The sequence below is a fragment of the Mustela lutreola genome, chromosome 9, assembly GCF_030435805.1.
Source record: "Mustela lutreola isolate mMusLut2 chromosome 9, mMusLut2.pri, whole genome shotgun sequence".
NCBI classification, from domain to species: Eukaryota; Metazoa; Chordata; class Mammalia; order Carnivora; family Mustelidae; genus Mustela; species Mustela lutreola.
In genome coordinates, this window is record NC_081298.1 from 20379970 (window position 1) to 20450954 (window position 70985).

At 48.6% G+C, this 70985-nt stretch overlaps 2 protein-coding genes across 2 annotated transcripts; both read right to left on the bottom strand.

Annotated features, from left to right (window-relative positions):
- Window positions 1-12914: 12914 nt before the first annotated feature.
- ACTR5 (actin related protein 5) lies at window positions 12915-39919 on the bottom strand. Its single transcript, XM_059133212.1, has 9 exons — window positions 39483-39919; window positions 38088-38317; window positions 35427-35596; window positions 29557-29774; window positions 28660-28842; window positions 20631-20747; window positions 19677-19816; window positions 17926-18058; window positions 12915-13495 (listed from the first exon to the last, which is right to left on the bottom strand). The coding sequence occupies exons 1-9, from the start codon at window positions 39879-39881 to the stop codon at window positions 13238-13240; spliced, it is 1848 nt and encodes a 615-aa protein (XP_058989195.1). The 5' UTR covers window positions 39882-39919; the 3' UTR covers window positions 12915-13237.
- Window positions 39920-48039: 8120 nt separating this feature from the next.
- On the bottom strand, window positions 48040-52876 carry SLC32A1 (solute carrier family 32 member 1). The gene is made up of 2 exons (XM_059133221.1): window positions 52205-52876; window positions 48040-49973 (listed from the first exon to the last, which is right to left on the bottom strand). The coding sequence occupies exons 1-2, from the start codon at window positions 52595-52597 to the stop codon at window positions 48786-48788; spliced, it is 1581 nt and encodes a 526-aa protein (XP_058989204.1). The 5' UTR covers window positions 52598-52876; the 3' UTR covers window positions 48040-48785.
- Between the last annotated feature and the right edge of the window lie 18109 nt (window positions 52877-70985).

A 70985-nucleotide genomic window follows, 5' to 3' on the forward strand; every position in this document is an offset into this window, starting at 1 on the left:
TTTTCAGGACAGAACACTATTCTTTAATTAGTGATGCTGCTTCTTTGGGGTCCAGTTGTTTATTCTATTATATTAATAGGGTTTTCCTGTTTTCTTTCTTCTTTAGTCCCTAAGCCAAGGGACTTAGTAACTGACTAAGTGTGGAAAATGGGTGGGTAACTATAGAAAGAGTATAAGTTGGCATCATTTTGGACTGTTGAAGTCTACTGTGTGATGTGAGACCTGAATAAAGGAAAAGTGCGCTTCTCCATGTGGGGATAGAAGATTCAATAAAGGAAAGATCCCATCTTTCATCGTTTAATCCATAACTTTAATGGGATGCAAACAAATATTCCGACAGGATTACTCTGGAACTTCCCTAACTGATTCCAAGGATCATGCAGGAATATAGAAATAAGCCCTTAAAAAAGAGAGAGACCGAATCCTGGGGAGACAGACTCTGCTGCATTTTAAAGTGTGCAACAAAGTGAGAGTAATAGTTCATTATGAATTCAGGAATAGACAGAGAGATGAATAGAGCAGATGAGTGAGTCTGGAACTAGGCCAAAAAAATACGGTCATTTAATAAATAATAAAGGTGGCATTTAAATCAGTGGAGAAGAGATGGATTACTTAATAAATACTGCTGGTACAATGGGCTAGTTGTCTGAAAAGTAATTCAGCTGGAACTCTACCATAAACCTACACCAACATAAATCCCAACTAGATAAACAATCACGGCACACACGGCAGTAAAATACTATGGAGCAACGGGCATGAATACAGATCCACACGTAACAGGGACAGAGCTTAGAGACCATGTTTAGGGATGTAGAATTCTGCAATAAAACTCTAAAGAGCACTGGAAGGAATACTCTAGAAGTCGGTACAGTAGCTTCTTACCAGGGGAAAGAAGCAGATTTCGATCAGGGAAGATTATGCTGGGGGTTCCCGGGGAGGGGGCTCAGAGTAGCAACGTTCAGTTTCTCAACCACCATGATGACGCAGGTGCTCATTTTATAAAATATTACATTGTGCACTTCTATTTTATGCCATCATTTATATAATTTTTTTAAGATTTTATTTATTTATTTGACAGACAGATCACAAGTAGGCAGAGAGGCAGGCAGAGAGAGAGAAGGAAGCAGGCTCCTGCCGAGCAGAGAGCCCCATGCGGGGCTTGATTCCAGAATCCTGGGATTGTGACCTGAGCTAAAGGCGGAGGCTTTAACCCACTGAGCCACCCAGGTGCATATTATTATTATTATTATTATTATTATTTATTATTATATTACATAAAAAGGTTTTAAAGAGGCACCTGGGTGGCTCAGTGGGTTAAGCATCCAGCTCTTGGTTTCAGCTCAGGTCATGATCTCACGGTCATGGGATCGAACCCTGAATACAGCCCCATGTCAGGCTCTGCACTCAGTGAAGTCTGCTTCAGATTCTCTCTCCCTCTCCCTCCCACCCACTCTCTTTCTCAAATAACTAAATCTTTTTTGTTTAAAGGTTTAAAAGAATTAAGTATGTGGAAAGAAAAACGTAAGATTTCTTTTTCATTATCTCAGAGTAAGGCTTTGCTAAGTAGGAGAGAAAACCCAAAAGCAATTTTTAAAAATTGCTTGATTTGAGACCCTAAGGAATTCTGCACAGAAAAACAACCAACAAAGTCCAATGACAAACACCCATGACAGGAAACCAGTTGCAATTGTTACCACATTTCTCGGTAGGAAAGAGCAAGGGACTGGAGGGTGGTTTTCAGAATCTTGTGAATGCACCTTCTGTTAAACATAAGAACAAAGGAAAAAAAGAGAGTGTGGACACCCTCTTTGTATTGGTGCACTGTCACCGCCAAGATATACTGTTGTACAGTGTATCATCTACTCTACTTGTAGGAAAAGCGTCTATCTATGGCTTGGATATGCAGATCACAGTCTCGTGGCGTTGTTGATCACGTCTGCGGCACATACGCACATATGCTTTTCAAAGATGGGAGAGAAGCCGCCCCATATGCAGTGATGCTGTGTCATATCCGATAACTACTGCAGCACGACAAACACAGTCAGGCCAAAGGGGAGCACGAGTACTATACTTCTTTAAATGGGAAACTTCAAACACATGCAAAAGTAGAGACAGAGCGATAACGAGCTGCGGTGTGCCTCTCCCCCCAACAGATGGCCACTTTCCCTCTGTACCCACCCGCCACGCCCCTCCACCCCACTTGATTACTCTGGAGCAAATCCCAGACACATTATGTCACCTGCAGATATTTCCGTAGGTCTCCCAGTAAGCCTCCCCACCCCTCCCTCAGCACAGCAAGCACATTGGAAAATAAAAACATCACGAGAATTCTTTCATGTCATCGACTATCCAGTGTGCACGTTTCTCACAATTTTTTCCAGAAGTTTAACAGTTTTGTTTCAACAGTTGATTCATTACAGTCAGGATCCCAACAAGGTCCAAACTTTGTATTTGTGTTCGGTTTCACGTGCCTTTTAATTTACAGGCCTTCCTCCTTCCTTTTATCCCCTTTGCGGTTGATTTGTTGGGGGCGGGGGGGAAGGTTAATTTATAGGTTTCCCCACTGGGCCTCTTTTTTTCCCCTTCTTTGCAATTTATTTGTTGGAAGAAAAAAAGAAGAAGAAGAAGAAGAAGGAGAAGAAGATGATGATGCTACTTTGTTCTGGAGAGTTCTCTGCATTCTGAATTTTGCTGATTGCCTCCCCATGGGGTTAGCATGTTTGTGACCGATTTTGTTCACCTGTCCCACTCAGGCCTTCCTTTCAGCCTTCTCCATGCTGGTCTTTGCCCCGGAAGGCTGACTTTCACAGACGACATCCACCAGGCTCGCTCCTCCTCTGGCTCCAGGGTTTGGCCAATAGGGAGCCCTGGTGGGAATGGGAGGGAAGGAGAAGAGTGAGGTCGGAGGGTTCATTTCCTTGGGCCCCTCCCTGCAAGGCCACTTTAAGTTGGCTGTGAGTCTTGACTGAAGGTAACTGTTCCTCTCAAGACCTAGCTCCCCCACTTTCTAGGCTCTAGCAATTTTTCTTTCTACTGGTGAAGGCTTCTCTGCCCTGCATCCCACTAATTCCTTCTATGCTGCCTTCCCCTGGATAAATAACCTCTCTTGGAATTTTCCTAATCGGAGTTCACCATCTGCTTCCTGCTGGGACCCTAATTTATACAACGTTCCTCTGCTCCCAGTATTTCCAGGAAACTGGCAGTTAAATCTGGAGGCCTGATCAGATTCAAAGTTTTTTGTAAGAGTATTTCACAAATGGTGTTCAATATGTTACACTGCATCGCATCAGAAGACACATAATATCCGTCCATTATAAAAACACCTTCAGAATTTCACCTGATGGTTTCTAGCAAGGGTTGATGATCATGGCCCATTGCGGCTATCAGGAGTTAGACAGTGGTGGTATTCTATCATTCTTTCTTTCTTTTTTTTTTTTTTTTAAAGATTTTATTTATTTGACAGGCAGAGATTACAAGTAGGCAGAGAGGCAGGCAGAGAGAGAGAGGAGGAAGCAGGCTCCCCGCTGAGCAGAGAGCCCAATGCGGGGCTCGATCCCAGGACTCTGGGACCATGACCTGAGCCGAAGGCAGAGGCTTTAACCCACTGAGCCACCCGGGCGCCCCTCATTCTTTCTTCATATATTAGCTGGAAATCCTCTAGAAAGAAAAATTTCTTTATCATCTACTTGTTTACTGTAGGATACAGTTGGTACAGAAAAGGCCGGATGGATGCAGGCTTCTTCCACTTTATATCATTTGCAGAATTATGGGCTGGTTCCTCCAAAGGTAACCAATGAAGATTTTGTGGATTTTAATATCTGATGTGTTTGAACCCTTCATTTTTATTCTGTCTGATGCTCTAATGATCTCACTTCTCAGCCAGTGGGATCCACTTCAAGTCGGCTCCAGAGTTCTTTCAGTATGATCCTAGAAGTCTTTGGGAGTCTTTGCTGATTTCCTTGCTTTCTGATGCAACAAGATAATTCAGGTTCATTTTGTCTATTTCCTGCCCCAGAACTAACACAGCCATTTCTCCAAGGAGCCCTGGTTCCTTTGAATGAGAATCTGTTCCTTTTAATGAGCCCTGGTTCCTTTAAATGAGAAGGGGCATCCTTGATACTGGGCTGTTCCTTATTATTTTTTTTTTAAGATTTTACTTATTTATTTGACAGACAGAGGTCACAAGTACGCAGAGCAGCAGGCAGAGAGAGGGGGGAGGAAGCAAACTCCCTGCGGAGCAGAGAGCCGGACGTGGGACTCGATCCCAGGACCTTGGGACCATGACCCGAGCCGAAGGCAGAGGTTTTAACCCACTGAGCCACCCAGGCGCCCCATATGTATATTTTTTACTTAGAGAGAGAGCATATGCACAGTGGAGGAGGGGATCTTAAGAAGAGAGAGGGAATCTTAAGTAGGCTCCACACCCCAGCACAGAGCCTGATGCAGGGCTCGATCTCACGACCTTGAGATCATGACCTGAGCCAAAATCAAGACTTGGACATGTAACCAACTGAGCCACTCAGGTGCCCTCTGATTTTGTATTTTTAGATCTTGTCTCTTATGCTGGAAATCCTGGTTTCTAACAACAGTAACATAACTGCTTACATATATATATATACATATATATTTATATCTTCAGAATAGCCATACCAATGCCATTACTGACAACATAATGGCTGAAAACAGTAGGATTTCTTTACAGTCCTTTTTTGTTCTTAGGCTATATCCCACGAAAGATGTACATTCAACTACTGGTTTCTTTCCTCACTACTATGAAAAAAGTCACTTGAAATAAAATCACCTAATTACAGTCAACTCATTCAAGACGTAAAATAAGACCTCCCTGTGCAAGTAAGCTACCAAACTGATAATTAGGTTCACTTGTTTCACTGTGCCTTTGATTTTTAAGGGCTGTGCTCTTATTTTGAATAAAATCTTGTTTTATAATTGCATATAACATATATACAATTCCAAAGCCCAATATACAATATTTGTACATTGTGTTGTATACTGTTCATTTAAAGTCACAGTCATAGGAGAAAGAAGAAGAGGGAAATTGCAAAGCTCCTCTGGCCAATACAGACAACAGAAAAAGAGTTAGTTGAACCTTCATTTTTAAAACAGAAATGTCAAAGGAAATATTATTACTTAGGCAATACACAATTAAGCAAAGCTATGGATTAGTATTTTTTATTTTAGAGATGCCATCTTTTTTAAAGATTTTTTTTTTTTACAGCATATGATTACATCTCTCTGAAACCCAGAGGATAAAGAGTCCTTTGTTTCAAGTAACATTTGCAGCCAAAATCAGAGCAGGAGGAGTCCCACATTTTCTCCGAACAGGCTCTTGGAAAGGGCTTTCTGCTATTCTCCGGAGAGTGTCTGCTTTTCCAAACTTTCAGGGCAAGAGGGAACACCTCCTTCTTTTCTGAGGTTCTTTTCACTAGAAATTGTCAGTAAGGAGGCTCTCCATGCTCAAGGCCAAGCCCTGGAATCCCATCAGACAGCAGAAGAGTGAGAACAGCAGGCCTGGGAATGCCATGTGCAAAGGAAAAGAGGATTGAGAACTTTTCCCATTCTGTTCCCAGAGCTTACAAGTGGCCAAGGCCAGAGTACTTCACCTTCCCCAGCTGACCGCCCTGCTTGTATCTTCATCACTCAAGCACGCTCCTTTGGAAGCACTTTTGATTTTGGTCCTTCTCCAAAATCAGCCCTGAATTCAGAAAAGAAATTGTGGAGTGTTTTGCATTCATGTCTTCTTTGGTGCACCCCCAAAGTGGGGGGCCATGACTTTGAGGCACCAAAGGGTCTGTTCACTCATCCTGTTTCCAGAACTCATGCTTGGCACACACAGAAGGGATGCCAGGATTCACTGGGTGTAGTTGCAGGTCCCCAAATTTCCCAGTGTACCTCAATAATCCTGTAAGAGCTCCCCTACTGTCAGACCCAGAATGTGGGAAAATCTGTCAAGGAGAAGAGAGCAGATCTTCCTCCTCCTTGGGGGCCTTTGCATATATTCTGGTCAATTTTATTCAGATTCTTATTTGTGTATTTTAGCAATCAGGTATATTTCTTCACAATGGCTAAAGGCAGACAAAGGTAAACAGAATCACTATCAACAAAAGGATTTCCTTAGTTCATACTCTTGGAATGTCCTCTACTATGAATAGTGACCAGGGCATGGATATTGCTGGCCCAGTTATAAAGCCTTCTAGATTTAACAATACTTATATGAAACCCAGTCCAAAGTATTGCTGGTGTCCCAAGCTGGAGAATGATTAGCAGGTCAACTCCTCCTCCCACAGCTAAAGTTAAAAAATTTCAAGAAGTTCCTCTAGACTAAGGAATGCCCATCAATTTGACTCCCAGGCAATCCCCAGATAGGTTGCCCAGGCTGGGAAAGGGCAGGCAGGATCCAATACTGCCCACTCCCAGCCAGGTGGTCATCAAAATGTGACGCAGGCTGGAAAGAGCCAAGCAGGTGAATTCATCTTCCAGACAATTCTTGTTGTTCAGGTTGAAGAATGGCTGCAGGGAGAATCCCACTGCATTTCCTTTGGAAGGTGTCCAAAAGGCTGTTTAGCTAGGCACCAGCCAGAGGGAAGCCCCTCCCCCATCCTGTTAGCATTCCTGAGAAGAATGTGCAAGCACTAATGCCAAGAAAATGTCCTCCCTCCCCCACCTTCTTGAACGGAAAGAGTCAACGTGTAGGTAAAAGATGATCTTTTTAGATTTCTCCAAAGACTACTGAGTAGTCCATGGGGAGTCTGCGTGTCCCTCTCTCTCTGTCTCTCTCCCCAGCTCATGTTCTCTCTCTCAAATAAATAAAATCTTAAAAAACAATAAAAATTTTATTTATTTATTAGAGAGAGAGAGCACACAAGTGGGAGGAGGCGAAGGAGAAGCAGACCCCCTGCTGATCAGAGAACCCAACGTGGGGCTTATCCCAGGACCTGATCATGACCTGAGCAGAAGGCAGCCGCCCAACACACTGAGCCACCCAGGCGCCCCTAGTGGGTTCTGTTTGTAAATAATTGACTTGTGTTTACTTTACTGATATTTTTAAGTAAGAGTGGGCTAGCTATAGTTTTGTGTGCCTATGCACAATTGATCAGATTTTGATAGCAGTTATGCATAAGAATAGAAGATTTCTTTTGTTTTCTGTGCTCTGAAAAAGTTTAAGGGACATTGGAAACATCCGGTCTTTATTTATTTATTTATTTTTTAAGATAGTCATTTATTTATTTATTTATTTGACACAGAGAGAGATCAGAAGTAGGCAGAGAGGCAGGCAGAGAGAGAGGAGGAAGCAGGCTCCCTACTGAGCAGAGAGCCCGATGCGGGGCTTGATCCCAGGACCCTGGGATCATGACCTGAGGTGAAGGCAGAGGCTTTAACCCACTGAGCCACCCAGGCGCCCCAAGATCTTCATTTATTTATTTGATGGAGAGAGACAAGAGAGGGAATACAAGTGGGGGAGTGGGAGAGGAAGAAGCAGGCTTCCCGTTGAGCAGGGAGACGGATGCAGGGCTCAGTCCCATGACCTTGGGATCACGACCTGAGCCCACGGCAGACACTTAATGGCTGAGCCACGCAGGTGTCCATGAAGTATGGTCTTTAAAGGCTAATAGAATTCTGTGCACTTCAAGGGACCTGGAGTTTTTTTGAGGGGCAGCTCTGTGACAATGGTCTTTAGTTTCTGTATGGAAATGGGTCTGTTTAGACTATATGTATCCCTATTGGGGTCAGTTCTGGTAAATTCCATTTTCCTAAAAAAATGATGATTTTTACCTATATTTTCAAATGTATTTGCAAAGAGTTGTACAGGGTAGCTGTTATTTTTCTCATTTTAATAATTATTTCCTTATTATTTAGTGTATTCTTTCTCTATCCTACTTTCCAGTAGTTTTAAATTGTTGTTGGTCTTTTTCTAGCAGTTTTTCTAGTATTTCTTTCTTAAATTTTTTTTCAAATAAGCTCATTTTATCATTTTGGGGTTTTTATTATTCAGTATCTTTGGTCAACTTTCTGGTAATAAATTACAAAGAGTGTTGTTAGAAAGTCTGATGACATCTAATTTTCTTGATAGGGCAAGCCATTGTGTCTTTTTGCCTTGAGGCCCAGAGGATTTATTTGCCTAGGATTTTCTTAGAGTTGACTCTTCCGAGTCCTTACCAAAGGCACACACAGTTTGTCTTTATGGTACTTGTATTCTAGCACTTTCTCTTTAGGAGAAAATATTATCCAATTACCATTTTAAATATGAATTTTTGCTCCATTGTTTTCTTCTTTATTTACAATATAAAATTCAGTATGTCCATTTTCTTCAACTACATTCAGCTTGATTAGATTTCCTTTGCCTCTTTTCCTTATCTGTAACTTTTATTTTCTTTCATTTGGTTTTCCCTTTTTTTCTTTCCAGTGGAATATCTCTCCCCTTTGTGCATCTTGGATTTAGGTTTCTGAGATCATTTTTCTTTTACATTCAGTTTCTTTCCTGGGTCCTGTCAGTGCCCATTTCACATCCGCTTGGTCCTTTGTACTCAAAGCTTCTCATTTGTTTTGTGGTGTCGTGACAACTGCATTTGCTTGTCTAATTATTTTAATTCCTGTTGGAATGCTGCATTACAATTTTCTTCTGGCTCTTTCTCCCCTGTGTTTTCTCTGCTCACAAGTTTGATTTTGAATTTTCTGGTTTTGGTCTTTTCTCGCAGTATCCCCATTTGGGCTCTGGTTTTATTAATGTTCAGATTTGGGCACGTTAGATTGACCTGAGCAACTGTTGGCAGGAAGGTGAGGAGCAGGGCAGGAAGAGGGTTTCGGTGGGTCTCCAAGTCTCTCTGGGGCTCCCCCTCCTGGTGCTGCAGTGAGGCCAATTCTCCAGTATTTGGCACCCTTGCGCATCAAGCTTCCTCTTCCTCTGTTGCTATAATGAGTCTCCAGGTTCCAGGACCTTCCACACTTCCCCTATACCACCTCAGGCTGCCTGGAGGCCTCCCTCATTGCCGGAAGGGGAGCCTTTACCGGACTGTCAGCTCTGGTCCTGTGCACTTTCCAAACCCCTCCTCCCTGCTCCTTCATTGCCACAGCCACCTTATCCGGGGATAAGCCTTTGTTATCTGGGTCCTGCTAAGGCTAGGACTCCTTGATCTTGTGGGCAAGTTATCTGCTTCCTAATGGCTTAAAAGCTTCTCACCCATACCCAGATTCCTTCCCAGATTTAACCTGGGCATCGGTGTCTGTAACAAATGACCGCAAACATGGTACCTAATGCAAGAGAAATGTATTCTCTCCAAGTTCTGGATACCAAATCAAGGTGTCATTGGGCCATCCTCCCTATGACAGCTCTAGGGGAGAATCCTTCCTGGCCCTCTTCCAGCTTCTGTTGGCTCTTGGTGTCCCCTGGCTTGTGCCTGCCTTACTCCAGTCCCTGCCTCTGTCTTCACATGGCCTTCTTCTCTGGGTCATTTCTTTCATAAGGACACCAGTCATTGGACGGAGGGCCCAACCCTAAATCCAGGTTGATCTCCTGTCCAGATCCTTAATTCCATCTGCAAAGAACCTATTTCCAAATAAGGTCACATTCACAGACACCGGGTTACAACATGGACCTGTCATCTGGGGGGACACAATTCAACCCACAACTGCATCACCTTGAATTTCCCTATAGACAGAGTCATCTTGCCCTCATGGGGACTTTGGTCAGTGAGAACGCGTGCTTTGGGAAATGCCTCCTGAGCCCCTGGGAGCTCCCTGGGCCTAGGAAAGGAAGAGGAGCCCTGATGGGCGAGGGGCGGAGGCAAGAGTGCTTGGGTGTTGGTGGCTGCTCGCAGACACAAGCGGCACTGGGAGAATAAAGGAGAGGATGTCATGGAAAGAAGAAACAGAAAGGGAAAGCAGGGAGGTCAGTCTACCTGGATTTCCCAGGGCTCAGCAGTCCCTGTCCACTCCCAGGGCTCATCTCAGTCTGAAAGCTCTGGTTTGCCTCCAGGCCTACTTGTGGGTACCACTCTGGCCTTGATTTTTTTTTTTTTTTTTTATTATTCATTTCTGATGTCTATGATTTCCTAGGGTAGCTATGATTTTCTCTTTCAGGCTCAGCATTACAACTTTCTGTCTAGTTATACTTTTAACTTTTTGCCTAACTCTGTAGCAGGTTGGGGGCATGGGTTCTTCTGAATCAGAGGTCTGCCGTGTTGGCAGAAATCCTTAGGTGATTTCATTTATTATCTCATTTACTCCTCTTACAGGATGAAAGAAATGTTCATTCTCATTTCCTAAATGAAGGAGTAACTGTCGCGCTATTCTCATTTCATACTGTTTTTCATTTTTCCTACCAAATCCCTGTTTAATACAAAGTTAATGACATTATTTGTAACCTGAAATTTTCAATTGGAAAAATGCTCGTTGCTGTTAACAGATGAGGCCTAAGAACTCTGCAGCTTAACACACTGAGAGCCTACTTCCTCACAGGGGATAGAATTTATAGGGCCTCTACTCCAGGAAGTCGTTTAGGGCCCTGGTTCCTTCTACTTCATGGCTCTGCACACCTCATGAGACTTAGGTGGCTCCCCATTTAGCCAGTAGTCAGGGAAGGAGGAAAGAGAGGTTTCTAGAAGCCAGCCCTGGAAATAACAGGTGTCCTTCTGCCCAAATTCCACCAGCCAGAACTCAAATGGCCACAAGAACGATCGCAAGGGAGGCTGGGGAATGTGCAGCCGTGGGCCCAGGAGGATGGGAGAGACTATACTTCATACACAGCCAGGATCTCCGCTTACACCTCTGAATCCTCTGGCATCCTAGCATTTTCTAATTTCCTTGGAATGATTTAATGGCAAAGTTCTCTAATGAAAGATGTCACTTTATTCACTTAGTCCCTTAGGTAGGCATAAAATTATCTTTGCTTATTCTATTTGTATGAATCTGGTCTCTCCGTTTCTTGGTTTAGCCTCATCTGCACATCTCTGAACACTTACTGCACTCTTGTTTCACTTTCTTATCTTTTTCCCTTCTTCGATGGTTCCTTTGGAAAAACTGCTTGTTTCCAGAGATGCCACCAGGAGGCAGAGGCAGCACAAGCAGACAGCCGAGTACTCCTACCATCTTAGCCAAAGAGGGGAGCCCCCCGATCACTCTTTGTGGCTGCCCAACCTTGAGAGCTGCTGTAACACAAATCCAGAGCTGGGTGGTCCTAGAGACCCAGGACAACCCCTTGCCCAGGCTGTTGCCTCCCACCACAAGAGCACAAGAGCCCTAAGCTGGGCTATAGGAGTCTGTTTCTTCACATTCAGCTGTAGTCATGCCTTCTCCAGGAACAACCGCAGCGGGGTTGGAGGGGAACATCAGATGCCTCAGTACGGCTGGGAGCAAGTCCTCAGTGTGGACTCTTGACCTGTTCCTCTCAACAAAGTGGACAGGCTACTTTCCAATGTTCTCTGGTCACAGATCTCGTTGTCCTTTAGAAATCCGGTGAGCCCTCAGCACCCTCCAGGTCCAGCATTCCGCTGTGGAATACTCCACACTGAAGGGAACACTTCAGGCTCTTGGAAACACTTTACTTCAGAGACCGTCCTGGGGGAGAGACAAAGCCCAAGGCATGTGGCAAGTGCTCTGCAGGTGGTCTGTGCAAGGCTGAGGGAACACACAGGTAGCACAGGCCTGCCCGGGGTGCTGGGGAGGAAGGAGCAGCGACCGTGCAGAGACCCGTAACCCCTAAGGCAGCTGTGGAAGGCCAAGGCATGCTTAACGTGAGGGATGAGAGATGAAACTGGAGAGCCCAAGGCTCAGCCTCTCGGCCCGCCCTTCACCACAGCCTAACACCTCCTGTGTTCTGGTCTACAGGAACCCTGAGTAGACCCAGCTACATAACTGTCGGGGCTTCCCTGCCCACACTGGGCCCACCCCAGGCACCCCTTCCCCCCCAGCAGGGTTTGGCCTCTGCGGTCGTGCTGACCTCACCACTGTTGCTCAGGCTGCTGAAACTGCTGACTGTGGGAGAGAGACCCCCAGGCCTACTAGCAGTTAGTGTGTTTCCTCTTCCTGGTGACGGGACAGGAAAACCTCCCTCACCTTCCCGGCAACTAGCCTTTCCTCACAGCTCATGCCTATCGCCGTCTCCTCAGTCCTCGGACTCTGGAGACCCTGGGTTGGCCCGAGTCTTCTTCCATCTCCACCACCACCACTGGGTCTTTAGTTCCTAACCCCCAAGGGCTGCAGATCTAGGAGATCGCCCCTGGAAAGCTGCATGAGCCAGCAGCTTCTGAGGCGGCCTCACAAGAGGCATGGAGACATGGAGGCTAGAGGCTCCATGGCATGTAAGTGGATAGATTCTGTGACAGGTCACTAGCGCCTCAGGGGCCTCTGGGCTCAATGAGCAGAGATGTTCCAGAGTTACAGTTCACCCCGAACAATCTCTACAAGAGAGAGGAGTCATTTGTCCATTTAAGATGAAGCTGCACGGGTACAGGGAATGGAAGGTTATGGCAAAACCGAGGCAGCTACAGGATTCACTTTTTCCAGACTCTTTCTTCTGAGAGGTCGAAGAAGTTAAGTAGCTAACAATCTTGTGGGTATGGAAAAAATCTGCAGGAAGGCCTCACAGGGTACAAGAGTTTTCAGCACAGAAAGTATGAACAAACATTAGGCTAAGGCCTCATTTCTGCCCATTCAGAAATGGACACGAAGCATGTACCTGATGGAGAAACTTTGTGCAGTTTGGTTACCCTCTTTGGGCCCTTTTTACTTATTTTAAGAGGAAATAATAGAAGGAAACATTTCCAGCTCCTGAGATCTCATGGGTGATTGCTTTGTTACACCAACATTACCTTTTCCTTATTCACATGTGAAAGGTCTCCACCTGCTGGACGTTCACACAATTTCTGAATAAAGTCAGATAAAGAGCTACATGGACAATATAAATTTTGAAGGATTTTTTAAATGAAGAAATAAACTTTTTACATCCTGTACAGCCCTGTCCTCCATTCCGTCTTCATTTACTGCTGCGGGAAGCTGAGGCCACAGCTCATCCTTGGTTCAGCAAAGACCAGAAAGTCTCTTCACGGCAGGAGCCCCCAGGTGAATGCAGTTCAGGAGGGTAACTTCCAGGGTCCCTTACTATTCTCCCCAGGAGAAATCCATCTCGCGGCCCAGCGCTGCCAGCAGGCTCAGGGAAGACCCAGCTAGTACAGCCACCATCCTCCACACTGGCCACTATGGCCCCAGATCCTGGGGGTGCCAGCTATGCCTGCTCGCCAGCACTGCCCCCACTGGCCGCGGAGCCTTTGCCGGGGGCCTGTGTGTCTGAGAAGCGTGAGGCCTGCTTGGGCAGGCGGATGGGGACATAGATGTTGGACGCACAGTGTTCCTTGAGGTACTCTCCCCCCTTCTCTTCATACTCTTTCCTGGTGATCCAGACTTCGTCATCGTCCAGGTGGTCCAAGGCCCAGTCCCGAGCGCCATACCAGGCGTCTAACACGGGGTTGGAAGCAAGCCGAACCTGAAACATAAAGAGCACTCAGCAGAGGGCTGTCTCCCCACCCAGGGCTCCAGAAGTGAGTGCTCAGCTGGCCCCGCCGCAGCCCCCTGCATGGTATCCCCAGAAATACACCCACGGGAGGGCCCTGGTGAGTAACTGCACCCTCCAAGTCCCTCTGAGCTGGGATGCCGCAGACTCCACAGGGCAACACGCAGAATGCCGAGCACGCCGGACTCAACTTCACAGCACCAATGGCTGCCAGTCACTTTCCGAACACCAGACCTGCCACTACGGGGCCAACGCTGTGGACCACAAGCGGCCAGCTGGAGAGAGGAAGTGGAGCGGGCGCTCCTCCTAGAGGAAAGGCCTTCCCGCCCCGAAGCCCACTCTGTGAGCAGAGAGAAGCAGGGGCTGACATGAGGTGGGTCTGGCCATGGTGACCAATGAGCCTCAGGAGCAGGGAGCAGAGAGGAGGGCCTGGGGCATTGTCCAGGATGCTGCCAGGGCTGTTTCCTTTGCTTATTGTCAGAGCAAGGCCATGGTCAGCAGCCCCGTGGGAGCCCCTCACCTCAGCTGACCTGACCGGAGCGGGGAACATCCTCTGTAGCTCAAACCACGCTTCCTGTTTCCCAGAGTCGCCACCTGCCTTCCCAGGCCCCTCCCCCTTCCCTTCCCCAACCTCAGGAGCTCCAGGGGTTTCAGAACTTTCTGAAGAAATGGGCAGGTGATGTAAAGTAGAGTCAGCAAGCAGAGAGAGAGGCAGATGAAGCAGAGACACCTGCACGGACCTCGGGAGACCGACTGATGGGGCTGACGTGGAAGGGACTTGTAAGAAGGGAACTGTCAATAAATTGGGACAAGAGCCCTTAAGCTCTGGCTCTGGAGCCAGGGAGAATGAGGGTAAGGCAGTGGGATACTCAGACTAAGTATTCAGTGAACAGGAGCTAGCATCATTCACACTGAAAAAGCAGTAAGATACACGGACTACAATGGGACACCACACACACAGGGAAGGAGGCTGGACATGAACCTCCTCGCACAGAGAAATAGTAATTAAAAAAAAAAAAGAAGAAAGAAAAGAAAAAGAAAAGCACAGGTCACAAAACAAGCTATCAAAATCTTTTTTTTTTTTTCTTGCTAAAATCAAACACAAGAGAAGAAAATGAACCAAATGTATATATTTAACTCACAGTGGCTGAACCACAGTGTTCTGATTTTTTTTCTATCCTCATTTTGGCTTGGTTAAATTGTCTGAGATTTCAGTAATGTTTTTAAATGTTTTGCTGGGATTTTTTGGACTTATATTGAGTTTATTCTTCATTTCACTTTTAAAACACTACTATAATTGAATATTAAAACGCTCTGCTGTTTAAATAAACCAACAGAAACTTAAGGAAAGTATGTACATGTACACATCTCAGGGTCTTAAATCGTTCACGTCTGAACTGCTGAATACATAACCTAAATGCTGAGTATCAGGTTAATTCTGGCCAGACATGCACTTATCACATCTGCAGCTGAAAAGGAGAGGCAACGGCCGAAGGGACGGAGGCTGAGGCTGTACCATGAGGCCAAACCAGCTAAAAGACAGCTGGGAAGAGGAATCTGGCAGCATTCCTACAGCTAATGGTCACAAAATAATTCACAGGATAGGCTTTTGTGATGGTCAAGAAACAGATCTTAAACATCCAATGATACGATGTGTCATCACAAGTCAAGCCCGCCAGCGTGCACCCGCGCACCCCTTCTGTACAGTCACCCACCCCTCCACTCTGCCCAGTCTCGCCCTCCTCCTGCCTCTCCCAACCACCACCTCTTTCTCAGTCTCCTTCATGGGCACACCCCGCCTCCCAAGGCCCTTAAATGCTGATGTTATGTAAGGCATAATCATGGACATCACCTATCCTTTTGGAGGTGCCCACTAACACCACCATTACGCTAGAGGATTCGAGTCCCCCCATCTGCCTTTCTCTGGAGCGCTCAGCGGCAGCCTATAAGTCACTGCTTTCCGGACATCCCACTGGAAACCCAACTCAACCTGCCCCCCGAAGTGGAACTCATTCGGCACCCTCGGCTCTTCCTCTCCCAATTCCTAGTCCAGGGAATGTTGTATTTGTCCCACCAACTGCCCAACCTAGGACCTGGGAATTGTTTTGGGTCCCACACTTTTCTCCCCAATCCAGCCTATTACTCAGTTCTCACAACTTCACTCTCTTAAGCTTTGGCACACGAACTCCCTCCTGCCCTCTCCCAATGTCTTCGGCTTACTTTCTGCATAGTCACCCAGTGACACGGAGCCAAGACCTAGGGCACGACAATTCACACGACAGTCCATCCTTCGCTAATGGAGGTGGGTCTAGTAAGGAATACAGGTAAGGAGAGGGAAGGCTTCTGGCAGATGTGACATCTAAGCCAGCCAAGGGAAACATGTGTATCAAGCTGGAAAGGGTATTCCAGACAAAAAGAACTAGCAGGTGCAAATGCCCTGAGGTGAGAAAACATGGCATATTGGGGAACAAAGTATAGGGTGGAAGGGGAAGTGATGAGAGGTAATGCTGGAGTAATTCAAGGTCAGATCACAGGAGATACTGCACACTGGTAGAGTGAGGACTCAATCCTAAAGCCTGGGAGCTTCCTAACTGGCCTCCTGCTTCTGGTATTTCTCCTGATACGCCATTTTCCATGACAGTCAAACAGCTTCCTAATATTCAAACTGAATGAAATGATTCCCATGATTAGACTCCTTCACGGTCCCGGGGGGCCTAAAAGAACAGCTGTGCAAGAAAGAGTTAACCCACAGGACTGATGGCTTTTAAGACTGTCCTTGGCTGGCACCTGCCAACCTGGACTTCCGGCAAGCCTCTACCAACGACTGGCAAAAGCAGCTCACTGCTCCTGACGTCTGCATAAATCATGCAGCTTATGCTGAACACCTGCTTCCTTCCGGGAGTCTGGAATTTGGGTCTGTGCCGGGCAGGGGGTGCCTACATGATCGGCTCCCAATAGAAACCCTCAACACTGAGTCTCTAATGAGCTTCCCTGGTTGGTGACATTTCACATGTACTGTCACAGCCCACTGCTGGGAGAATTAAATTTGTCCTGTGTGACTCTGCTGGGTGAGGACTCTGGGTGCTTGTACCTGCTTTCCCCTGGACGTCACACCATGCAATTTTAATCTGTACTCAATTTGCTTTGCTTCCTTTCAAACTGTAGCCATGAGTAAGATTACAAGTGAGTACAATATGTGATTATATTGTATATACATGAGTCCTGTGAAATCATGGAACCCGGGGTGGTCCCAGGGACCCTCCCCCCCATACAACAGCTAATGTATAAGTGTTCATTCTATGCAGGCCCTATGCTGAGCACTTGACCTGCACCAGCACAGTGAGCCAGCACAGTACTGAATACCCCTCTGTACCACTGACAAAACAAAGGCTTGGCAAAATCCTATAATGGTGGTGGTGAAGTAAGGACCAGAGCCCAGAGACCATGCCGTGGGTGTGAAATACATCATGCAGCACAGGGGACCAAGGTCAGCCTCTCAGCAGGATGTGTGGGGCCTGCTTATCTCTCCACCACAACCCCCTCCACTCCTCTGTAGCAACTCTATGCTCCAGCCACACTCAACAGCAGCTCACTCCCTCAGCAGGCTTCTGGCCCCTGGGCCTTTGCTCAAGCTAATCCCTCTCTACAATGCTTCCTCCATCCTACCCCATCCCACCCCACAGTGTCTAGATGGCACACACCTCCTTGTTCTAGGAAGACTCAGTTCCATGGAGACCTTCCTAAACTCCGAGATGGACAGGTGCCCCTGCTTGGATGCCCATCACATTCTGGGCTATCATGACCCATTTAATTGGCTGCTGCCCCTTAGGTAGCAAGTTCCTTACAGCTAGAGGCTGGGTCTAGGACATCTCGGCATCTGCGAGGGGGGCTGAGACCACATTTCTTAGAGATCGGGGATTCAGCAGGCACACTATGAGGTACCCATACCATACAGAAGAAAAAAATGTTTTGAAAGACAATGACATGGGAAAACACTCATGGCGGGTTAAGAAATGTAGGTTACAAGGCAGGTTACACTCACATACAGAGAATCTGTGCAAGAGAAGCTTCGCCCTTAGAATGAGGGGTGGGTGAAGAGAATGACAGTATACTCTCAGCGTGTACTCCTTGTAGTCCCTGAATTTTACTAGATTTGTGTCTTTTATCAGTTTAAAAAAAAAAAAAAACCAGAAATACATAAAACATGACTCCCATTCTGCTTTAAAAATTCAACATGTATCAAAGACCAGAAGAAAAGCCCCAGAAATGTTTACAGTGGCTATTTCTGGATGTTGGAACAGAAAGTAATTGCCCTCCTCTATGCTGTATTTATGACTTCTATAGTCAGAAAACAAATACTTAATGCTCTTTACACAACAGCTGGTTACGTGAACAAGCAGTACCTTAAAAGCAGACTGGAAGGGCCTCATCTCCAACAGCTCCTTCTCGATTCTACCTTTCATCCCAGGGTACATCATGTTTCCACCAGTGAGGAAAACGTTCTGAACAAGCAGGTCCTGAATGTCCTTTGAGTACCTAGGACAGAGAAGATTCCTTTTGGCATAGTCCTACAAACATAGGATCAGAGGAGAATGCCGATGTAGACACCTAAGGTTTTTTGGGCACCTGGGTGGCTCAGTTGGTTAAGCGACTGCCTTCAGCTCAGGTCATGATCCTGGAGTCCTGCACCAGGCTCCCAGCTCCACGGGGAGTCTGCTTCTCCTTCTGACCTTCTCCTCACTCATGCTCTGTCTCTCTCTCAAATAAATAAATAAAATATTAAATAAAAAGAAACCAACCAACCAACCTAAGGTTTTGGCACAGAACAGAAAACATCTGCACAGAGTGTCTTTAAAAAAACATTTCCAGGGGTACCTGGGTGGCTTAATCAGCCAAGCATCCAACTCTTGATTCCAACTCAGGTCATGACCTCAGGGTCATGAGACCGAGCCCCATGTTGGGCTCCATACTAGGCATGGAGCCTGCCTGAGATTGTTTCTTCCTCTCTCTTCCTCTAAAATAAATAAACTAATCTTTAAAAAAAAAAAAAAAACACCTTCAATTTTTCACTTATAACTTCATAGGATTCATTGCCTTAGCAGGATTAGAAGTCTTGTATCTCTTAGCACACTTTGAAAAAAAAAAAAAAAAAAAAAAAACTGACTTTATGGAGGACTGATTTCCAAACATTTTGATGAGGTCCAGCACCACAATCGAGAAACAGAACATTTCCATCACCCCAAAAAGTCCTGTCTCCCTTTTGCCGGCCCACTTTTCCAGCTGTGTGCTTTTCTTTTCCTTTTTTTTCTTAAATAACAGCTTTATTTTATACATTTTTGAGTACTTTCCCATTAAAACAAAGCTTAAAGCCACTCAAACACTGGCCACAATAGCTTTTCTTCCTTGCTAGGTGCCAGTTTTCATCCTGTTTCAACCGAGAGCAGCCAGAGCACTACAAATCATGCTCCCCACTTGTCCAGCTTGAATTGCAAAAACTCCCACCGCAGGAAAATGCCTGTATAAATGGGATGGGGGAGGAGCAGTTTATGGAAGTGCAAACTCTTAAATAAAATGTCTGCAAGGAGAAAAGAAACTTTTATAAGCTCTGCACACTTTTAGGATATTTAAATATCACCAGACTTCAATAATGTCAAGGTTTATACGAAAGCCACCATGCATATCTTGTTGTGCTGCTTAAACATCAAAGCATTTCTTAAAGAACATCAAATCAACTGAGCATTTACATTTTTAGAAAAAAATTACAGGGCGCCTGGGTGGCTCAGTCAGTTAAACGTCTGCCTTTGGCTCAGGTCATGATCCTGGAGTCCTCGGACCAAGTCCCACATCGGGCTCCTTGCTCACTAGGGAGTCTGCTTCTCCCTCTACCCTCCCCCGCCCCCAGCCTATGTGCACATGTGTGTGCTCTCTCTCTCTCAAATAAATAAAATCTTTTAAAAAAGAAAACAAAATTACAGAGCCTCCGTGATGTGCCAGGGTTGGGGAGAGCTAAAGAATACCATCTGAGCGCAGCAAGTCAATGAAAAGGAGGGTGTGGGGCAGATTTTCAAATAACCGACCATCTCATCTACCATTCATTGCAAAATCTGAGGAAACGGTTCTGGAAAATCCAAAGGGAAAGAAGGCTCAGCCTCACCTGTCCAGGATGTACTGAAGGGTCTCCGCTATCCCAGCCTGCTCCTCCCCTATGAGGGACGGCTGGAAGATAATTTCTGGAGCTCGAATTCTTTCTGTCCCGACAAACAGCTGATGGTAGGCTGCCAAGTTAAACACGGGCTTTAAAAACCCAAGGTTTAGAAGATATTTTTAGGCCACAGTGACAAACATTCCAGTTGCCAGTTCCCTCAAACTGTATTTCTTGTGCCAACAGAGATTCTGTCCTTCATTCCTTCTAAAATAACCTCTCCCCAACTCTCCTGATAGGAGAATCCCATTTCCTGCCTTTCTCCCACCTCTGTATTACAGATACCTTCAACTTTGCATCAGGAAATGGTCCCCGTGTTGCAGGGTAAGACAGCTGGGGAAGAGCAGCAGCGGGAAGGCCCAGCGCGGCCAGACCAAGCCTCCCGCCAGCACCGAGCTCAGCAGCCTGGGCCCCGCACAGCTGGGAAAGCACTCTCCCAAGTGAGCCCCAGACTCAGCACAGTCTGTCTGGCTGCCATTTGCCCCGCACAGCTGGGAAAGCACTCTCCCAAGTGAGCCCCAGACTCAGCACAGTCTGTCTGGCTGCCATTTGCCCAAAGGAGGATTAAGCACAATTACCATGTTTAAATTTAAATGAAACCAGTAAAGCTAGGTTTCAGGTCTAAAGTCCTCAATTACTTGCCTAAATATGTCTACCAAGGCGGACTGTTCCCCACAGGTTCACAATTTTAGTGCTGGAACCCCACTCCATCAATAGAAAAAGCCCTGACTTCAGATGTTTTAGTATTAGTACCCTAGCCCCCCACCTTTCTAGAAAATACAGCTGGAATTTTTTTTTTTTTTTTTTTTGCAAAAGTATTCCTGAAGAAGCAGACTAGGCCAGAGACTGGTCATCTATGCCAACAGTTTCAAAGCAGAAGCTTGGTGTGGGCTCCAGCGGTCTGACCTGGACAGTGGTCACTGGCTTCTCCACTTCTGGGGTTTCCTCTGAAAACAAGGGTTCAAAATCATTGATGCTTTCCACATCTTCCAGAGACGGTTCAAGTTGCTCCAGGTCAGGGGTCTAAGAACAGAAGAAGCAGAACAAAACAGCACCTGTAACTTCAGGAGGCCTTCACTCTAACAGCTCACAGTCATGAATAAGAACTGGTGCTTCAATCCATGTCCTAGAAGTTTATATAAGAACTATAAAAACTTTTCTGAACTATTAAAAAGAAGAAAAAGACATGTGAACACAAGGATTAAAAGCCTAAAAAGCCCGACAAGGGCTTTTTGCTCCGGTCCCCCTCGGCACGTAAACCTCAACTCCCACCTTCTCCCTGGAGCCCTCTGGTGGGCCCAGGGCGGGGGTGGGGTGGGGGGCAACAGCCACCTGCTGCCTGTGTTAGGTGTAAGACCACACATGCCAACTCTGGGGGAGACAGAGCAAGAGCTGGTATCCTACAGAGTGGCCCAGCCACCAGCAAAATCAAATAAATCTCTTAACGTTTAATCGATTCAAGTGCCAACACTGATGGGCTTTAATAAGTAGTCCCTTATCAGCCAGTCCACTGTGGGGGAAACATGACTAAGAGCTGCTGAGGTGGCAGAGGGCTTTGGGACTGTGGTGCTTTCCTCTTCAGCCACAGCCAACCTGGGTGGAGCCTACACATGCTGACATCACTTCCAGTAGAGGGCTTAGGGTATACTGTAATTTTGATCTGGATGAAAGAATTTGGGCAGGGGGTGGTGTGGTTCTAGGTGATACCTCTAGCCATCTATCGTTCTGCCATGTGAAAGGCAGAGTTCTACCTTCTGGACTCAAGGGGGAGAAGTTACAGGAAGAAATTCTATGCAAGAACGCTCTAGCAGTGACAGCTGTCGCAGAAAGGACTGTCTTAGGAGACAGTGTCTTGGGAGGACCCAAGCTGACTCAGGACTATCCACCTGGCATGCCCGAGGGGAGGTCCCTGCGTAGAGTATGTATCCTCTGAGTCTGGCCTTATCCTTGGAGTCTGTGACATATATAAATTACCCATATAATTCAGAGCACTTAAATACAATTCTCTAGAACATAATATATTGCCAATGTAAATTAGCACTCAACCTCCCTTTTTTAAAAGTTTTTTTTGTTTTTATTTTTAGAGAAAGAGAGTGCACATGAGTGGGGAGGGGCAGAGGGAGAGGAAGACAGAAAGAATCCCGGGCAAGCTCCACATTCATTGTGGAGCCCGACAGGGTTCAATCTCAGGATCCTGAGATCAACCGACTGAGCTACCCAGATGGCCTTCAAACTCATTCTTAAACTCGGCAATGCCCTTCAACACTCCTCCAGCACACACACACCACAACAGTCATACGCATATATGGCTTATAGAATGGGGGAAATTGGGGGTGCCTGGGTGGCTCAGTAGTTAAGCATCTGCCTTTGGCTCAGGTCATGATCCCGGGGTCCTGGGACTGGGCCCCACATCAGCCTCCCTGCTCAGTGGGGAAGCCGGCTTCTCCCTCTCCCACTCCCCCTGCTTGTGTTCCCTCTCTCGCTCTCTCTCCCTGTCATATAAATAAATATAAAAATCTTAAAAAAAAAAAAAAGAATGGGGGACAATGTATCCTAAATTCTGTTCAATAAAGAGGATTCTACTGTATTTAAGGAGAGAGTAAACCCTGGAAATGACGAGGAACACTCCTTCATCTGAGACTAGAGAGCAGGAAGAGAGGGGCTGTTTGGGGCACAGGTAATTTAAGGACAAAAGGAGGTGGGTTGGGAGGCAAGAATCCATGGACCCTGCTCTCAAAGAAAAGAGGCGAGAGCCATCTGAATACCGAATCTAATTCAGGAGCAGGCAACACGCTACTTCACGATCCTCCCTGCACAGATGACTTCTGTACTTCATGAGGAGGAAATGGGCTCATCAGGGGATTGAGACTTGCCCAAGATCATGTCACACTAGTAAGTGGTAGAAACTCAGAACAAGACAGATGGCCTAGCTCTGAAGTCTTTGCACTGTCTCAAGCCGAATTCTATACATCACTGAGTCTGAGTGCAGCAAGACAACTGGGCTCTGCGGGGATGGAAGAGCTATCCGAGGTCAGGGTGAACAAGAAGAGAACAGAAGATGTGCAAGAGGCAACAAGGCCAACTGAGAGAAATGACAGGCTTCTCTGCCCTGGCAGGGGCCGCAGAGCACTTGGGAAGGAGTGCCTCCCAGGAGGTCTGTGGTCTCTAATCTGGAAGATTCTCATCTCCCAGAAAGAAGCCCCACCCTTCGAAGAGCCTGTGCCTGTTCTGGCTTGGCACTGAACTCCAGGGTTCCAAGAGAGGATCAGAAACAGATTATGAAAACTCGGTCTCATTTGGTGGCTTGTCCTCTAGGACAACAAGCAACCAGGAGCGGTGCGGTGTTACAGAAAGAGGCGAGGCTTTAGGGTCACATCAGTCCAGTGCTGAATGGCAACCAGAGGGTCACAGTGGCACAGTGTGAGCCCACTTCCTCCTCTGTGAGTAGGGCACACCCCTAGGGCAGTGGTGGGGTGAGAAACGAACTCTTCTTCTAACCAGGCATTCATCTTGGCCCCTTAAGTAATTTTTATAATATCAGGCTGGTGGCATAAGAATGTCACCTGTGTATTTAAAATAACTATAGGCAAAACTTGTGGGTCCTTCCCCCAAATAGTAACGAGTAAAGGCAAGCCTTGGGCTCTACGGGGTTCTCCCTACCTTCTGCTCTACTCCCCGAACCCTCATCTTCCTCATCCTCATGCCGACCTCCAGTGCTCTGACCTCTCTGACCTCCCTTGTGCACATAACCTTCCTCTACCCACCCAGAAGCCCAATCACAACTGCCACCCTCCACCTCTACTCTACCCACTCTGCGGCTCCAACAGCCACTCTCAAATCCTAAAGGGCACCACCCAATGCTCTTTCTACTTCTGCTCTGGGGTAGACTGTATTTTTCAAAAACAGTCACAATGATATCTTCCATTCAACGTGCTCTTTCTCAAGGGGACTTTGGCACTCCCCCTGAAAGAGGTAGGGTTTAGTTCCTCCCTTGAATCTTAGCAGAGACCTGTGAAACTCCAGCCGATAGAGTATCCGTACATGCAGTGCCATGAGACTTCCAACATGAGGTCATACAAGGCCACACAGCTCCCTTCACCTTGACCTCTTGAAACATTGGCTCTCTGGCTCCTCTCCGTTGGGAGCCCTCTCCTGGAAACCAGTTGCCATGCTGAGAAGCCCATGGCACATGGACAGGCCACGTGTGGGTGCTCAGGTCCACCATCTCACTAGGCCTGGCCTTTGAGTCATCCCAGCCCAGGAGCCAGCAAAGTGAAAAGCCCTCCAGGGCTCCCAGTCCTCAAATGTCCAAGTCTTGCCAGCTGAGGCCCCGGGCAGCACAGAGCAGAGATCCCTGCCACGCTCTGTCTGAATTCCTGACCCGTCAAATTCATGAGCACCAATAGAAAGACCATTGTTTTATGCTAAGTTTGGGGTTCTTTTCCACATGGCAATGGGTAAGTGAACTAGGCTTCTCATGGGCATGAGCAAGAGTGGAGAAAGTCCCAGCTGCCGCTGGCGGGCCTGTGGTCCTCTTCTGCTCCCCTGTGAATGCCCTAGAGCAGGTGACCGCAACCCCTCCCAGCACTTCTCAGCCCCCTTCTGGTCACCACTGACAGTTCTCAGCAGCTCGTCTCAGGTGCTTCTATCTCTCCTGCATCCCACCTCTTTACCTATCCTCCTGTCCTTCCACGTTCCTGTGCCATCGCCCATCCGAGGCTAAGCCTGCCACCCCTGCTCTTAGAACACTCCATCAACCCTGCTGCTTTCTCATCTCTCCTCTCCCTCGGCCCCTGGGCCCCTAAGCACCGGCCTCCCCAATCATCTTTCTTTTCTCACTCCCCATGTGATTCTAGCTCCTTCCATAGCTGGGTCCTGGTAAATTCCACCTGAAGTCCCACAGAGACTTTGAAGATAAGGTGCTCAAACCAAAGGCACTCCTCCAGCCTCGGCCTTTCAGGAGCACCTCCGTGGGACCTCAGCGGGACCACAGTGAACCTGTAATTGGGTCACTTGGGTCTGATCCTCAGCACTACCTCTAGCTGTGCAACCCAGGGCAAATTTTTTCACTCTCCTAAACCTCAGTTTCCTTATCTGCCCAATGGAAACATCGTACTTACAGAACTGTGAAAACTCATCGAGGTGACGCTTGCAGAAATGCTCAGCTCAGGGTCTGGCACATGTCACACGTTCTATTAACAGCCACTGCCACTCCTGTCACCACTGCCCTTAAGTGGCACCCAAATCCTTGGCTGCCCCCTCTGAAGCGTCTCCTCCACCCCATCCCCCTGGCTCCTCTCCCACCCCCTCCATCAGCTCTCCCCCAGATTGCTGCCACACATCTCTACCCCGCCTTGCCACGTCCAGCCTCACCCCTCCCTAAACCCATCATCCTAACTGCCACCAGCTCTTTTCCTAATTTCACGTCTCCTTGGACTCTTTCCTTGCCAGAGAGCCTTTGAAGGTGCTGTCTGTAGGCCAATAGCCAGGCGGACTGACAAAGACCTCCGTAGGCTGGCCCTGCCTCCCTGCCCTGTCCCACCCCCCGTACCGCACACCCAACATACGGCAATCCCTGCACACGTGCTGCTTTGCATCTAAACATCTCCATCCATAATGTCCGTCCCTGCTTGCTTGCTATCTACTGAAATCATATCACCCTTCAGGGCCCAACTCACATATCCCAATCCTTTCTCAAAACTTCACCTAAATTCCCACACACATCTACCATCCCACCAGACAAGCTTCATTAGCAGCTATGTAGAATTCGATAGCCTTATTTTGTTAAGTACCAAGGAGCGCAGGAAATGTACCTTAATGGCATGCTAGTCCCTAGCATACCACGCCTACCACTGAGTGCTGAGCCCTGGGACACACCCTCCAATTTCCCTGGAACACAGGACTGTAAAATGCTTGAGTTTCAACAGGCTTCTTCAGCTACAGCAAAACCAGCATCACGCACCTTCACCTAGCTGTACTCAGAAGCATGCCCCCTTAAACATAACTTCTAAACGCCACTAAAAATGACAAAAAGAGGGGCGCCTGGGTGGCTCAGTGGGTTAAAGCCTCTGCCTTCGGCTCAGGTCATGATCTCAGGGTTCTGGGATCGAGCCCTGCGTTGGGCTCTCTGCTCAGCAGGGAGCCTGCTTACTCCTCTCTCTCTGCCTGCCTCTCCGCCTACTTGTGATCTCTATCTGTCAAATGAATAAAATCTTAAAAAAAAAAAAAAAAAGACAGAAAGATATTTTACTTATCCTAATTCGTAGGATTCAGAGAAATGAAGCTAAGACCTTCAAAGCCGACAATGGGCTATAGCGATCCTATAGAGAAGAGAGTCCTCTACCAGCTGGCTTCTCTCCCTCTACGGTTTGCCAGAGTCTCCACATGCACTGTGTGGCGTTCAGGAAAACAAACGGGCATTCTTTTGGAACTGAACAGAATGTTAGTTTGCCAAAGCACATCAGAGAAGATGCAGCATGGTTCCCTGGAACAATCTTGACTGAGTGGCCTAAGAACAAGCAGAGGCCAGGGCGCCTGTGGGGCTCAGGCGGTTAAGCATCTGCCTCCGGCTCAGGTCATGATCCCAGGGTCTTGGGATCGAGCTCCATATTGGGCTCCCTGCCTAGTGGGGAGTCTGCTTCTCCTACTTCTCCCTCTACCACTCCCTTGCTCGTTCTGCCAAATAAATAAATAAAATCTTAAAACAACAACAACAACAACAACAAAAAAGAACAAGCAGAGGCCAGCTCTGATCTTGGCTAATCAGGCAAGAGAACTTTCTACGTTAGGCTCATTGTGTTCTCCAACAAGCGATAGTGCTCTAAAACTGTGCCCCCACCCCACCCCCGCCGGCCACTGCTATGCTTACAGTGACAGAAGGCCAACATCCTCTAGTCCATTCCTTAGGAATGCTGACAAAGCCTATTCCTTTACAATATCCTCACCACAATACTTACAGAATAGCAAGGACTGGAACGGCCTAGTCTGTGGGGGGAAAAATGGATTTTTGAAAACACTGTAAGATAAAAATTTTGCCGGATTAATCCAATTTAGCCATTACCACTTGGACGGCATTTCAATATGAACTTTGATCCACATAAATCAATTCTCTCCATTCTAAATGAACTACACTGCTGGAAAACACTATAAATACTTTTGGAAAGGCAGAACTAGCCGGCTAGTGTTGTGGTCACATTTATCCCACGAAAATTACTGTAACCCTGATCAATAACAATCACCCTCAGTCAATGCTGACTGACCCTCAACGCTTTGGGGACAGATCAACTCATCCAATTCACTGTATATAGAAAAAATACTGAAAGTCCAACATTTCCAAACCTCCCCAAGCCCAGAGAGAATACATTCCTAGAGCACAGAATGAAGCAGGGATTTAATAATTACCTGCTATATGTATGAAGGAGTAGCTAAATCACAGCCTGTAACAAATGCAGAAAAGCGAACAAAGGGAAAACTAGCTCCTCAGCTGCTCGGAAATCACATTTTACAGTCCTTTGGGCTTTTCTTTTTAAATCTGAAATCCCTCGCCTGCCTGTGGCTTAGCGGCACATATCTGGCATAAAGATGCTAATGTCCGCCCAGTGTGTTAAGCACAACGAGAACTGAACACAGATGAATAGACAATAAAGGAAACATGGGTCTGGATCCCAGAAAACAGCTGAGAGCCGAAGCACAAGCGGGAAACTGGGAGAGGCGAGCGAGGCCAGGCACACGAGCTCTGTGAGGCTGACCTGGGGTGGCACACAAGAGTAAGAAAGCAGTCAAGGTCCCTCGCCCCCACGTCAGCCGTCCAGGAAGCCTGACTCGGGTCTGCTCTGACATGTATGCCCTGCCGGCTGCTGGCCTCCGGGAGTCTCAGCAGTGGGAGAGCTGGAGATGGACGATGACAGTGCCAAGGGTGTGAGTGAGGCTCCAGCTGCGAGCCCGGGGCAAGAACACACCTCCTGCTGAGCCTAGGGCTCTTCTGAAGTCAGCGGCAAGCAGCCGCGCCACGCCCAGCACCAAACTGGGTTTTTCCATGGGACTGCCTCTTTCTAAAAGTACAGGTTTTAGAATTTAAAGAAAGTCAATTGAAAAACAACAAGCCACCTAGCCAAACTGGTTAATCCCAGCCCAGAAGTGTCACAAGACAATGAACAAGTCCTTCATCTCAGAACTCCAGAGCGGACAGATTCAGGAACCACGCACACGCTTGTTAACACTTTCTTTCAGTTCTAAAGCCAGGCGACCCAACTCGTGAGTATGGGTATGCAGGGCCCAGTGTGAAGGAGTGCATCGTCTGGGGCCCTAACACGGCCCTGCCACCTGCCTTTACTCCACATCCGCACTTATTAACAGGCCACTGGCAGGGAAGTGAGAAGGAAAGACAGAGAACACCAAACAGCTTATCCAACAGTTACTTTTAGTCCTAAAAGGCTGATCTTAAATCAACGCACAGATATTATATTAAGCTCGTCTCCTAGTTGCTGTAAAAAAATCCATCAACTATCACAAAGCATGATCCTTGTCCTTAGGGGACATCAAGATGGAAAAGAAGTAAGCGAAACATCAACCACAATATATTTAAGAAAATATCAGGAAAAAGTAGAAGGGAGTGTGTGACTGACCCCAAATAACCATCGAAGTCTCGAGAATGTTCAGATTCAAGATGGCAGCACATCGCAGGTGTGGGACTGTTCTTTCTACTTTACATGCACAGTTCCCCATCCCAAGGGGGGCCAGAGGTCTACAGGATAAAAGCCCTCGGGTCAGGATGAAGTCGGTGCCATCTCCTCCCTGTCCACGTGCGCATGGACGGCACTCACTGCGCTGCCTTCCCAAGTGTGGTCACGTCTCTGATGTCAGCCTTCTCCAGGCACCCCTCCCACCCTCAGGCTAAATGACCCTGTGGGACCCTCCTCCCAAAGCCCCTTGGCACCTCTGGCTTGCTGTCCACCACATCCACCTCGAGGGTGACTTCTGACTGGAGGATCTTCTGCTTCGCCTGCTCCACCGCCGAGCTAAGCTTCTGGATGTAGGACTGCAGCTCTTCTGGGGAGTCCATGTTCAGTTCCACCAGAGCTTTGTGAAACTGATCCATCTGGCCGTCCTCTAGAAGTTCCTGAAACCCGAGCAGTCGCAATTCATCTTCAAAGACGACAGGGCAATCATCAACGGTAAGGAAAGAGAAGTGGCTTGGAAGCCACACGGAAACACTACAGCAGGAGGCGGCTCCCAGAACTCCCCTAGCCTTCCCCTCCACAAAATCTCACCTCCCACCCCAAATTCACATGCTGCCCTCCTCCCCAGCTGTCTCTAGGCTGCACTATAGCAGCCTCAGCACCACCTGAGTAGGCAAAACTAATCTACGGTGACAGGTGTCAGTCATTACCTTTTGAGGGGAAACATGGGAAAGTTACTGGCTAAGAGGGGACACATGGGAGGTTTCTGGTATGCTGGGAGTGCTCTGGATGGCAGACACACGGGGTGTTCCATGTTGTGAAAATCCACTGAGCTACACACTTGAGATCGGTGTACTTTATAGCATGTGTGCTACACTTCAATTAAAAAGTTATAAAACAAAGGAGATGATAAGGCCAAAGTAAATCAGTGAAGCCAAAGGCCACAACTCTCTCAGAGACACCTGCTGCTCAGTGCACGGTCTGGGTCCCCTGTGCGGAGGAGCTCCACACTGAGCACCCTCAGCTCCTTCTGGACCCCAAGGGGGAATCAGAGAGTCACCGCATTTCCTGGTGGAGGAAGAAGATCTAGGAAGACACCTTTCTGGGACTGCCTCATGCAAGGACTGGAGCCCCCTGCCGGGACACGCACGTACCTGCACGTAAAGCAGTCTGTCCAGCCGCTCCTGGTCCAGCTGCAGCTTCTCCTCCCGCCGGCGGGCGTTGAGCTCCTGCAAACGCCGCAGCTGCTGCTGCCGCCTTTCCTGCTTCTCCTCCGAGCTCAGAGTGCTGCCGAGGAGCTTGTTGGAAAACGGGAGCTGCATCTTGTGGACGTTGTTTTCATAATAATCAGGGCACCGCCATTTCTGCAGTTCTTCAAAGAAATAATTTTGGAAGTTACGGAATGGAAACACTATTAGCACAGAAATTAGAAAGTCAATACCAGGGTTCCAGACGCAGGTAAGGTGGAGAAAGCCCGAGCCACCCAATCTCTGACTGTACCCCGTCGACAAAATGCAGCTGTGCCACCTGGACATAATGCCCACAGATCTGTTCTCAAAGAACTGGGACGTAAAGTTCGCCCAACAGCCACGATAGCAGAAGGAAACTCAGAACATCAGGAAAGATATTAGCAATAGAAAAGATGAAAATCGCGTTCAATGTGATCGACTAACCTCCTCTTCAGTTCCTTAAAATATGTTTGACAATTCAAAGTGAAAAACCATTAAAATGGCTGTTGGGTTTCCAACATTTGTACATGTGATACATAAGACAACCCAGCATAAAGGAGAAAGGAGCCTCTGGGGTGCTAACACTGACACATGCCACTCGAAGTAATAAAGAAGAGATTCTAAAAACAGTGAGAGGGGCCCCTGGGTGGCTCAGTGGGTTAAGCTTCTGTCTTCAGCTCAGGTCATGATCTCAGGGTCCTGGGATCAAGCCCCACATTGGGCTCTCTGCTCAGCAAGGAGCCTGCTTCCCCCCTCTCTCTGCCTAGCTCTCTGCCTACTTGTGATCTCGTTCTCCATTAGATAAATAAATAATCTTTTAACATAAATAAATAAATAAAAATAAAGTCAGTACGAAAAGTCTACTGATTATAATCTCAGGGCAGCAGTGCCTGGGTGGCTCAGTGGGTTAAGTCTCTGCCTTCAGCTCAGGTCATGATCCCAGGGTCCTGGGATGGAGCCCCTCATCAGGCTCTCTGCTCAGCAGGGAGCCTGCTTCTTCCTCTCTCTCTTCCTGCCTCTCTGCCTACTTCTGTGTACTTGTGATTTCCTCTGTCAAATAAAATAATAATAATAATAATGATAAACATCTCAGGGCAACCACTAAAAAATTACACAGAGAGATACAGTAAAAACACAATAGGTAAATTAAAATACCAATACCAAAACAAAATTTTTAAATATTCAAATAACCCCAAAAGAACTAAATCCAACATATGAATAATTAATTTTAAATGGCCTTACCAGACTAGTTAAAAGATAAAATCTGATACGATGGGTTAAAAAAAAAAAAAAAAAAAAAACCCCAACTATTAAGAAACTCATTCTGAATATAATGATATAAGTAGATTAAAAAGATGGAAAGACCATTCCATGCAAGCACTCAGCAAAATAAAGATGAAGTGGCTGTATTAATATCCAAGTAGACATCAAAGCCAAGAAAAGTACAAAGGATAAAAAGGGATACTGTATAATGATACTATATAATGATACTGTATAATGATAAAAGGTCAACTCATCAAGATAACCTAAGAATTCTAAATATTAAATTACCTAACAAAAGTGTTTTAGATACTTAAAAGCAAAAACTGACAGATATGAAAGGAGAAATAAAAAATTTACAATTACTCCTTGAGATTTCAAAACTCTTAACTGAGAGCTATAGCATGGAAAAGGAACAGGGACATAGAAGAACTGACCATCACCATCAACCAGTGAACCTAAACATCACAGAATATTCCACTCAACAGCAGAGTCCATGTTCTTTTCAAGGATAAATGGAACATTTGCCAAAGGAGACCACGCCACAGTCATAAAATAAACCTTCACAAGTTCCACTGATACGACATAATGAAATTAAAATAGAAATAAGTCACAGAAATACAACACAAGTATCTCCAAATACTTGGCTAAAAAGCAACACCTTTCTAAGGGCAGCTGGGTGGCTCAGTCGGTTGGGCATTTGCCTTCGGCTTAGGTCGTGATTCATGATCCCTAGGTACTGGGATCAAGTCCTACATGGGACCGCCTGCTCAGCTGGGAGTCTGTTTCTCCCTCTCCTTCTGCATCCCCCGTTTGTCTGAACTTGCTGTCTCTCTCAAATAAATGCATGGAATCTTTAAAAAATAAAACACCTTACTTATTTTGCCTTTTAGCTTTCCACATCAACTATTTATTAAAATATCAAGTTGGATTTAACCCTTAAAACTTGAAGGTGATTTTTTAATTAAATTTTTTATTTTAATTCCAGTATAGTTAACATAATAGCGTTAGTTTCAGGTGTACAATATAGTGATTCGACAGTTCTATACGACACCCAGTGCTCATGCAAGCGTGCTCCTTAATCCCCATCACCTATTTCACCCATCCCCCCACCTTCCTGCCCTCTGGTAACTATCCATTTGTTCTTGATAGTTAAGAGTCTGTTTCTTGGTTTGCTTCCTTTTTTTTTTCCCTTTGTTCATTTAGTTTTGTTTCTTAAATTCTACATATGAATGAAATAACATGATTTATCTTTCTCTTATTTCACTTAGCATAATACTCTAGCTCAATGCATGTCATTGCAGATGACATGATTTCATTCATCTTTATGGCTGATAATATTCTATTGTGTGTGTATCTATGTGTGTGTGTACACACACACACACACACACACACATCTTCTTTATCCATTCATCTATCAGTGGACACTTGGGCTGCTTCTATAATTTGGCTATTGTAAATAAGGCTGCTAAAAACATAGGGAACACATATCCCTTTGAATTAGTGTTTTTGTGTTCTTGAGATAAATACCTAGTAGTGTGATTCCTGAATCACTGGTGGTTCTATTCACTTTCTGAGGAACCTCCATGCTGTTTTGCAGGGTGGCTGTACCAGTATGCATTCCCACCAACAGTGTAGGAGGGTTCCTTTTTCTCCATATCCTAGCCAACACTTGTTTCCTGTGTTTTTTATTTTAGCCATTCTGAGAGACATGAGATGGTATCTCCTTGTGGTTTGTTTTTTTTTAATATTTTATTGATTTATTTAACAAAGAGAGACAGATCACATATAAGCAAAGAGGGGGGAAGCAGGCTCCCCACTGAGCAGAGCCCAATGTGGGGCTTGATCGCAAGACCCCGAGATCATGACCTGAGCTGAAGGCAGAGGTTCAACCCACTGAGCCACCCAGGTACCCCTCCTTGTGGTTCTGATCTGCATTTCCTTGATGGTGATGGTGAAAAGATGGTGATGCATCTTTTCACGTGTCTCTTGACCATCTGTATGTCTTCTTTGGAGAAATGCTTCCTCATACCTTCTGCCCATTTTTAATCAGATTATTTGTTTTTTGGGTGTTGATCTGTGTAAGTTCTTTATATATTTTGGATACTAACCCTTCACTGAATGTGTCATTTACAAATACTTTCTCCCATTCCACAGGTTGTCGTCTAGTTTTGTTGACTGTTTCCTTCACTGTGCAGATTTTTATTTTGATGTAGCCCCAATAAAACAACACATTTCTAAATAATCAATGGTTCATAAAAAGAAATCTTGAGGGAAATTAGAAAAGAAGTGAATTCAATAAAAATGAAAACATATCAAAATCTATCGAATGTAGAAAAAGCAATGCTGAAGGAGAAATTTGCAGCATTAAATGTTTATATTACAAGAAGAATGATCTCATGATAATCTGAACTTCTATCTTAAGAATCTAGAAGAGAGCAAACTAAACCTAAAGCAAGTAGAAGGAAATAATAAAAAGACATCAATGAGATTACCTAAATAGTCCTATTGAGATTACCTAAATAGTCCTATATCTATTAAACTGAATCCATAGTTAAGTCTTCAGAAAAAGAAATCCTCAGGCTCAAATAGTTCCACTAGAGAATTCTATCAAACATTTACAGGAAAAAAAAATCAATTACCTACACAATCTTCTTCAGAAAATAGAAAAAGTGGCGACGTGGGGGAGATGCCTGGGTGGCACAGTCAGTTAAGCATCTGACTCTTGGTTTCGACTCATATCATGATCTCAGGGTCGTGTCAGGCTCAAGAGCTTGAGCATGAAGCCTCCTTAAGATTCTCTCTCCTGCTGCCTTTTCCCCACCAAAATCAATTTAAAAATTTTTAAAAAGAAAAAGAGGGAACACTTTTCAGCTAATTTAACAAGACCAGCATCACCATGATACCAAGATCAGACAAAGATCACATAAGAAAACTATAGACATAAAACCCCATAAAATATTACCAACTCAAATAAAGCAACATATAAAAAGAATAATATATCTGAGCAACTGGGGTCTATCACCCACCCAATCAAGGCTAGTTCAACACCCAAAATCAACCATTATAATCTTCCCTATGAATAGTCCAAAGCAGAAACACCATAGGATCCTATCAATTGGTGTAGAAAATGCATTTCACAAAATTCTAAATCCATTCATGATAAAAATACTTAGTAAAACTAGGAACGGAAGGGAATTTCCACAGCTTGATAAAGGACATCTGCAAAAAAACTTCTCATTAACATCATATACTTAATAGTGAAAGACTATGTCCTCCACCACCTCAAAAACAGGCTCTGGGCACAAGACAAGGATGCCCACTATCACCACTCTATTCAACACTGTACTGCAAGTCCCAGCCAGTAAAATAAGGCAAGAAAAAAGGAGAAAAAAAAAAAAAAAAAGCAAACAGATTGGGAAGGCACAAATAAAACTGTCCCAATTCACAGATGATACGTCTATAAAAAATTCCCAAGGAGGGGCGCCTGGGTGGCTCAGCGGGTTAAAGCCTCTGCCTTCGGCTCAGGTCATGATCCCAGAGTTCTGGGATTGAGCCCCGCATCGGGCTCTCTGCTCAGCGGGGAGCCTGCTTCCTGCTCTCTCTCTCTCTCTCTCTCTGCCTGCCTCTCTGCCTACTTGTGATTTCTGTCAAATAAATAAATAAAACCTTAAAAAAAAAATTCCCAAGGAATCTACAAAAAACTAAAATAAATTTAGCAAAGGCAAAGAATATAAGGTCACCACATAAAAATTAACTGCATTTCTATACATGAACAATGAGCGAGTGGAAACTGAAAGAAACAAGCAAAGAAAGGCGGAGGCATAAATCGAACAGAACATGTACAGGATTAATATGTCAAAAACTACAAAATGCTGAAGAAAGAAATCAATAAAGACCTAAGTAAATGGAAAGACCTACTACATTCATGGATTAGAAGATTCCATATAGTACAAAATGTCACTTCTCCCCAGTCTAGATTTAATATTAGATCCTGACTTATATTGTTTTTGGATTTTTAATTAAAATGTTGCTTTATATCCAATCTAATCCACAGATTTCATATACTTTCAATCAAAATCCCGACAGAACATTTTTGTAGATATGAACAAGCTAATCCTAACATCTATATGGAAAGGCAAAGGAAGTAAAATAGCCAAAGCCCAGGGCACCTGGGTGGCTCAGTGGGTTAAAGCCTCTGCCTTCAGCTCAGGTCATGATCTCACCCTGCATCAGGCTCTCTGCTCAGGGGGGAGCCTGCTTCCTCCTCTCTCTCTGCCTGCCTCTCTGCCTGCTTGTGATCTCTGTCTGTCAAATAAATAAATAAAATCTTTAAAAAAAAAATTTTTTTTTTTTAAATAGCCAAAGCCCTTTTGAAAAAGAACCCACATACATAGTTATCAGTTTACTGAATAGTTTAAGCAAATCCGAAAAGAGGGGATACTATAAGGCAGAAGAGTCACCATGGGAACAATTTAAGCAACACTCTCCATGTACAGTATCTACAAGCCACAGGCAAATGCCCTCTTCGTTACCTTCCACATAATCTTCAGCAACGTAGCTGTGCTCATGCAGGATCTCCTCCATGCGGCTCAGAGTGATGGCTGCCAGGTGCCCAGGATACTTCAGCTGCAGGAGGCGCTGGAGGTAGCCAGCTGCTTGGCTTCCTCCCAGATTGATGCGCTTGCAGTTTTTAGCATCTAACCTACAATCAAGGAATGGAAAACAGCACTGACATTGTGGCAACGTGGAAGAAAGAACAGGAAACATTTTGTGGGGAGTTCGGGGGAAGGATAACAATCCAGATGAACAAAGAAGAAAAAGACCCACTGAGGGAATAGAAAACTCTACAGATGAAGGGACAATAAAAGGGTCCTCTTAGACAATGCAGGAAATCCTAGTCCACACACAGACACACTGGCACCTAACTTTCGGAAAGAGTCTCAGAAGGAAACAAGGTTCAATGGGAAGATTGTGTACTCCAAATTCAGACTCTTATGTCACCTGTCAGGCGTTTCTCCTAACTGTGGTCCTTATAGAATTAGCTGGGGGAAATGTTAAACATGCCAAATTCTCAGGACTCATTTCCTTTGGGGTAGTCCTGGGAATACACATTTTAACGAGCTTCCCAGGTAAACGTAGCACAGGCTGGAGTTGGAGAACCCCTCCCCTAGATAGTCCGCCTCTACTGATGTATCCACATTAAGTAAGCAAGCACACACTGGTTTACTGTGATCTCCTAAAAGGACCAGGTTCCTTTCACATGATGTGAAGGGGAAGAGAACCAGAATGATGACATTCTTCTCAGTGTGAGAAATTGAGAGGAGCGGAGCACGAGGATCTTGCTGCACGGACATGCTGCTGTGATACCACAGCTTACCAGCAGATGCCAGTACAGAGCAGGCTAGGCTCCACTGTGCTCATTTCTTAGCTTTCAGGTAAAATACTTTTCTCTCGATATGCTATAAAACTAACAATGTTATTTTTAATTTCCACATATTCTGTTTACATAAAATATAAAATTCCATATACCAGGAGTATTCAGTAATGTATAAAAGAAGTATTATCAGGCGCCTGGCTGGCTCAGTGGGTTAAGCCACTGCCTTCGGCTCAGGTCATGGTCTTGGGGTCCCAGGATGGAGTCCCACATCGGGCTCTCTGCTCAGCGGGAAGCCTGCTTCCCCCCCCCTCTCTCTGCCTGCCTCTCTGCCTACTTGTGATCTCTCTCAGTGTCAAATAAATAAATAAAATCTTAAAAAAAAAAGTATTATCTTCATAAATTTCTGTAGAAACTTTAAGAGAAATGACCACCTTCAGTCTCAATGAATTCAACAATTATTTTAACTTAAACATTCAGACTCTTTCATGGCTCACAAAATGCCATCACCAACATTATCTCATTTCATGCTCAGGGTAGCCCCGAAAAATCAGTTCTTCCCCCATTTTACATGTTAAGAAGCTAAGTGAAGAGGGCAAATAACCTCATCCTCAATAGGGTTGCAAACCCAGGTACTGGATTCCAAAACCAAGGCTCCACTCCCTACTTACATGCCCTCTTTATGCAATAAGAAATTATCTCAGGAGAGTACAATACTGGCCAAGTCTCTTCTCAGATAATAAAAGTCCAACTATTAAATGAAAACATGTTTAGAGGCACCTGGATGGCTCAGTCAGTTAAGCGTCTGCCCTCAGCCGGGGTCACAATCCCAGGATCCTGGGACTGAACTCTGCATCAGACTCCCTGCTCAGTGGGGAGCCTGAGTCTCTCTCTCCGCTTCCCCCTGCTCTCTCTTTGTCAAATAAATAAAATCTAAAAAAAAAAAAAAAAAAAAAGGTTTAAAAATGACAGAGATTGGTGCACCTGGGTGTCCCAGTGGATTGAACCTCTCTGCTTTTGGCTCAGGTCATGATCCCAGAGTCCTGGAATCTCTGCTCAGCAGGGAGCCTGCTTCCTCCTCTCTCTCTGCCTGCCTCTCTGCCTACTTGTGATCTCTGTCAAATAAATAAATAAAACCTTAAAAAAAAAAATAACAGAAACTACTCTAACCTTTTATCCATCTTGGAAATACTTAATAAGTACCTCTATTATGTGCCAGGCACTGTATCTGAAAAAAAAGGTCTAAACAATCATGATTAAAGTGCTTTAAACAAAAAAATAACCTCTTAATAAAAAAGTGACTCCAGAACACAAAGATTATTTAAATTATTCAAATAATTTTTTTTTAAAGATTTATTTATTTGAGAGAGTGAGCATGAGTGAGTGGGAGATGCAGAGGAAGAAGAGACTCCTTGTTGAGCAGGGAGCCCGGTGCAGGGCTCGATCCCAGGACCCTGAGATCATGACCTGAGCCGACGGCAGACGCTTAACCAACTGAGCCACTCAGGTGCCCCTAAATTATTCAAATAATTTATTCAAAACATTTTATGGAGCACCCACTCTATGTTAGCTATTTTGGCCATAATCCAAAATAGGAAAAATTCTAGAATTATGGATTTGGACCTCAAAGACCATCTACTGCAACTCCCTCCAGGAGGTCACAAAGGATGGAAGGTGAATTGACTCAACTGAACCAAGTCCGGAGGCCAGTTCACAGTTCAATACCTGTTCTTTCCATTTCAGCTTTCAAGCAGGCACTCAATAAATGTTTCCTGAATGCTTCTCAAAACAGCACTCAAATGCTGTCAGGGTTACTTACCTCCCTTCTAAGATGGGCAAAATATGTGTACACTGGTATCCAGAGGAAATGATGAGCCCACTGGACATCAAGTTCTTTGGCTTATTGTGGTAGAAGCTGAAGAGGCTGTCTATTCCATACGCAACCTTAGGAATCCCATAGCACTCAAAAAGAAGCTCAGACATCATTTGTCGAGAATACAGTGGGTTGCACACAGCTTCTGTCAAAACTATGGGATGATCAACACAGCCCTACTTTGAAAGAAAAGGGAGAACAAAGAGTAACAAAAGAATACTCTTTTTAAAGCATAAAAGAAACCAAAGTCCTACTGTAAAGACTGAATTTACTTTTGGTCTCCAATCAAAAACCTGACCAGAAACAACTATAAAACACTCATCTCATCTTTACTGGAAGCTGTTTTAGGAAATATGAAAGTAGGGTCAATTTAAGGTTATTAAGTCAAGCCCCATCCAAACTGTCAGCAAATCATGTTGGCTCCATCTTCACTTTACCTCCAGAATCTATTTGCTTCTACCAGATCCCCCTCCCCGGTCTCCTTCACCTAAGTCACTACCACCTCTCACTTGGGTTATTACAACAGCCACCTTACTGGTCTTCTGGTTCTACCCTATAACCCATGCCAGTCCAATCTTCATAGCAGCTATAGTGATCCTTTTGGAACAGAAGTCATGTCCTTCCTTTGCTAATCGTTCTTCTTTCACAAAATTAAAAGGCAAATGGGATTTGCTCCATCACCTCTCTGACTTCCTCCTCCAATTACTACTCTCCCCTCATTCGGGCTGCTCTTAGGATTAAGGCACACTCCTGCCTCAGGGCCTTTTCACTGGCTGTTCCCTCTGGAATACTATTCACTCACATTCACATGGCTTACTCCCTCAAACACCTCTTTCAATCCTTGCTGGAACCTCTCCCTGAGTCCTGCTCTACCCTGACCATCTGAAAAAATGCAATCCTCTCCTCTCCTACCATGCCTAAGAATCTACTACTAAATTCTACTGCTTATTAGTCTGCCTTTTCATACTAGAATGTCTTTCCTTTCTAGATCTACAGCACAGTAAATTTTGTTACACTCACGGATGTAGTCTAGAAAAGTGCCTGGCACAGAGAAGGTGCTCAATACAGTTTAGTTAATAAATGAATCTGACAACAAACGAGCACCCAAATGTACGCGGCAAGAGAGAAGGAGCATTGTTTATTGTTCACTGCTGTACTCCCAAGAGCCTAGCCCAGAGCTTACACACGTTGGGCGCTTAAGATTTATTCGACTGGCTGGCTGAATGACTAAATGACAATGAGAACTACCATAGTGACGACGTCCTCTCCCAAAGTGGAGTGCGGGGAGCTGCGACCTCACCCCTCCCCTCAAGCCCAACCCACATCCCCCCACCGCTTCACCTGTGAGGAGACACCCAGGTGCTGGAAGCTGTAGTCCAGCAGCAGCTCCTGCAGCTCCAGGTTGACCGGTACGTTGCGGTCGAAGGGTGAGCGCAGCATCCAGCGCAGCGGCTCCAGGCTGCCCAGCGCGTTGCCCACCTGCGGGCCCGCCCCGCCCCGAGCCCCGCCCCGCCCGCGGGCGCACACGGAGCGGAACTGCAGGCGCGGCTCGGGGCCCGGGTCCGGTCCGGGGCATGCCCAGCCGGCGCGGGCCTGGAACGACCCGTTGTCCAGCACGAGTGGCACCGGCAGTGGGCCGAGAGCACCCGGGCCGGCCTCCAGCACAGGGTCTGGCGCGGCGCGGGCATCGCGGAACGGGAAGACGTTCGCCACCGGACCGGCCGCACCGGCCGCCGCCATTTTGGAGCGCGCACGCTGTGCCCGCCCCTCGCCGTAGCGCCCGCCCAGACGGCGCGAAGCCCCGCCCCTAGCCGCAGCGCCCGCCCAGAAGGCGCAAAGCCCCGCCCCCTCACCGTAGCTCCCGCAACGACGGCACAAGACCCTGCCCGGTGCGTGCAGAGAACCTCCCAAAGCCTCCTCCCCTCGCTACGCCTGGCGAGCCTTTTTGCGTGTCCCTCCCTCGCAATCCAGGCCGTCTTTGAGATCGCTAAGCCCCGCCCGGTCTGGCCTCAAAGTCCCGCCTTCGTTTAACTTCGCCTCACCGTCCGATCTGGCCACGCCCCTTCGCTCTAGCCGGGACGCCGGCTCGTAAGCCCCGCCCCATATGCGTAACACCACCAGGCTCCGCCCCTTCCCGGCCTCCAGAACTGGGCTCTAAACTACGCCAGGCCCGCCTTTTCGCCTAGCCACACCCCGTTTTTCGGGTAACTCACCTTCAACCGCCCTTGGCTCCTCCTCCACAGCGTTTTGACGCTCTTAGCTGGGCTGTCTGAGGTATTGACAGTGTTCAATTTCTTGATCAGCGATATTGCTACGTGCTCTCACTTTGTGAAAAGTCATCGGACCGCCCACTTAGGCTTAGCGCGCTTTCTGTGGGTAGTGTTCTGCAATACAATAAAGTGTCGTCATAGCTTTATTATTATTAAATAAATTATTTATATCTTTATTAACTCCCACAGACGGTGCTCTCTCACTGAGACCTCAAAGACTGAGAAGAGGATTAAATGATTCTCTATATGGAAAATTCTCTCTTCCGTTTAGTGGTGTAACTCCCAGGCAAGGGAGTATGACTCCCAAAGAATCTAATACACTCTTTGACTAAATTCTGGCCCATGGGGGTGGGAGCGGCGATAATGTGACACGCCCCTCCCAGTTTTAGCTCTGAAAGTAATGACAAGCTCTCCTCCATCCAGTTTCCCCCAGATAGAGGGATAACAAAGGTTTAGAGCAGCTACCTTGACTCTACACTTCCAGTTCTGGAACATGTAACTTTGACAGAAAAAAGCAAGTTAATTATAAAAATGGCTCTGGGGGCGCTTGGGTGGCTCAGTGGGTTAAAGCCTCTGCCTTCAGCTCAGGTCATGATCCCAGGGTCCTGGAATCGAGCCCTGCATCAGGCTCTCTGCTGAGTGGGGAGCCTGCTTCCCTTCCTTTCTCTCTGCCTACTTGTGATCTCTGTCAAGTAAATAAATAAAATCTTTAAAAAAAAAAATGGCTCTGAATAAACACTTTTAGCAAAAGATAAGACCTTAAACCTTTCTCAAAATCTCTGAAACCCCTCTAGGCCAGATTGAGAACCTAGAGCCTAGTGGCAAAATCAGATTAAGGGCGTTGCTTTCCCACACAAACCCATTGTCTCAGGTATCTGAAAATACCCATCCTTGATCTGTGAACGCAGGAATAAGCAGAAGACAGAGAACTATAAATGTAAGTGAATGTAAGTTTAAGAGTTATATCTATGTGTGCTAACATGGACACATAGTCAAGATTTCTTTTTAAAAGAAAGAAGTGGGGGCACCTGTGCGGCTCAGTGGGTTAAGCCTCTGCCTTTGGCTCAGGTGGTGATCTCAGGGTCCTGCGACCCAGCCCTGCCTCAGGCTCTCTGCTCAGCAGGGAGCTTGTTTCCCCCTCTCCCTCTGCCTGCCTCTCTGAATATTTGTGATCTCTCTCCGTGTGTCAAATAAATAAATAAAATATATATTTTTAAAGCTTTTATTTATTTATTTGTCAGAGAGAGAGCGAGCAAGAGCGAGCATAGGCAGACAGAGTGGAAGGCAGAGTCAGAGGGAGAAGCAGGCTCCCTGCGGAACAAGGAGCCCGATGTGGGACTCGATCCCAGGACGCTGGGATCATGACCTGAGCTGAAGGCAGCTGCTTAACCAACTGAGCCACCCAGACGTCCCAATAAATAAAATATTTTTAAAAAATAAAAAAAAGAAATAAGTGAAGGCAGTACAGAGTACAGTGAACTCCCTTTATGAGAGGGGACAAATACATATGGTTTTGCTTGTATTTTCATACAGATAGAGAGGAAACCAATGTGAGTTAACTCGTAAAGGGAGGAGCCAAGGTGGGAGGATCAGGTGTGGGAAAGTTTTTCACTGCATACTTTAACACATCTTTAGCCATGTGAATGAATTACTTTTTCAGGAAAAAAAAAAAACAACACTACGTATAAGTAAGGTAGACTGGATTCTTGATCCCAGTTCTTCACGCCCATATTAAAATAGAATTAGAATCCAAACCATCTGTCATGTAACTTTGTAGGGCCTCACTATGGGTTGGTACTGGGCTTGGTCATGTGGCTTGCGTTTAGCCAAGGATAATCAAATGTCATCTGAGCAGAGGCTTTAAATGTTCTTTGTGGTTTAGCCTGCCCTCTTGCACTCCTGCTGTCAGTCATGAGAAGAACATACCCTGAGTCTAAAGAGGATGGAAGACCCCTGGAACAGACCGGAAATCAAACTGCAACCTGGAGCCAAGTCCAGCTCTGACCTGAAGCCTAAAGTTGACCTGCTCTGTGGACCCATGAACAGCAACAACACAAATGTCCTTATCATCCTCTGAAATTCTGGGTTACCATGCAGCATTATTGCGGGAGAACACTGACAGCTACACTAGACCCATGCGGTCCAATACTACTTTCTGGCCATGATGGAAATGTCCTACAGTCTCCAGCATCTAATGCATGAGCCACATGTGAGTGGTGCAACTGTGAGGAACTGATTTTTTTCTTTTTTTTAATTTTAACTCTACATTTTTTTTAAAGATTTTATTTATTTATTTGACAGAGAGAGATCACAAGTAGGCAGAGAGGCAGGCAGAGAGAGAGGAAGGGAAGCAGGCTCCCTGCTGAGCAGAGAGCCCCATGTGGGACTCGATCCCAGGACCCTGAGATCATGACCTGAGCCGAAGGCAGTGGCTTAACACACTGAGCCACCCAGGCGCCCCTTAACTCTACATTTAAATTTTAAATAACCATAGGTAGCTAGTGGCTACTCTGTTGCACAACATAGCACTAGTCAAAAATCTATGGCTGTAATGTCTGTGGAGGCTGAGAAAAATTAAGGCCATCCCACCTCAGGTTTAGCCTTAGCGTAAGTACAGCCATCTTAGCTCCAGCAGCCATCTCAGACCCCATGCCCAAGGGCTGAACTTTCCTCTGCTTTACTTTAGTTCTAAGGACCTCCACCCTGCTTTGGTTCCAGAGACCCCCACCCTGCTTTAGTAACAGGAATCCCTACCCTGATTTAGTAATAGGAACCCATAAATACCCCTGCCTTAACTAAGCTTGGGGTCCAAGTCCCTACTCGTGTTGGGTATACTTGGGCCCAAGCTTAAGCTTGTCGTATAAACCCTCGTGTGATTGCGACAGTGTTGGATCCTTGGTGGTCTCTCGGACATGAAAAGTTGGGTACAACAATGTCCACTATGGAAAGAACCTAGATGTCTATAAACAGATAAATGGATAAAGAAGATGTGGTATATATGTTCAATGGAACACTATACAGCCACCAAAAGAAATGAAATCTTGCCATTTGCGATGATGTGGATGGAACTAGAGGGTATTATGCTTAGTAAAATAAGTCAATCAGAGAAAGACAATTATCATATGATCTCCCTGATATGAGGAAGTTGAAAGGCAATGTGGGGGGTTTGGGGGGTAGTGAGGGAATAAATGAAACAAGATGGGATTGGGAGGGAGACAAACCATAAGAGACTTTTAATCTCACAAAACAAACTGAGGGTTACTGGGGGGGGTGGGAGAAGGGAGGTGGGGTTTTGGACATTGCGGAGGGTATGCGCTATTGTGAGTGCTGTGAAGTGTGTAAACCTGGCAATTCACAGACCTGTACTACTGGGGCTAATAATACATTATATGTTAATTAAAAATTTTTTTTTAAATTTTAAATTAAAAAAAAATAAAACAAGAATGTCTAATGAAAAAAAAAATCTATGGCTATGATTATTTGCCCATGGCAATGACTAGAAGAAAATGATCAGAAGCCTACTGTGTTAGTTTCCTAGGGCTGGTTTAATAACGTACCACTAGCTGGAATGGCTGTAAACAACAGAAATTTGTTCTCTCGTAGTTCTGGATGCCAGAAGTCCCAATTCAAGGTGTTGGCAGAGCCATGCTCTCTCTGAAGACTCCAAGGGAAAATCTGTCTCATGCCTTTATCTTCTATTTTGGTGCTGCTTGTAGTCCTCGGCTTGCGCACACATCACTCCCCTCTTTGCCTCCACTGCCCCATGACATTCTCCCTCTGTGTGTATCTCTTTTCCTGCTCTTACAAGGACACCAGTCATATCGGATTAAGGGCCCATCCCACTTCAGTATGACCTTATCATAACTAAAAACATCTGTATACTCTGTTTTCATCCCACCCACAGAGTTTTGTTGGGAGTTGCTGGAAGTCTAAATCTCCCCCCCACCCGCACCCCCAACTTACCTCGAGCTTGGCCCTCAGCACTGCTGGACCATCCTGCTGGGTGTTTCTGGCTAGAGGCCTCTTCTGTCCTCATACTTCCTGGCTCTCACGACTGGCAGAGATGGCAACCACAACATCACTGCGGGATCAGTCGCAGCCAGGCCCTTGACCAGACTCAATCCAAACCTCTAGGAAGCAGAGCTCATCTCCCAAGCCCCTACCTCACTGAGATTAGCATTTGCTCAGAGAACAAAATTTAAGAAGGTGCAAAAAATTCAATAAGATAGTTAATAAACCATCTTAACTTTTAAACTCAAAGTTTAAACTAAACTAAAACTAAACTTTTTTAACTTTTAAACTAAATTTTTCAAGATCAAAATTCAAAACTGAACTATAATGTTCAAAATGACATGAACAAAATAATAAAATTTGAACTCAAGACTGGATCATTGCCGATACTGTCTTTTGCTTCAGACTCAGCATGGCTGAGCGCTGTGCTGCTACCGGTCCTGTGCTCTCCGAACATCACTGTTACTGATCCTGCCTGCTTCAGCAATAGGGACACACACTTATGTCTGCAACTTTGAAATGTGTTTTTTTTTTTTTTTTAAATTGCTAGATGGATAAACGGATAGGTATGGGATGGCTATTTCAGCATTATAAAGGTGTTAATCATTCAGTCTAGGTGGTGGGCATGTGGGCTGTCAGTGTAGAATTCTTTTACCTTTTCTGTATCCTTGAAATTTTTCACAATGTTGAAAAGGAAAAAAATAAAAGCAGTGAGAAGGACACCCAAGGTTGGCTCTCTGGGGTTAAACCAGCTCCTTCTGAATCCCTGGATATCCAGGTCTGGGTTTCCTATCACATCCTCCCTGGCAGTGAGGACAAAGCCCTCTAGCTGGTCTGTCCCCTCTTTGACTGAAGCCTCTCTCTGGCCCTTGCCCTTGAGATCCTTCATTCCCAACAACAAAACATATCAAGGATCCTCTCAAATTCCTGACTGGTCCCTATGAGCCCGGTTGGCTCCCTTCCTCCCAAGTCCCTAAGGCAGGAACAGATCAGTCCCTGGGATAAGACATGTCATTTAATGAAACGTGTTCCATAACAGAGCATCCTTCTATATTTGAGGGGAAAATGATCAAAAGCCCATTTTGAAGTACAGAGGACATGAAAATAAAGCACTAGAGATAAAGAGTGATTATCATCTGAGTGTGTGGGGTGGGGATGGTGGAGAGGGGAGAAGAATTTAGAAAACTGGCCTCTGCAGGCAAGAGCTTACCCAAATTCTAAAAGTGGAGAGCTTTCTTTGAGGGCTGGCAGCTTGCATTCTCACCGCTGGGGGGCGAGGCAGGGCCATCTCTGGACCAGGGGGCAGTGACTCCTGGGTTTCTCTGGGGACAAGGGTCTTGGTTCCAGGCCAGGGGCCCAAGGCCTTCCTTTAGGCAGGTATACCGACGCTTAGAGTCCACGACTGGGCAGGGGTGGGGGGTACCGGGGGGCTGTTCATCAGGATCCATGCTAAGAACTGGTGGGTACTGACGGTGGGGGTACTGGCGGGTACTGGTGGGGGGGGCGGAGTGGGCAGAGGGGGATTCCTCTCACCCCCTTCTCAATTCGACCCCCTACTGAGGATTCATTAGGCCAAGCCTCAGACTCAGACTCAGACTCAGACACTGTCTCAGACAGTGCCCAACCTGCGGACCAAAGCACAGCTGGAGTCCTTTATTTCAACTTCCACCCACACACATTGCTGTGTTGGGGGCAGGGATGTGGCGATCGGTCCCAACTACTTGCTCCCTATTTCTCCTGGCAACCTGAATGTGAGTCTGGCACCCAGGAGGGTGCACCTAGGAGGCTGGCTCTCCTGCCCTGCCAGCCTCGGGACTCGCGTAGGGTGACCAGGGCTCCTGCAAGCTGAGCACAAAGCTGGGAGCAGAACGCAGGGGCATGGATCTAGGCAAGTCCATGGAGGGGGCAGCCACTGTGTCCAGAACCTTCCTACTGTCTCATTTGTCCTTCTAAAGATGGGAAGGATGGAGCTGGTGCACATGACTCTCCCATTTTGCCTTCCACTGCGGCCGTGGCTTTTTCTAAAGACTACTGACTGCCCTGAGACTCAGCACATCCCAGGGTCTGTGCACTGGCCCACGAGAAGTGGCAGGCAGGGCAGGGAGGAGGGTCAGCTTCCAGGTCTAGGAGACATCAGAAAGCCTAGGGAAGCTGGAAACTGAGGATTCTCTGGCCAGGTCTGGATCCTGGATAACAGACAATAGTAACAATGGGGAATCAGGCATTTGACTGCTGGACATCTCAAATGACCCGATTAAATCGTCAGAACCTCGGACAGCAGACAGGACTGGATCTTACCCCCTCTCCACTTCAAGGCTGCAGAACCAGGTGGAAAAAGGTCACCTTTGTCGCAGGCACGCCAGTGTGGATGCTCTGCACACACACACACACACACACACACACACACACATTCATCAAGGCTCTCACAAGACACAGATATAGCCTTCCCCCAACCCCACAGGCAAATTTTTATATCTCCTACACATGCGCACACACAGCTGTTGCAGGGAGGTTGGGAAAATGGACATTGTTCTTAGGCATTCTCACAGTTCTTCCTCGTGCACAGATCACATCTAGAGAAATCATTCCAAACTAGTCCTCTGCCTTGGTGGTGGGGACCAAAAACCTCCCACATAGCTTCTCTCACCTTGAGGACTCTAGGAATGGCCCAGCCTTCCTGCATTCCTTAACCCCATCTTTTTTTTTTTTTTTTAAGATTTTTATTTATTTATTTATTTGACAGAGATCACAAGTAGGCAGAGAGGCAGGCAGAGAGAGAGGAGGAAGCAGGCTCCCTGCTGAGCAGAGAGCCTGATGTGGGGCTCTATCCCAGGACCCTGAGATCATGACCTGAGCTGAAGGCAGAGGCTTAACCCACTGAGCCACCCAGGCGCCCCTTGACCCCATCTATTGAGTCTAACTATGACCCTCTCCAAAGGGTCTGGGACTGACGCCCTGAAGTCAGGATGCGGACCAAAAAAAGGACTGGATCCTCTAGGTAGTTAAAAAAAATCTCAAACAGGCTGCTCAAGAAGAGGGAAGATTGCAACCCAAACTACTCAGACTGTTGATTCTAAACAGCCAAATTTCTTCACTGTGGCTGTGTAAACCTCAGCTTGGTTGGACTTGAACAGGGCTCCCCCACCCCCGGGGGAAGCCAGGTTGGCCCCTGGCCCTGGGAGCCCAGGGAAATAAAACAATCTGCTGCTGATTTCCCTTATAGTTCTCTTTAAAGTCCACAGCCAAGTGTAGATTTCTGCATGCCCTTGTTAATTGTCTCTCCCCTCACCCTGGGGACTGGAGGTTGAGAGAGTCCCCTGAATTCTCAGACAGATCCAACCCCCAGGAGGGATTCAGAACAAATCTTGTGCTGGTGGCTGCACCGCTGAGACCACACTGAAACGGCTGGGAGCACCTCATGCTCCTTCCCCTACCTCCCACAAACACCCGGAGAGCTTCCTCTTAGTGAAGACCATCCTCCTCACTCTGCCAGGCTCTCCCAGAACCCTTTAATGACAGGTGCTCCTCCACCCACACCTGCTTCACCCAGCCTGGCCAGAGCCAGCTCCCCCGCGGTCCAGGGCTTTGGGATCTCCCGCAGCGCAAAAATGCAGAACCAACGCAACGCCGGAGCACCTTTGTTTCTTCTTTATTTGCGGATATAATTATGTACCGCACTCTAAATTAGAGATAGATTTTTTTTTCTGATATACATTTCATCTTATTCACCACGAGCACACCACACGCACAGTAGAACAGTTCCACAACCTGATAAATTGCACAAGATGAGTTTGGATTCCTGAAAACCAGCAGGCAAGCCGGCCCTGCCTCGGCTTCTCGCCTCCCTGCTTCGCCGAAGGAAATTGCCCACCCGAAACAGATTTCCCGGCCAGCCTTTCCCTCCGCAGGGTTGAAATGTCTCTGGAATGGGAAGCGCTCTTGCTGGAAATGGCTGGACGCTGCAGATTCTGAGCACTGGATGGCTGTGAAATGTCCCCCCAAGGTCAAGTTTCTGCGCCTGCGAGCTGCGACCCCTCTCCCTCCCTTCCCTACCCACTTCGGTGTCAGGGACCGAAGAATCGGGGTCCCCGCGGGAAGGACAGAGAGCCTGGCCCACAAATTCGCCCCGGCCTCCCCCAGAAACTAGGGTGTTGTGGAAAGGAAAGGACAACAGAAACGCAGACGCGATGGATTGTGGATTCCTATCCCCTCCCACCCACCCCCCATCCCCGATAATCAGAAACTAGGAACCAGAGATGTTGTTTAAAGCTCGGCTTCCCAAGCGCGGCGGCAGGGCGCACAGGGCTGGTGGGGGTGGGAGGGGAGGGTGGGAAGAGCGCCGGAGAACCGGAGCCCGGGCGCCCTAGTCCTCCGCGTTGGTTCGGTAGGCCTCGATGAGGCCCTCCAGCGAGTGCACGAAGCCGGACACACTGCAGATGCCACCGATGACAAAGATGGCGACATCGAAGAAGACTTGGTGCCACAGCAGCTTGCGCCAGAGCAGGCGCAGGTGGAAGAGGCTGGGCAGCAGGAAGCAAAGCCCGGCGCCCGTGAGACTGCCGGTGAGGCCCATAAGCAGCGCGAAGTGCGGCACGTAGATGGCCATGAGCAGCGTGAAGACCACGAGCGCACAGCGCAGCGTCAGCCCCCACGATTTGAGGCGCCCGTCGCCGCCGTAGCAGGCGGGGAAGAAGGCGCGGCTGCCTTCCTGGAAGAGCGACTTCTCCAGCACCTCGACAGCAGCGAAGAAGGGCAGCGGGTAGGACAATAGCGCTTTGGCCACCAGGAAGATGTTCACCACGGCACGGATGGAGCCAGGCAGGTTATCCGTGATGACTTCCTTGGTCTCGTCGGCCCAGGTGAGGTAGGCGACCAGCGCGAAGAGGCCTTTGAGCACGCAGGCGGCGATGTGTGTCCAGTTCATCATGCAGTGGAACTCGCTGGGCTGCTGCATGTTGCCCTCCAGCGAAGGCAGGAAGATCTGGGACGTGTAGCTGAACACGATGATGCCGATGGAGATAGGAAACTTCTTGACATCGATGTAGAACTTGACCTTCTCCCAGGCCCAGTCGCGTGCCCGCGAGAGGCAGTAGGCGATGACCAGGATGTTGATGACGAAGTGAGCCAAAGTGCACAGCAGGCTGAACTTGGACACCGCCTTGAGGTTCTTAAGGAAGGCGCAGGGCAGCAGCACGGCGGTGGCGATGATGGACCAGGACTTCTGCGACACGGGCAGCCCTGGGAAGCTGTTGTACATGAGGTTGCCGCTGACCACAACGTACAGGATGCAAGTCATCACCAGCTCGATGATCTGCGCTACGTTCACCACGCGGCCTCCCAGCGTGGGGAAGCGCGGGGCGCAGCACGCGTTGGCTATGGCTACGTACGAGTCCCGGACCCGCACCACCTCGCCGTCCTCGTTCTCCTCGTACAGGCAGGCGATGAGGATCTTGCCGGTGTAGCAGCACACCACAGCGGCGAAGATGATGAGGAACAAGCCCAGGTAGCCGCCGTGCAGGATGGCGTAGGGCAGGCCCAGCACGAACATGCCCTGCGGAGCGGAAAGGCGGCGAGACCCGGGTGCTCAGCGACCCCAGCCTTGCCGGAGGGGACCTGGGGGCGTGGCTTAAGGCTGTAGCCGCAAGGGGGCGCTAAGGGGAGAGACATCTGGGCTTAAGCCGCGGGGAGGAGAGGTTAAGAGTAGGCTGGAATGGGGGTGCACCGAGGCCTAATAGGAGAAGCCTGGGAGTGGAGTCAGAGATGGAGAGGGAGGTGTTCAAGGCCGCAGCTGAAAGGGAAAGGTGTGCCTGCGGCTGGGAGGTGCGGAGGAGGCTGAGTGTGGGGTCAAGCCGCAAAGAGGGCCTGGTATATGGAGAAGGGGCTAGAGCGGTAGAGCTGGGCCTGAGCCATTAAGAAGAAGGGGCGCGGGATTTAAGGTGGGGCTGGAATGAGGTACGGGGAAGCTAATGAGGGCCTATGGCCGACTGGAGAAGGGAACACGAAAGCGGCAGTGGGAGGGGAGAGAGCTAGGGTAGGACGGAAGAGGGGCTGGGGGTGCGCGAACCCGAAGCAGAGGGAGGCAAGAACGGCGGGTATGTGAGGATGCTCGCCAAGGCTTCGGGGAAGTGAGGCCAGAGGCTCGCGGAGTGGGAGTCCTAGGGCAAGGCCTCGGTACGGTGGGAGAGGCTGGGGCCTAAGGAAGGGGCTGAGAGTGGTAGAGACAAGCAGGATAAGGGGCCCCGGGGGAGAGGGGGTGGAACACGAGTCGCTTTGAATCTAAATCAAGGAGTCAAGCTGCGGACTCGGCGGGCGGACCGTGGAAGGAGGGTTTAGACTCTACAAAGGGAAGAAAAGCTAACGAAATCCAGGGTTCCCGCGGCCTCCTGGCCTCCAGGTTTCCTCCCTGGCCTCCCTCCGGGCCTACGGAACGGGGGTCTTCAAAGACGCCCCCGGCGAAGGCGCGGGTGGCAAGGAGGTGGCCGCGGTCACTTGCCCGTGGTTCCGCACAGCCGCCTCGCAGGGCCCGGGAGCGGGAGGCGCCTCGGGTCGGACCACTTAGTGCGCAGTGCCCTGCGCGGCCTGGGTCCCCAAAGCAAACCCTCCTAGGCCTTCCGCTCCCGGGAGATCCCTGTTGTGCGCCCCAACGACGGCGGGCTCCGGGGACACCTGGGAGACCAAGCCACAGGGCCTGGGGGTTCCTTGGGCTGGGTCCTCCTCCTCCCCTCATGCCGCCGCCTGCCCGCCTTCGCGAGCTCCTAGGGTCGTTGTGCCGACTCCAAACCCGCTCCCGGCGGAGTCCGGCGCCGCCTGGTGGGGAGCGGGGCGTTGCGAGTAGGGTGAAGGGGTGGCTGGCCTGGAGACCAGGGGCTGTTTGGAGCAACCGGAGGAGGCTTCTCCAGGGTCACACGCGGAAAAGCCGGTCGCCTCTTTGCGGCGTAGCCGGGATTTCGGGCGAAAAGGGTGAGTCTGTGCACAGGGAGCACGGAGGTACCATAAACTAATTGTGGTAATTGGTACATCACGTATCTGCTTATGTTTGTATACACCTGCATGTCCCTAGTAGGGCTGCACTTGGGAAAGTGGGCTAGATCCTGTTTGCATGAATCTGTGCTTGTGTGCAGGTGTATGTTCAAGGTTCGTGTGTGTCTGGTATGTACAGGTATGCGCTTGTGTGTGGGGGGGTGTGAAGGTACGTTTGAGGATAATCTTGTGGTCTATATATAGATGCACGTCGTGTGCACCTGGACGGACATTTGTTCGTGGGGGAGGGGGATATGAGCAAGTGCGTCTGTGCCTGTGTCAAGGGAGAGGACTCCCAGCTCAGCAATTTCCCTCTCTCCTTTCCTCCTGAACATGCAGCTGTAAATCCATTCCGGAGTCCCAGGAGACACTGTTCCCTCCAATCCTGATTTTCTTTCTCCCTCTCCCCTCCCCGCTTCCCTCCTCCCGGTTCCCGTTTGCAAGGTCTTAGGGCAAGTGACCGGGACCAAACCTCAGCCTAACAGTCAGGCGCCTGGAGCCTCGGGAGGGAGTGCCGATCTGGGCGGGAGACACCGCTTGTAGTGTTGTAGACGCACCCCCCCCCCCAACACACTTCCTCGGGGCTGGGAGGAGTGGGGGAAGGTGAGATCCTGGGTACGGAAGGGCATCTCTCAGCAGAGATCGCGGGCGGGGTTGGGGGGGAGGATCTGGGGAGGACTTGGACGGGGGGTAGAGCCTGATGCTCCAGTGCGGGAGGAGCGGGAGGGTGGGGGCAGACAGAGCAGGGAATCCCGAGCTCACCTGGATAGCGTTGGTCACGTTCCAGCCCGCCTCCCACGCGGTGATCTTGGGTTTGTCGTGTCCCCCAAATTCTCCACCAGCCCCCAGATTCTGGTCTTTGGAGCCGGAGGGCGGCAGGGGCGCGCCACCGCCGCGCTGGTAATGGATGTCTCCCTCGACGGGTGGTTCGGCGCCCTCGTCCCCACAGGGCTCACCCTCGGTTTTCAGGATGTCCATCTGCAGGCCCTGACGGTGCTCAAAGTCGAGGTCGTCACAGTGAGCAAAACCCACTGCTTCCTCGTCGGTGGCCGCTTGAAAACCCATCCTGGCGAACATGCCGCTCACCTTGGCCTGGGACTTGTTGGACACGGATGTGGCCACGTTGGACAGCTTGCTGCGAAGAAGGGTGGCCATGGCGGCGGCGGGGTCCGTGGAAAAGACAGAAGGGGCTGGGGTCGCGGGGTACGCGCGGCAAGGAGGCGAGGGCCAGGGGGGCGCGAGGCCGCTATTTTCGCTTGCTTTCCCCGCGGCGCCCCAGGGCGCTCTGGCTCATGACCCCCTCGGCTGGCGTCTGAGGCTCGCTCGGAGCCCACCCTGCGGGCGGGCAGCGGGGTTGGCGGAGCAGCGGCTGCGAGTGCACTGCGGAGCTGCCGCGGGGCGCGCGCTGGGCTGCGGAGGGCGGCGGCGGCGGCGGCGGCGGCGGCGGCGGCGGCGTCAGAGCTGCTACGCGAGGCTGGTGCGGCGCCCCCACCCGTGCGCAGCCCAAGGCGCTCCCGCCCCTCGAAATCAGGCGGGGGGGTGCGGGCGTTGGGGAAGGGGAAACACCCGGAGGCGGAGGGGGTGGGGAAGAGGGCAGCGAGAAGAGACCGGGGGCGCGAAGGGACTCCGGAGAATTGAGATGGGGGCCGGGGAAAGGCGCCTGCCGGATGGCACCGAGAGGGAGCGCACACGGGAGGGGGCTCGGAGGGCGCAGTGGGGGCTGCAGTGCTGCATTTCTGGGGGAGGCGCTAAGCTCTGATCCTAGCCCTTCCCACCTCGACGCCACAGGGAGGGAGGGGGCCGGAGCCTCCTAATTGTCGCGGTCTGGCGGCCGCGACTACCCCCTCCAGAGGCCGGGAGCTTTCCGGTCCAGGAGCCTCTGGCCAACGACTGGTCTGGACATCCGGAAAGGCAGCAGGACAGTTACCTGTTTCAGGCGGCGCGGGCCGTCTGGGCGTCGATCTGTACCCATTATTCAGACTGAGAACTGGCCGCAAACCCCCCTCGGAGGCAGAAGTGTCCGTCCTGGACCTCTCTCAAGAATGCTCAGCCCGGCCTCCGTCACTGGGCTGTCTCAACTCGTCCAGGGACGCCGCGATGAAAGCGATTCTGCGGCTCGCTCGCCACCGACTGCTCTCCAAACGTGTGCAGAATGGAGACGAAAGGTTGGCCTTTCACTTTCTTTTCGTTTGGGAGTCTGGAAGGAGGCAGGACTTCGTGCGGGCATCTCTCTCGACAGCTTCGTGGAGGGTCTGCGAATGTCCACGCCGCAGAGGGGCGCACCCGGAGTCCCGCCCGGGGGAAAGCCGGGCTCGCCACGGGCCCCGGGCGCGGAGGTGCGCCGGTGCGCTCGCCGCGGCGGTGAAAACCTAGACCTTTTCTGTTGAGTGGGGTGCGTGTGTGCGCGCCGAATAAGAGAGCGAGCCCGAGACAAAGACCGATATTGTATCAGATACGGCTACGGGCTGAATCTGAGCGGACTCCGAGGGTGAGATTTGGTAATCGTGTTTATTCTGTAAATGTGTGGTTTCGTGCGCGTTTGAGCCTATGCGTGCGCCGAGCTTGTGTGTGTTGGATTGTGTGGATAAGTGTTCCCGTGTGGGTTGCCTGCGTTTTTGCTTGTGTAAGCCCTTTTGTGGTTGTGTCTCTCTGAGGGTCCACCGCTCGGTATGGGTCCCTGACTGTTCCCAGCTGGGCTCCCGCCGGCACTCCTCTTGAACCTGAGCAGTAAACAGCAGCTTTGCGACCTGGCCTAAGTGGAGGAGGACTGGCGACTCTGACTAGAGTGGGGGCAGGGGTAAGGAGAAATTGAAGTAAACGAAAAGAAAGGGTCCCCTATCTCCCCCTCTCAAGGCTCTGTCTCTATGAGAACCCCAGTCTCCCCCTCCCCTGTAGTATTTTTAGATTAGTTCACGTCAGCGCACAAGTAGGACGGCCTGAGGGCCCTGACCAGCCAGTTGGAGCTGCCAGGACCGGCCCCTATTTCTTGTCCCCCCCACCCCCTCTCAGCGCCTCACAGTCTTCCACAAGCTCTTCTCCAGATAGGAAACCTCTGCCAGAATGGGCTGAGATGCCCTTGATCTCTCCCTAGGTACCCTCTTAAATTCCAAGAGCCTGCTTGCCAGAAACCAAAGCAGAAACCCACCCCTGTAAGTTACCCGAAGAATCCATCCCTTTACACCAGCTGCTATGACAAGAAAACCTTTCCATAGAGCCTGACCCCAAACACAGACCCTGCAAGTTGTGACAGGACTCAGAACAAAGAGAACGGAAAACCTTCCTCCCCCAACACAGATTGTCTCCTCCAGAGGCTTGAAATAGAACTGATCTCCCATCCCAGAGATTTGCCCTATACAGAGACCCTCCTCCATCCCCATCCCCAGAGGGTGCGGCAGAGACCCCTCTCCCTAGACTCCTACAGACAAAGATCTTTACCTCCTAATCCTCAAGCCACCTTTTCTGTTCCTGGCAAAATTCTTTAGTTCCACACTAGGTGATCTGGGCAGAAACTAGGGGTCCCTATTGCCTCCCTCTAGCCCATACACACCCACACCTGAAGACAGCCACTGATGCCTTCTTTGACAAGTGAAACAATGCTGTATATGTATCAGTTGGTCATTGTTGATTTATGTGTGGATTTTATAAGGATCCAAAATGCTTACCCTCTCTTTCCTTTCCCGTTCTGATGTTTGCCGCTGTCTAAGACTCAAGGGGGGGGGGGGGCTGTGAAGGTCTTTCATTAGTTAGAAATGGGGTCATTCATTCATTCATTCATTCATTCAGCAAACCTCTTCCCTGACCTACCGTGCACATGACTGTCTTCCCACTATTGTGGAAACCACCAGGACAATGTGAGGATGGTCCTTGTCTAGGTCACCCACCACAATTCTTGGGTCTGTGGGGACATTGGAGAGCATTCAGTCCAATCATCCTTTCTGCAATGCTTAAGCCATCCCTGAAACACCCCTTCTTTCACAGATAAGCACACCCAGTGAGATGTCCTGCTCAAGGTCACCCAGAGTCCAGGGTAGAGCCAGGCTAGGCCCCAGGAATCCTGATGCTCCTCCTGCGCCTTCCCTTCCATGACCTTGTCTGTCCTTCCATCTCCTCTCCCTGGCTGTTCCGGGTTTGGCCACCACGCTGTCAAGAGATGACATTTGAAACAGACACCCATCCCTCTAGCAGTCATCAGATGTCAGCAGTTGGAGGAGAAAAGCGTCTGTATCACTCTTTTCCTGCTAATTGCCACAAATACCTCTTCCCAGGCCAGGGTGGCAAGCTCCCAAGCAGCCTTTCCTTCCTGGAAAATTCTGCTCCCTTGTGTACCAGCTGTGCAACATTGGACTACTTACTTAACTTCTCTTAGCTTCTACTGCCTCATCACTGAAACATGAAAATAACAATAATAATAACAGCCTTGTTTGGTTCTTGGAAGGATCCAGTGAGTCTTGTATATAAAATGCCTACCTGTGAATGCTCAGTGCCTGGTACATGGTAGCAATTATTCTGTCATTGTTGCTGCTGCCATATCGAATGGCCATGTCTCATTGTTCAGGGAAAGCGAGTGTGCAAGAAAAAACCCGTGATGTATGTGAAAGCCAGGGTGAGTTGGTATGTGCACTCTTCTGTCTTTGCCTCACCTCCCCCTCCTCACCCCTTCCAGGGAAAGGAATGGAGGTCAGGAATTGGGCAGAGGGCAGGGGACCTGGCAGGCAGCCCCTGGAGGCAAACAGGACAACCTGCCTAGCTGGTAATGAGCTGGGCGTGCTCTAGAGGAGCTATCAGCCTCCAGATTCTCCTGATAAGCTCCTCTAGGGGCACCCTCTCGAGAGGAATTTGCAGCAACGTGGCCCCCTGCGCTGAAACACAACGCACACAAACACACATGCACTCACACACAGCGAATGACAAGATAACTGACAGGTGGACAAAGAAGCGAGGGCTGGAGCCCAGATTCAAGGACAACTGGCAGGTTTACACTGGGCAGTGCACACAGGTCAAGGATGGGCCAGCACATGGACATACAGAAGATCTGAACTGAGACTGCCTGGCACACAGAGAAACCAGGATAGACAACCCCTAGGTTGAGCCCCGTGGGTACAGGTACTGTCGCCCAGATGACAGACACACAGCAGCACAGGACAGGCATGGACATGGAGAGTTGTACACGCACCGACAGACACCCCGACACGGACCACACATACACATTCACACCCAGACCCATAGTCAGGCAACCCTGAGTGCAAGAATACCCCTATAGGATTACTGAAGGGGAAAAGAGGGGGAGAAAGGGAGGAAAAGGGGCAAAGGAGACATAAAAAGAAACATGCTAGAAGAGGGAAGAGGGAGACAGAGAAGGACGTGCCAGGCAGAGGCACCAGCCAGCAGGGCACAAAACAGACAGAGTTTCCACGGCCTTCCTCTTGGCCCATGCCAGACAGAACCCCTGCTCCCCACCCTGGGAGTCCGGACGGGGGCTCTCCTCTCAGGACCATACAAGGTCCCACAGTCTTGAGGGGCTTAGGGGTATCCCAGGAATCCTGCCAAGTGAAGGGAGGATGGGTTTCTGGATCAATCCTGCAGTCTGGGATCAGCTGGGAGGAGCACCCCTCTCGCAACATGAGATCCCTTTCTGGTTTTGATGCTTTCAGTACCCAAGGGGTTAAACGCCTGGCAAATGGAGATGGAGGCCACTTTGGGGGAGAATAAATAGGGTTAAATAGAACTGGGCTTATCTCCCAGAGCAGGCAGCAACATGGGGGATGGGGCAGGGAGCCCTTGAATTAATGGCCTGGAAAGGCAACATCATGAGCATCATTTTGGGGCTGAATGATCACAGACAGACCCCCCTCCCCTTCCTTTTCCAGAGCAAGTTCTGTCAGTGAGCCTTTTCCTGCTGAGGGCACAGATGCTGGCTCTACACCTCATCCTCCCTCCGTCAAGCTGGGACAATGGTGAGGTTTGTTCTGCAGCTGGAAGAAGCCATGCTTACCTTGCCCCAAACCAGAGCTCAATTTCCTGATACCATATCTGTGGGCACAAGGGAGGAGAGGGGGCAGCAGGGCAGAGGCTTCCAAGTGGGCAGCCCATGCCTGGAACAAAGACCCTGAGTCTTCCCTCCTTTGGTGTGACAAATCTGGGGGGACGGGGAGGGGTGCGTGCTGCCTCCAATAGCTCAGGGTACAACATATTAAAATGTATTAATGACTAAATATGAGTGGTTTTCCTTGCTAAATTAGCCTCCTATCTCTGGAGGTAAGCAGGCAGAGGCTGGATGTCTATCAGGGACAATGTCCAGGGCGGTCCTGTCTCAGGGTACGGAAGGCTGCGTTTCATAATTTCTGGACTTCTAGATTCAAGCCTTCTGTGCAGAGGGCTCCGAGAAAAGGCCAGGGAACAGGGGACGTAGGGACCCAGGCCTAGCCCTCAGTAGCCTTGGAAACCAGAAAAGGCTGCCTACAACTGATGAAGGCATGCTGAAACAGACTTGGTGGGTTAGAGCAATGGTTTCTACCTCTTTCTGAGAACAGTCTCCTGTTATTCTGGGAGGCGGGGGGGGGGGGGGGGTGTGCACAGTGACCTCACTCCCCACTGGGTCTCCAGCACACCGTAGGTAGACTCGAAGAAAAAAAACATGGGTGGGGTTGAATTAAATCGATATCACACGGCGTGCCTGGGTGGCTCAGTTGTTGCGCGTCTGCCTTTGACACAGATCATGATCCCAGGGTCCTGGGATCCAGCCGAGCATCAGGCTCCCTGCTCCGCGGGAAGCCTGCTTCTTCTCCCACTCGCCCTCATTGTATTCCCTTTCTCACTGTCTCTCGGTCAAATAAATAAACAAAATCTAAAAAAATAAAAAATAAAAAAATCGATATCACAAAACCATTTGACCTCTGAACTTTTAGTATAACTGGCTGAGGAAACACACATACACAATGACCAAAATCCAGCTCTGAATTTTGAGTTCCGTTGCCCCTCCAAACAGATTTGTTTTTTTATACCCACATCACCTGCCGGGTTAAAAGGGAGTCATGCATACACGTGCAAGATGGGATCTTTGTTCAGAATTGGCTTGGGGTATACACTCAGATTCGGGGACTCCAGCACCCCTAGGAATCTGTGGGTCCCTGGTTCTAGCGACTGGGAGAGAAAATGGTAGGGGAGGCTCTGACTGGTGAGCCTTGCGTCGAGAACCCTGGGCTCCAGGGGTGCAAAGGGGCTGGGGGGCCATCTGGCCTCCTAGACACTCAAACCTTGCTTGTTCTCTCTGCTGTATGAGGACACAGTGACAAGGTGGCCATCTGCAGGCTAGGAAGAGTGCTCCCCAGAAACCAACCCTGCCAGACCTTGATCTGGGACTTGAGCCCCTGGAACTCCGAGACAGTGACTGTCCCTTGGCTAAGCCACTCAGTCTGTGGTGTTTTGTTAAGGCGCTCCAACTGACTAAGACACTGAGCATCTCTGCCAGCCCCTCCTAGCACTAGGATAGTGGGCAAAGATTTTTCTAGGTCACAATGCCTTTGGACATCTGATGAGGCTGAAGGTCCTCTTTCCAGATGCATACACATGTCACACAGAGTTTCAAATCCTCTATAGCCTGCCCAGGATGACTCCGTGATCTCCAAGTTAAGAGCCCAACCTGTAAATTTTCTCTCGCTTCCAGTTGCGCTGAGAGTCAGAGCTGGGTGAAATGTCCAAGTTACTATTAACAAGTGTTTATTCCACGCATGCTCTTTCATGATTGCCTTACAGCGTCCGTGTGAGCTTGGATTGGTTTCATGTCCATTTACAAGATGAGGACAGCAGAGTACAAAGAAGCTAAGTAACTTGCCCCAGGTCTCACAGATAGGTTGTGGTGGATCTGGGATTCAAACCCAGGTTTAGAGCTGTCCTTAAACCCTCAGCACTCTAGGTGAGTCCTTGTGGTAGGGCTTTGACCGTGGGCTCTGGGGATGAGCTACAGTCTAGATCTGGCTCCCACTGGCCGGATCGCTCTCCAGGCATTGACTGGTATATATGTCTACTCTGGCCACCGTCTTCTTCCTCCCGATTATACAGGCAATTCTTCTGGGACAGGGAGATGGGGAGGCACACAGCAGGCACATAGTGGTTGCTCAGAAGAACTTGTGAATTTCATTAACATTTGGGTACAGTCTGGCCTCAGAGGGCTGCACTCTGTGTGTTCTGGGCTTTCCAGCCTCAAGAGAACGTGACTGTTACCCCCACAGGATGCCCTAGCCCAGCACAGTTGATAATGTCTCCTGGGACATCAGTTGTTTCCTAACCTGGGATGTGTGAGCCCTCACCCAGAATTGGTTCGTTTTATATTATTATTTTTTAAAAGACATTACTTTTTTTTTTTAATTTTTAAAGATTTTATTTATTTGACAGAGAGAGAGAGAGAGAGAGTACAAGCAGGGAGAGCAGCAGGGAGTGGGAGAAGCAGGTCCCGCTGAGCAGAGCCAGACATGGGGCTCCATCCTAGGACCCTGGGATCATGACTTGAGCCGAAGGCAGATGCCCAATGACTGAGCCAACTAGGCACCCCAAGATTTTACTTTTAAATAATCTCTACACCCAACATGGAGCTCCAGCTCACCACCCTGAGATCAAGAGTCACACGCTCTACCCACTGAGCCAGCCAGCTGCCCCTATATTATATTGTTTTATATCTAAAAAAATCTACCAGCAGATTCTGAGTCTCCTGGATGACCAAACTGCTGTAATTGTCATAAGCCTCATGACAAAAGACCAGAGGGGGGCTAAATGCTGAAGCATACCGAACCATACTATTGTGCAGTGGCAATTTAATTTCAGCATACATCATCCATCACATTAAATTAATTGTGTTATTTTGAGTCTTTTTATTTGGTAGCTTTGTTTGTATCCCATCGGTATATTGTCTTAGCTTTTCTTGTTGTACAGAGCTAAAAGGATAAGGATTTCTACCTACCTTTATGTTTGTATACATTTCAGTAAAATTGTAATAAAGATAACTCATCAATTGTTGGGAAGGGGCTGTGATTTTTTTCCCCCCTTTCAAAGTGGCTCGTGTATGACTCAAATGTGAGCGGCGTGCATTTAATTCATTCTGACCAAGTAGAAAATAAGCTTCGCACATTGGTGCCCCACACACAGCCCCTGCCACCTGGACGGGTCCCCATTCTCCTTTTGGCTCCCCACTGCTGCCTTCAAGGGGAAATATGACAGCGTAATGAACAGTTGTACGACGTGCTATAAAAAGGCAATTAAGGGAACTATTGGACTGGGACAAGCCAGCGTGACCTGGTTAATAGCTCTGAGCTGAGCTGGGCCGTGGGGAGGAGGGGCGGGAGGAGGGGGAGGGGGCTTGCTGCTCTACTGCCGCCGGCTGAGGCAGATCTCCCCTGCCTGCTATGTAGGAGGGCACCCAGGGTGGTCTTAGGACCAATGGGTCCAGGGACTGTTAAGGAGGATGTTGGTTCGGAGTCCCCTCTGCCACTCCTGGCTGAGTAACCCTGGGCAGGTGGTTCAGGGTCTCTCAGCCTCAGTTTACCTATCTATAAACAGGGATAAAAACAAAAGTTCTAGAATTATATCCTGGCAGTGAGAAGAAGGGGTGACCCAGTCACTGTTATACTGGTCGGCTCAGAAATGCACACGGAGTCCAGAGGAAGACGTGGATGAGGCTTTCACTATGTTTTCAAGTAGGATTAACTTCATTCAACACAATCTGTGGCTGGGTGTGTGTGTGTGTGTGTGTGTGTGTGTGTGTGTGTGTGTGCTATTCTCAGCTCGCCTAGGCTCTGCAGGACAGTTCCTTTTTTTTTTTTTTTTAAGTGTTTCAAGTTTTTATTTAAACTTTAGTTAGTTAACAGAGTAATATTGATTTCAGGAGTAGAATTTATGCATTCATCACTTCCGTACAATACCCAGCGCTCATCGTAGCAAGTGCCTCCTTAATACCCGTCACCCATTCAGTCCATCCCCCGCCCACCCCCCTCCACCAACCCCGTTTGTTCTCTAGCATTAAGAGTCTCTTATGCCTCGTTTTCCTCTCTCCTTTTTTCTCTTTACCCCTTTCCCATATGTTCATCTGTTTTGTTTCTTAAATTCCACATGAGTGAAATTATATGGTATCTGTCTTTCAGCAACTGACTTATTTCTCTTAGCCTAATACATTCTAGCTCCGTCCACATGGTTGCAAAGGACAAGACTTTATTCTTTCTGATGGTTGAAGGAGTTCTTTTTTTTTAAGATTTTATTTATTTATTTGACAGACAGAGAGAGAGATCACAAGTAGGCAGAGAGGCAAGCAGAGAGAGAGGAGGAAGCAGGCTCCCTGCTGAGCAGAGAGCCCAATGTGGGCTGGATCCCAGGATCCTGAGATCATGACCTGAGCCAGAGGCAGAGGCTTAACCCACTGAGCCACCCAGGCTCTTGATCAGATCTCCTGGAATCCTCTGTGTGGCCATCCACCTTGAGATGCCTCCTCCCCTTTGGAAACTCTCTTATCTCCTCGGGGCCTCAGTCTTTGTTCTCTCCAAATGCTCCTATTTCTGAACCATCTTTGGCCTGTGCCAGCTTTCAGAATGGAGAGGAAAAGAAACACATCCTTCTCCATGCAAGTGCCTGTCAAGCCTTCGTCACCAGTGTTGGTGGGAAGATGGGTGAACTGTAACCTGATAAGTAGGCAGTAAAGCACCTGGCACATAGTAAGTGTTCAGTAAATGCTAGTTATCTTTTTTAAGATTTTATTTATTTATTTGAGAGAGAGAGCGCCAGCACATGTGCTTACGTGTATGCAGGCGCACAAGCATGGGGAGGGGCAGAGGTAGAGGGGGAAACAGGCTCCCCAATGAGCAGGGAGCCTGATAAGGATACAGACTCCACCCCAGGACCCTGGCACCACCACCAAAGCTGGAGGCAGACCGTTGGAGCCGCACAGGTGCCCAAAGCTAGCTATTCTAATTGTTGTTGTCACAACTGGAAAAGCTCTGGGTTTATATTTGGCACCTAGCACAGTGCCTGACACAGAGTAGGTGCTCAATGAGTGTGGGCAGACTGATAATGAATGAAACCTCACTTGGTTCCACGCTTTACAATCTGTGAGCTTACACTAAGCCCTCCTTGAGCCTCGGGGGCTCATTAATCCCCTATGGATATGATCCTACCGAGTGGTCAGAGATGTGCCTTGTAAACTGTGAACTCCTGCCCACTGTGCGAACTGGTTCTGTCAGTCTCCACCTTCACCTCCACGAGTCTGTTCCTGGCACTGGATCTGAGAGCCTGGGGGGAGGGGGTGTTGCTCAACCCTCCCCCCACACACACAACACGCATTTATCCTAAAATAGAAAACCAGCAGAGCAAATTGGTCCACATGGCATGGCCCCCATTTCCTCCTCCTCACAGCCTCAGATAGAAATGGCATTGAAAGCCAGCCCAGCGACAAAGGAGCAATCAGGAGTCATTATGGCTCATTTGGGGGAGAGGGCTTGGTGATTGGCTGAGAAGCACCAGCTCTTTTCTCACTCGATGAAGAGGGTCTGCAGAAGGCGGCTGGAAAACCAGTCCCTCAGCTCCCTCCCCCCAGTGCCTGGCCCTAAGCTCCCAAAAGGCTCTGAAGGCTGGGCTCAGAAGGAGGCTGTGCCCTCTGAGAAGGAAGCTGCCCTCCGGCCTAGCCACTGCCATTCCTAGTCACTGAAGGCTCCTCTATGGGCCTGATGCTCTCCTGGCAGAGGTCTAAGGCCAAGTCTAGTCTTCTCCACCATCCAGCTGCCCTCATGGGCACTCACAGTCTACGAGGCCCTGTGAGCTCTGATCCCAGGCCTGCCTGGGCCACCTCCTCTCCAGCAGGTCAGCGGGATCTCTTTGCTCCTGCTACAGGGAGGGACCTGCTTCCCACCCTACTCAGCCATGTTTCTGGGGTTCAGAACCCACAGTTGAACCAGGCAGGGCCAAATTCAAATCCAATCTCCACCGTTTTGTAGCTATGTGACCAGGGGATTCACTTCCCTGAACAGAGCCTCATCTATTTCATGGGGATAATCAGCCCTCCCTCTAGGGGTGGCAGAAAGGATTACCACAAAGGATATAAAGCATCTAAAAGATCTGGCATATAATACATCCTTCGTGGATATCAGCTCGAATTATCATTCATTCTTAGGTTTCAGTGTCACCTCCTCCTGGAAGCCCTCTTTGATTCCCCAAGACTGGGTTTGTCCCTCCTGGGTATTCCTAACCTCTCTGTACTTGGCCCTGGCCTTCTGCACATACATGCTGGTGTGACTGTGTCTTATTTGTCCTTGTATCCTGGGGCTCAGCACAGAAACTGCTGTGGACAGTGTTCCTCACAGGCATCTGGACAAAGCACTGTGCTGACAGCCAGGACCGCATGAGGATGCCGAGCACCCCTGGCCCCTAAGAGCCTGGAGGAGGGACGGTGGGGCTGAGTCCCCAAACATCCCTGCCGTATGCTTCAGCCTCCCCGTCTCCCCATGCCAGCCCCCAGACCACTGCCTGGACAGCCCCCCATGTGGGAGCACCTTCCACCCTGCTCTTCCGCTCACAAGTCTGTCGTGGGACGACCCTGCTCTCAGACCCTGCCCCTGAGCTCTGACACAGGCCCCCTCTCCGGGGGAGTCCGTGTCCTTGTAATTAGAGTGATAATAATAGCCACCATTTAGCAGGGGCTTATTTTTTCCATCAAAGGGGCTAAACATGTTATCTCATTTATCCTCAACCTCAGCCCCTAGCTTATGTTCAAAGGGGCATGCTGGGATCTCAGGTGAGGAAGGAAGGGTGGGAAGCAGCAGGGCCTCAGGAGAGCTGGAATGGGGGCCCCCCCAATCAGCCTCCGGGGATGTGATCTTCCCAGGTGGGTTTGTGAGGCCGGAGTTGCCCATGTGGGTCTGTTCTGAGGAGGAACAAACTCTTCTCTGAAAACCTGCCCTAAACCCAGGGCAGTCCAAAGGATGGGGAACCTGCTGGAGACCTCCCCTGGCTGGTCTCGAACCTTCCAGCTGCAGACCAAGGCTGGGGTTTTCCTCTTAGGGACTCACAGCCTGGGTTGTGGCATCAACATGAAGGGTCACTGAAGGACACTGAAGGGTCAGGAGGCCTCCTCCTAGCAAAGATGTAAAAGCCAAATGAATGTGCTTGACAAAGGGCTTCTAGTAGAGGGTATGTCTGTCAGTGTCAGAAATCCCAAGGCCACATGCTGTCTTGAGACAGGAGGTTCTCTCCATGAGGTCCCCGAGTCTAGGTCCCATAGACATGGAAAGATCCCGGTCCCAGGACAGACAGACCCAGCTGCTGGCCTCCTTTCCTTTGGCTTCTGAATCAGTCTGAGCCCAGGTGTGGGTGCTGCAGACTCCCCCTCCCCGCCCCCCTTCTCCCAGCTCATGGAGCTGGGCTCAGCCTCTGGGGCGTTCAGTGCTTAATGCTACATAGAAGCATTAATCGGAGGGGGAGAGGAACCACGAGAGAGGACTCCAAGAAACAAACTGAGGGTTTTAGAGGGGGGTAGGGGGTGGGTTAACCCAGTGATGGGTATTAAGGAGGGCACGGATTGCATGGAGCACTGGGTGTTGTGTATAAACAATGAATCATGGAACACTACATCAAAAACTAATGATGCAGTGTATGGTGACTAACATAACATAATAAATTTTTTTTTAAAGAAAGCATTTAAATTAAAATGTAGCCCTGACATCAGGGGGGTGTTCCCTGCCCCTGGAGATCCGGGAGAAGATGCTCACCCAGGACTGCCCCAGCCCTGGTAGATCTTTCCTGAGTCCCAGCAGGTGGGTGTGGGGAGGCATGCAGTGAAGGCAGGAACAAAGCTTCCTTCTTTTTGCTCCCGGGCCTCTTGTATTCAGGTTTTGCACTTCTCCCCTTCTTCCTCACCAGGAGGAGGACTCTGGGCCCCCCAAGAATTCTTTCCTGCCACCTGTTGCCCCAGAGGCTGCCACCAGCGCCACCCCTCCACAGGCTCGGAAGGGTGAGGAGGCTACAAGAGAGATGTGGAGTGTAGGGAAATGATTTCAGAAAGCCTGGAGCTCCTGGGAATTCACCTAATGCTTTCTGGTCTAAGATCAATAGGTTCGGAGATCTCTAAGCCCTTAATTAAACGAAGTCCTTGAGAAGAAAACTAGGCATCACTTGCCTCCCCTGACATGAAGCAAGGTGACTCTTGTGTTTTCTTGGAGCAGAAATTTTCTTTTTTTCTTTTTCTTTTCCTTGATTTTTTTCCACATGGCTCAGAAAAAATGGATATGTTATATGTGTTATATATGTATTGTATATACATGTATGCATGTGTGTATATATACATATGTGTGTACATATAAAATGAAAAGTGCCTCTGAAGATCCTGTCACCCACCTACTCACTTTCTAATTCTCCCAAACCACTATTACCGGTTTCCTAAATACCCTTCCATTTGCCTGTACAACATGTACAAGTATATAAACAAGTACAAAGATGTGTTCTTACAGTCTTCTTCCCCCCCCCTTTTTAAAAAAGATTTTATTTATTTATTTGACAGACAGAGATCACAAGTAGGCAGAAAGGCAGGCAGAGAGAGAGAGAGGAGGGAGGCAGACTCCCCACCAAGCAGAGAGTCTGATGTGGGACTCCATCCCAGGACCCGGGGGTCATGACCTGAGCCAAAGGCAGAGGCTTTAACCCACTGAGCCACCCAGGTGCCCCCTTCTTCCCCTTTTTGAAACACAGAAGGAACATATTCTACATTCTGTTGTTTGCATTCTGTTGTTTGTTTTTTCATCTAATTTGTCTTTGGAGAGCTTTCATATCAGAATATAGAGATTATGCAGTATTCTAAAGGAGCCGAGAATAGGCAGCATTGTTGAATCATTTCTCCTTCCCTCTTTCCTTGATACTTTACAGCTTCCCCTGAATAGATATGCCATTCATTCTTTTTTCCATTCATCCATTTTTTCTTTATTCGGCATTCACGGACTGCCTGTTCAGTGCTGGGCCTCGTGCTAGGTTCTGGGGTGACTTGAGCGAGTGCTCTCAGCACCCCCCCACCATCCCAGGGCTCCAAGCCTGAGGAAGCCAGGACACCCCCAGCAAGCCGTGCATGGAGGGAATGGGACAATCCCTGGCTCACTTCAGTTGTGTGTGACTTCTCTCTATGAGCCTTGATCTGGACGGGGCTTTGGTCTTTTCTTCCCTTGACTGAACCATGGCCCTGGGCTCGCCAGGCTGCCCATCTGGACGTCCATGGGAGCCAATTTTCCTTGCTCTGGAGCAATCATTTGTCAACCAGGTTCGGCGATTTCTAAGAATCTGTAGCAGGAATGTGTGTAGAAGTTCACTAAAAGCAAATCCACCATCAGAATTTACGTGGCTGGGGACACCTTGGTGGCTCAGTGTGTTAAGCATCTCCCTTTAGCTCAGATCATGATCCCCGGGGTCCTGGGATAAAGCCCCACATGGTGGGGCAGGGGAGGGTTCCTGCTCAGCGGGGAGCCTGCTTCTCCCTCTCCCTCTGCCAGACACTCCCCTTGCTTGTGCTCTCTTTCTCTCTCTGTCAAATAAATAAAATATTTTTTAAAAAAGAGTTTACGTAGCTCATCTGGGGACAGACAAAAATTCCCATTATGTTCTTAGTACAAAGCACAGGAAATGAGAGCCAAGTGAGGGGTTGGCTGGTGAGTGATAATAAACAAGTCAGAGAGAAGATTCAGAACATCCCTGAAATCTTGTGAATGACAAGTTCTTGAGTTTCTCATGTCTGTCATACAGGTATTACAGCCCACACTGTGCATCTAATGTATTTGCTATTTTAAAGTTTGCCCAGAACAAGGTATAAGAGTGTCTACCTTCTCAAGCCACACAGCCTCCATTTATTAAATGCTTCCCCTCAAGTGCTGTCCTATGAGCAGCCCAATGAGGCAGATGTGACCATCATCACCCCTTTGTAGATGAGGCACAGAGAAGGTGAGTCACTGGCCCAGGACAAATGAGTAGTGAGGGACAAGAATGGGCCAGTCCTCTGGAGCCTGTGCTCTAACCACGATAATATCCCTGCCCCTCAAGAGCCCACTTCACTTCTCTGGACCTCAACCTTTCTTAGCTATAAAACAGGGATATCCCAGCTGTAAAAGAGGGATTAAAAAATTCCATTAAAGACTTCCTTGAACATTTGAAGAGAGAACGGTATAAAGGATGTAGGACATCACGCAGTATACTGCAGGTAGGATTATCAGAGACCAGTACTAACAACAGTCCTGTATTCAGGCTGCCAGGAATGGACCGCTTCTGAGCAGGGCCCTGAGAAGGTTGTGCCTGCAGCTGAGAGTCTGAGACAGGGAGGGAGGAGGAATCAGGAGAAGCTCATTGCTTTAATAAACTCACCTCTGTGTCCCAGCCCCTTCCCTGGCTCCCCGGAGCTCATCCTCTGCTGAGCGGACCAGGGTCCCTCTGGGCAGGGGTGTCTGTTCTAGTCCCATTTCCATTACACACTTGGCTGAACAGAATGGGAAGGGGAGCCCGCAGCCGCCAGGCAGTAATTAATTGCCTATTTGGCTGCCTGCTGGCTCCTGGATGGGGGAGGCAGGATGGCTCCACCTGGGCCGGGGGTATGCAACTGTTGGGAAGTGTCCCTGCTCATCCTGCCCCAACCGTCCCCTCCGAATCCATGCCCAGCCATGTGGGGAGGGATCATGACAGACTAGAGGCACCTTCTGTCCACGTGTGGTCCTGGCCAATGGGACGAAAGGTGGCCTCAGGGTATACTCTGTCTGGGGAGTTTCTTGAAGGTAGTAAGAGTCACTTCACTTTAACCTGTGAGGAGTGAAGGGAAAAGCATCCTGGATTCAGAGGTTTAAGACCCTGGGTTTTCACACTGGCGCTTCTACCCTCTGTCCACGTGGCTTTGGGCAAGGCATCTGCCATCTGAGCATCCATGTCCTCCTCTGGGAAATGGGGTGGGGGTTGACAATCTTGCTCCCGTGGATCTGTGCTCTTTGTACCTCCAGTATCCATTCTTTTGGAGAATTACCTGCTTTCCTCCCCATTTCAGAATCATCCTTCTCTGTACAAACAATATTGGCGGGGCCCACCCTGTGGACCCTGATCCGGGCCTAGACATCAGCATTCTCTGTGGAGCTTTTTTTCAAGCATGTTGGAGGAAAAAAAAAAACCCTCTGGTAGTGACAACTTAAAGAATCCTGAATAGGGTCATCTGGGTGTCTCAGTCGTTAAGTGTCTGCCTTCAGCTCAGGTCATGATCTCAGGGTCCTGGGATAAGGCCCCAGTTGGGCTTCCTGCTGAGCAGGAAAACTGCTTCTCCCTCTCCCACTCCCCTTGCTTGCGTTCCCTCTCTTGCTGTGTCTCTCTCTGTTAAATAATAAATAAACAAAATCTTAAAAAAAGAATCCTGAATAAAACAATGACCTATCTCTGAAGATGGAAGGGGTAAGCTATGGAAGTAAAGCTGCTGATAGTACTTTGTAAGCCTCAAGCCACAATGAATGTCTGTGAATAAGATCATCACCGCCATCATCGTCATCACCACCAAAATCGTCATTACCATCAACATCATCATCACCATCACCACCATCATCGTCATCACCATCATCATCATCGCCATCATCGTAATCACCACCATCATCATCATCACCATCACCATCACCACCATCACCATCATTGTTATCACCATCATCTTCATCACCATCATCACCATCATCTTCATCACCATCATCACCATCATCATCATCGCCATCATCATCAACACTACCATCATCATCATCACCATCACCACCATCACCATCAATGTTATCACCATCATCGTCATCACCATCATTGTCATCAGCATCATCATTGTCACTGCTGTTCCCTGGGCCCAAAGACCTTTCCTTGAAGGCAAATGGATTTTCCAACCATTTGGCAGTGGTTTGCAGGAGCCCTGGACTCTGAAGCTTAGTGTGTCCTCAGTGGGAAGGGTTATATGATCAGCTAGTGATGTCTGCTCTGGGTATAGGAGGGGATCATGTATGTCCTGGTCATGCTTTTTTCACCTCCCCTGGGTCAGAGGTGGATGCTCCAGGTTAAGTAACACCTCTGGTATTAGAAACAAACTCAGGACCTCAAAGTAGAAACCAGACATGGGCCCAGAGGGTACCAGGGTGAGTTTATCCAGCCAAAGCCAGAGCTATGGGAGTCCTTCCTGCACCAACTCTTGGGAGCTTGGCTTGAACACAAGAGGAGAAGCTGCTATGTGCTTAATACCTGGAGTGCTTCTGGGCTGAAGAACTGGCAGGAAGCTCAAAGCAGATGACCAGAGTGAGGTAGTCTGGGAGTCTACAGTTGACACCCCTCTGCCCAACCACTGCTGATTAATGGATATCTCACCCTCCATCTTCAGCTTGGAGTTGGCTTTTTGGTCAAGAGATGGGAAACTGCTAGCAGGCCCAGAAACCAGCCACCAAAGCTGGATATGAGCTTGGAGGTGGCAGAGGAAAGGTAGGATAGGGCATCAACAGCCTTCTAGCATTTCCCATTCCAGGCCATTAGCAAGCCGCTCCAACACCCTCACCCTCTTCTGAGCCCAGACACAGATTCGGACTCTGTCTCACTATGGTGCCCTGGGCAGCCAGCTGTTCATCGGGTGGCATTCACAAGGAAACATACTTGTTCTTCCAGAGAAGACCCATGGACCTGCAGGTCACACACTGAACCCCCATTTTCCAGCACTGGGGAAAGGCTAGAAAGGTACTGTGTATACTAAGAAGTACTGGGCATTGAATTGACCCCAGAACAAAGCCCAAACACTCTATGCAGAGGGCCTGACCTTTGGGCAGCTGGGTCTCATCAGTGGGGTGGGGGTCTCTTCACGCAGTACATTCCTGCAGGAAATTGCCAAAGCAGATGGTGGGGCTGCCCAAGGGAGACAGTCTGGGTTTACCAAAGAGCAGCAGCATCTGAGAATACGGACACGGCTTCCAAGCTGTCGAGCGGAGGAATGCCATCCAGATGGAGCTGGAAAGAAGCCGGATCTCGATCATCAGATCCTGCCAGGCCTGGCGCTGCCTCCCCAGGCCAACGGCTAAGAGAGTGGCCCTGGAAGGTGCCCTTGATTGGAACTGCTGGGGGTCACAACCTGTGGCCTCAGCAACAACTTTTGGGAAGTAAAGATTTTCAAGGAGCCATCAAATTGATCAGGCACATCAAAGACCAGAAGGAAGCTGCTACACGGAGAGAACCTTCACTCATTCCTCAGGGGGCCTGATCATCACTCATTCATGAGGGGGAAGCTCTGGCTCCCTTCAAAAGCAAGGGAGGGTCTCAAATGTAGGTGGTAGAGGAAGCCAGGGACTCCCCTCCCCCTCTCCCACCTGGTTAGCTCCATCTAGCACCCCTTAATTCTTCATGCTGAGGAACTCTGGGGTTTCTTCCCCTCCCCGTCTTAGGTTGAAATCCCTAAGAAGCCAACCCTGAGTCAAGGAATGTGGGTGTTAGTAGTTTACATGGCAAGTGATTCCAGGAAGCACCTACAGAACAAGAGACCATGGGAAGGGAAAAGAGCCCTGAA

What these genes read in the sequence shown, in the direction of transcription:
- ACTR5 (XM_059133212.1), bottom strand. Translation starts at nt 39,881, where the DNA reads ATGGCGGCGGCCGGTGCGGCCGGTCCGGTGGCGAACGTCTTCCCGTTC. An exon ending in ACCTGGGTGTCTCCTCACAG is followed by an intron (nt 38,318 to 39,482) that starts GTGAAGCGGTGG and finishes CTTTCAAAGTAG; the next exon opens with GGCTGTGTTGATCATCCCAT. An exon ending in TTGCCCATCTTAGAAGGGAG is followed by an intron (nt 35,597 to 38,087) that starts GTAAGTAACCCT and finishes CCTTGATTGTAG; the next exon opens with GTTAGATGCTAAAAACTGCA.
- SLC32A1 (XM_059133221.1), bottom strand. Translation starts at nt 52,597, where the DNA reads ATGGCCACCCTTCTTCGCAGCAAGCTGTCCAACGTGGCCACATCCGTG. An exon ending in ACGTGACCAACGCTATCCAG is followed by an intron (nt 49,974 to 52,204) that starts GTGAGCTCGGGA and finishes TCCGCTCCGCAG; the next exon opens with GGCATGTTCGTGCTGGGCCT.